The sequence below is a fragment of the Suncus etruscus genome, chromosome 1 (assembly GCF_024139225.1).
Source record: "Suncus etruscus isolate mSunEtr1 chromosome 1, mSunEtr1.pri.cur, whole genome shotgun sequence".
Classification (NCBI taxonomy): domain Eukaryota; kingdom Metazoa; phylum Chordata; class Mammalia; order Eulipotyphla; family Soricidae; genus Suncus; species Suncus etruscus.
In genome coordinates, this window is record NC_064848.1 from 206,446,919 (window position 1) to 206,516,025 (window position 69,107).

The window sequence follows — 69,107 nt, forward strand, 5'->3', positions numbered from 1 at the left end:
GGGGCAATAAAAGAGGCAAACTTATCTGAAAGAGATGCAAATCTATACCTGGTAAAAGTTTTCTCAACAGCCTAATGCTATCTTCTGGCCAAACTTTTTGGATATTAATTCTCAGGTAAAAATTAGTAAGTACTCGGGCCCGGAGAGATAGCACAGCGGCGTTTGCCTTGCAAGCAGCCGATCCAGGACCAAAGGTGGTTGGTTCGAATCCCGGTGTCCCATGGTCCCCCGTGCCTGCCAGGAGCTGTTTCTGAGCAGACAGCCAGGAGTGACCCTGAGCACCACTGGGTGTGGCCCAAAAACCAAAAAAAAATTTTTTATTAAGTCCTCAAAGTCCTTTAGAGATGTCCCAAAAGCAGAACATTCCTTTCTGTTTATAACTACAAGGGCATTTAGAAGACAATGAGGAATAGAAGTTTTTTGTTGTTGTTGTTGTTTAGTTTTTGGGTCACACCCGGTGGTGCTCAAGGGTTCCTCCTGGCTCCATGTTCAGAAATCACTCCTGGCAGGCTCAGGGGACCATATGGGATGCTGGGGTTCAAACCACCATCCTTCTGCATGCAAGGCAAATGCCCTGCCTCCATGCTATCTCTCTGGCCCTAGACATTGTTTTCAAGTATCTTTTGGTGCTGAGTTTTCCAGGTAAAGAGAAACTGAATCAAGGCTGTATTTGCCCGTATAAACCCTTATTTTTGAAAGGAAAAAAGCTCAAATATATAGACACTTAATACAGCAGAAGGGAGATTCATATTTAGGCCAAATAAATGTTTGTTACTAAGCAACATTGCTATCACAAATCTTGGTCAGCCATCCACACTGAGGAAAGACTTCAATGGGCCTTTGGATGAGAGGATGAGATTCTCCTTAGATAGCGGGGGTTGATAGTTCTGGTAAAAGCAATCAGTCAAACTGGGAATGCTCTACAGGCCTTGTAGCACTGAGTTCATGTACTAAGTGTTTCCGAAATGATCAGGTCAGGTGAGAGCAGGACCAGTTCCCTCATTTACAGAATGGAGATTCTGGCACTGGTAATTTCCACTTCCAGTCGTCTGCCTCATTGTGTGGTGTCAGCTTATTGCCCCAGTTACCTTTTGAGGTCACAGTTTGTTTCCTGCTCTCATTGTTTGAGTAATCTGTGTTGGTTCTGAGGGGAGGTTTGCAGTCTTATCATGCATTTGTGTCTGAGGTTTTTCATTTGTGAGAATCCTGCTTCTGACAAAGCCTAGTGGGACCCAAAGTTTCTTGGAAGTGTTGCCATTTGTAGAAACATAAGCATATTCTTTTCCTGAAATGAGGAGATTCATTATCCATCTTTACCCAAATAAGCAAATTAATGGGTGGCATGCCTCTTTTTCTGTGTTTTATTTATTTATTTATTTATTTATTTATTTATTTTGGTTTTTGGTTGTTGGGTCACACCCTGCAGCGTTCAGGGGTTACTCCTGGCTGTGCACTCAGAAATTGCTCCTGGCTCAGGCCCGGAGAGATAGCACAGCGGCGTTTGCCTTGCAAGCAGCCGATCCAGGACCAAAGGTGGTTGGTTCGAATCCCGGTGTCCCATAGGGTCCCCCGTGCCTGCCAGGAGCTATTTCTGAGCAGACAGCCAGGAGTCACCCCTGAGCACCATCGGGTGTGGCCCAAAAACCAAAAAAAGAAATTGCTCCTGGCTGGATGCAAGGTAAACACATTACCACTGTACTATCTCTCTGGCCCCTGATTTGCCATTTCTTACAAAATGATTGAAAAGTTTTGCTGATGTAGGCCAGGCCATTGTCTATCTTTTTGGATTGGGGGATGCCCATAACAGAAAAACATTGTAGCATAAAGGTACAAACTGATTTAGCTTGTTCTGAAGTCATTGGAACTACCCATATAAATTGGAAATATGTATCCACCACCACATGAAGGTAATTTTTTGGGGGGAAAAGTTAACATGCGTCATATCCATTTATCACAATTTATTAGTCTGTTGAACCCAGATACATGTGTTCTTTTATTCAAGGGAGCAAAAATGGTGCTTGTAGTGACTGTCTGGTTTGCCTCCATGGAATATGATAGTTGACATGCAAATGACACGCATTTGTATGAAGCACTCATGTTCTTCTGCAGGTGACTTAAATTTTGGCATAAACAGATGATCAACAGTTTCATTCCCTAGAGCCACTGGCCCTGGGAAGTCAGAGTGAACTCTTATGATGTGAATGATAAAAATTGACTCGGAAAGTTTTTGCAGAAGGACTTGTAATTGCTGTAGCAAATCTTGAACAACCTGATTATGAGCATTTAAAGAGGCGGTTAGTATGCCTGGGAACAATCTTACTACATAAACGGAATTGCTCACATGTTGCAAGGTTCTAAAACATGTGATAAGAAGCAATTTAAAATAGCAAGTTAGGGGCCGGTGAGGTGGCACTAGAGGTAAGGTGTCTGCCTTGCGAGCACTAGCCAAGGAATGACCGTGGTTGAATCCCCCGGCGTCCCATATGATCCCCCAAGCTAGGGGCAATTTCTGAGCGCTTAGCCAGGAGTAACCCTGAGCATCAAACGGGTGTGGCCCAAAAAACAAAACAAAAAAAATAGCAAGTTCTACTGTTCAGTAGACTTGTAATTAGTATGAACTGTTGTGGTCATAGAAGAGCCAGTGATAATGCCTTTTCTTGATGACAACCCATCAATGTAAAACACAGGGGTGTCAGGTATAAGAGAGAAGCAGATAATGCATCCTCTTAAAGAAGTCTCAGGCTCTTCCAACAGGATAATGAGAGGAAACTTCTTCTTAAAAATTAGATAGAAGGGGGACCGGAGAGATAGCATGGAGGTAAGGCATTTGCCTTTCCTGCAGAAGGTCATCAGTTCGAATCCCAGCATCCCATATGGTCCCCCGTGCTTGCCAGGAGCAATTTCTGAGCATGGAGCCAGGAATAACCCCTGAGCACTGCCGGGTGTGACCCAAAAACCACACACAAAAAAATTAGATAGAAGGGGGGACCGGAGAGATAGCATGGAGGTAAGGTATTTGCCTTTCCTGCAGAAGGTCATTGGTTCAAATCCCGACATATATATATATATATATATATATATATATATATATATATATATATATATATACCAGATAGAAGGGGATGGAGAGATAGCATGGAGGTAGGGCGTTTGCCTTGCATGCAGAAGGACAGTGGTTCAAATCGCTGCATCCCATATGGTTCCCTGAGCCTGCCAGGAGTGATTTCTGAGTGTAGAGCCAGAAGTAACTCCTGAGCGCCACTGGGTGTGACAAGGAAAGAAAGAAAGAAAGAAAGAAAGAAAGAAAGAAAGAAAGAAAGAAAGAAAGAAAGAAAGAAAGAAAGAAAGAAAGAAAGAAAGAAAGAAAGATAGAAAGAAAGAGAGAGAGAGAAAGAAAGAAAGAGAGAAAGAGAGAGAAAGAGAAAGAAAGAGAGAAAGAAATAGAGAGAGAAAGAAAGAAAGAAAGAAAGAAAGAAAGAAAGAAAGAAAGAAAGAAAGAAAGAAAGAGAGAGAGAGAAAGAGAGAGAGAAAGAGAGAGAGAAAGAGAGAGAAAGAAAGGAAGGAAGGAAGGAAGGAAGAAGAAAGAAGAAAGAAAGAAAGAAAGAAAGAAAGAAAGAAAGAAAGAAAGAAAGAAAGAAAGAAAGAAAGAAAGAAAGAAAGAAAGAAAGAAAGAAAGAAAGAAAGGAAAGGAAGGAAGGAAGGAAGGAAGGAAGGAAGGAAGGAAGGAAGGAAGGAAGGAAGGAAGGAAGGAAGAAAGAAGAAAGAAAGAAAGAAAGAAAGAAAGAAAGAAAGAAAGAAGAAAGAAAGAAAGAAAGAAAGAAAGAAGAAGAAAGAAAGAAAGAAAGAAAGAAAGAAGAAAGAAAGAAAGAAAGAAAGAAAGAAAAAGAGGGATGTGCTGTGGATGGTTCACTGGGGAATCCAGATTGGAATATTGGGACCCCGTAATCCAATCACTAGATCACACCCTAGAGTGGAGTCCAAATACTGGGGAGTGTTGGATCCAGTAATCCAACAGGGGAGGACCATCTGGAGGCTCAAGGAGAATAACTTGGAAGCTCAGGGAGGACCACCTGGAGGATCTTGGAGGACTACCCGGAGGTTCTGGGAGGATCACCCAGAGGCACTGTTTCACCCACAATCTCTCTGGTCCCGTCCCCCCCCGCCCCGAGCAGAGGGTCAGCAGTCCTGCTGTGAGAAGCCAGGCCTCCCTCCCTGGAACCATGGCCGTGGGGAAGCCCTGGCCAAGGCTGCAAAGGACCTGACAATCCTTTCCACAGAGCCCAGCCAAGCTCAGTGTCAGCCGGGTAAGATGGTTTCTAGCTGCAGGGCTGTGGGGAGAGTCAGTGCACAGAATGGGTGAGGGGACAATATGGAATACTGGAGATAAAACCAGGATGGGCCACATACAAGGCAAGCATCCTCCCTGCTAGAGGCCCTTTTAGAAAATCCTTTTTCGTTGCTGTCAATTTTTTGTGTTTTTTTTGTTTGTTTGTTGTTTTTGTTTTTTGGGACACACCCAAGACACTCAGGTTACTCTTGGCTCTCTTCTCAGAAGTTACTCCTGGCCAGCTTGGGGGAACATATGGGATGGCGGGAATCAAACCTGGTTGGCAGCATGTAAGGCAAATGCCCTACTGCTGTGCTGTAGCTCTGGCCCCTAGAAAATTCTTGAGCCCTGAAGAGGGGGTCTGGGAACTGACCCAGGACCAAGTGACTGGAGGAGGACAGTCTGGTGGGACTGAGCAACACCAGTTATGCAACTGTCCCTCTGCACAGAGGAGGGACTAAAGACATGGGCCTACCCCCACCTCGCCATCTTCCTGGTGTCTGGACAGGACCCACCTAGGACCTGGGGGACCCTTCTGACCTCAGGACCTGAGACTGAGTTTGTCCCAGGCTTGCTGATGTCGCTGATTGGATTCTACGAGAGGTGCTGGTGGAGCTGTCCCGTACCCCATGTGACTTGGGAGGAACATTGAGGATTTCCAAGACCCTTCGTGATGTGGTTATAGAAAAGGTGAGAGCTAAAGGGGGCCTTTGGTTGGAACCTGAGATGAGCTGGCCTGTCTTTGGCATACTACACTCTCCCACCTGGTCTACTGGATCTGCAGAGCGCTGGAACTGCTCGGAGGAGACACATATAGCAGAGACACATGACCAGTGTGTCCAGGAGCAGGGCTGAGCTCTGATGCCACACCAGGACAGAGGAAGACAAAGGAGTGACCTCTGACAGCCAGCAGCCCTCCATGCAGGACAGGCCATCCCAACTGGCCTCTGCTGTGGTTGTTGGCTTAGGGGCGAGTCTCCCAGGTAGTCCCTGACTACCCTGCCCAAGGGTTCTGATACAGAGCAGGTCTCTTTTTGTGTGTGTGTGTGTGTGGTTTTTGGGTTACACCCGGCAGTGCTCAGGGTTTTTTCCTGGCTCCGTGCTCAGAAATTGCTCCTGGCAGGCACGGGGACCATATGGGATGCTGGGATTCGAACCGATGACCTTCTGCATGAAAGATAAACGCCTTACCTCCATGCTATCTCTCCGGCCCCAAAGTAAAGAAAATTCTTTTTGTTTTGTTTTGTTGTTTTTTTTTGTTTTGTTTTTTGGGCCACACCCGGCATTGCTCAGGGGTTACTCCTGGCTGTCTGCTCAGAAATAGCTCCTGGCAGGCATGGGGGACCATATGGGACACCGGGATTCAAACCAACCACGTTTGGTCCTGGATTGGCTTGCTTGCAAGGCAAACGCCACTGTGCTATCTCTCCGGGCCCTCAGTACTCTTAATGTCTGAGGCCTATGACCCCCTCAATAGCCCTCTCCTCTCCCACTCTGCAGACCACCAGCCTTTCCCAGAACCAGCTGAGGACACTGCTCCCTTCTTTTTTGTTTGTTGTTTGTTTCTGTTTGGGCTTTTTTTTGGGGGGGCCCGGCCCACCCAGCAGCACTCAGGGGTTTCTCCTGGCTCTCTGCTCAGAAATTGCTCCTGGCAGGTCCTGGGGGACCATATGGATGTCAGGATCGGAACCACCACTGTTGATCCTGGGTCCATGGCTTGCAAGGCAAATGCCCTCCTGCTGTGCTATCTCTCCAGCTCCTTCCCTTCTTTGTTTTTGTTTGTTTGTTTGTTTTTCAGTTTCTTGGCCACACCCAGGGATGCTCAGAGCTCACTCCTGGCTCTGTGCTCAGGAATCAGTCCTGGAGATGCTGAGGGGACGCTATGGGGTGCCAGGGATGGAACCCAGGTTGATTGTGTGCGCATATACAAGACAAATGCCTTCCCTACTGTACTATTACTCTGGCCTTCTTTCTCTTCTTTTTCTTTTAGGGGTTACTCCTGGGTCTGAGCACAGAAATAATTCCTGGCAGGCTCAGGGACCATATGATGTGTTGGAAATTGAACCCTGGTTGGCCTGTGCAAGGCAAACACCCTTCCCTCTGTGCTATGGTTCCAGCCCCTACTCAAAGCCCCTCCCTCAGCCCACCCCCCTCCCCCAGGGTAGTTGCTCTGGGCCTGAGGGACCCCACAGCTTACATTCCTGCCACATGCTTGGCCCTGAGCTCCTGGCAACCTGGGATACATTCTTCCATAAAAGCAGTGTCTGCCACATTGGCCCGTTCCTGTCCAGGTCCCCAAGGCCAGAACATGTGGCTGGGACCAGCACATGACAGTATGCTCCAGAGCTTTTCCAGATGTGGGAGAGGCACCAGCGGAAGGGGGCCTGGGCTGCTATACTGGGGTGCAGGGCGGAGCACGGGCACCTGTTGGCACAGCCAGGTCACAAGGGGGTGGAAGTGGCGATGGTCAGTGTCCGACTTTCACAGTGTCCAGAAAGTGAGCAAAAATTAGTGGGGTCTGGGGTGGGACTCATGGCAGGGTGCCTGCCTTGTGAACATGAGGCTTAAATTTTACCTCCAGCCCCCCGCCTCCTCTATTGCCAAGTCCCATCCTGGTGGCACAGCCATTGGGGGCCCCAGATAGACAGCGTGTAAGCATTACACATGAGTGTGTAAACATTGCAGTGAGCACTTTGCATGAGCCTCACTGTGCAGCAAAGAAGCGTTGGGCATCAGACCAGGGCAGGGCTGGCTCCTGGAGACTGAACGCATAGAGGAAAGGCAAGGCGGTGCTCGGAGCACACTCACCAGAGCAGCCTCAAGAGCCACGAGTGAGTTTTTGGGAGCGAGGGAAGTTGCCTGCATCTGGTGGAGTAAGTGCAAAAGAGGCGGCATTCAAGGGAGCCTTGCCCATGCCCCTCTTCCAAGCCTCCATCTCTGCTCAGAACTCATCACGTGCTTTTGGATCATTGCTCTCAGCCCACAGGCTCACGGGACGAGCCTGTCCTGGCCTGTCCACTGCCCGTGGGATCCTAGAGTCAAGTGCCCACTGGAAACAAAGTGTGAGGGGTCCCAGTTGCTGGGAGTGATGAGCAAAAGGACTTCAGGGACAGGGCAGCTGCTTCAAGGGGGCTTATGTCTGGCAGCTGCCTTCAGGGCCAGACCTATGGAGGAATCCGGTCCCAGGTCCCTTCCTATCATTTCCTTTCTGCTTCCTGCGAGGCAGGTGTGATAGCTGGAGTGCCAGCAGCCATCTGACCTAGGAGGTAACCTTGGAAGAAGGAGTCTTCATCCAGGAAGAATACCCTCCTCTTCCTCTTCCCTAAGACAGAAAAGAAAGCACCGCAGATCTGCCACCCTACATAGCATTTCCATTCTCCAAAACAGGCTAAAAATACCAAGTACAGGTGATCTGGCTTTGCTGCCAGTCTGGGTTGCTGAGAAGTGAACAGCTGGACCCTCAGTGGGTTGGTAGATACTGGGGCCCAACCCAGTAGTTGGGTAGTCCAGAGTTCTGGCATGAGGAGAGGAGGGAGCCAGGCCTGGCAATTTGCGGGGGGTGGTGTGGGGTGGGGAGAGGAGCCACTGTTTTAAAAAAAAAAAGGTCTTTTTTTGTTTTTGTTTTTGGGCCACACCCAGTGTTGCTCAGGAGTTACTCCTGGCTCTGCATTCAGAAATTTCTCCTGGCAGGCTCGGGGGACTATGTGGGATGCTGGGGATCGAACCCGGGTCAATTCTAGGTTGGCTACATGCAAAGCAAATGCCCTACTGCTATGCTATCACTCTGGTCCTTTAAAAACTATTTTTAATTGAGGCTGGCGAGATAGCATGAAAGTAAGGCGTTTTCCTTCCATGCAGAAGGACGGTGGTTCAAATCCCGGCATCCCATATGGTCCCCCGTGCCTGCCAGGGGCGATTTCTGAGCGTAGAGCCAGGAGTAACCCCTGAACAGTGGGTGTGATCCAAAACCAAAAAAAAAATTTTTTTTTTAATTGGGGCAGGAGAGATGGCATGGAGGTAAGGCATTTGCCTTGCATGCAGAAGGACGGTGGTTCGAATCCCGGCATTCCATATGGTCCCCAGAGCCTGCCAGGAGTGATTTCTGAGCATAGAAAAGCCAGGAGTGGGGCCGGGCGGTGGCCCTGGAGGTAAGGTGCCTGCCTTGCCTGCGTTAGCCTAGGACGAACTGCGGTTCGATCCCCCGGCATCCCATATGGTCCCCCCAAGAAGCCAGGAGCAACTTCTGAGCGCATAGCCAGGAGTAACCCCTGAGCGTCACAGGGTGTGGCCCAAAAACCAAAAAAAAAAAAAAAGAAAAGCCAAGAGTAACCCCTGAGCGCTACTAGGTGTGACCCAAAAAAACCCAAAAAAATAAAATTTAACAACAAATAAAAATCAGATAGTATTTGTTTAAGGGGCTCACTGAGATGTAATATACATTGATGTGACCCACCCCCCAAAAAAAAAGAAAAAATATTTTTAATTTTTGGGATGTTCTCAGGGTTCCAGTGGTCTTCAACGATCACTTCTGATGGGGCTTGGGGACCATATGGGGCACTGGGGACTGAACCTTGTTCTCCCACGTGCAAGGCCAGTGCCCTCCCTGCTGGATTAGAGGTCGAGTTCCACGAGCCACCATCTTAGTCCCAAAACCAGGACAGACCGGGACAACCCTTTCTGCCGCAGGACTGATCTCAAAGCACCCAGCTCTACATGGTGGATCAGACCCCAACCCCCATGCCGCCATGCCCCACATCAGACTGTGCAAAGTCAAGGGAAGCCAGAAAATTTCCAGTGGAGTGACCTGGAAAAAGTGGTGGTGGACGCTGGGACCAGCATGTTCTCCAGGCTAAGGTCAGAGCCTCCCACCCCCCCAATTCATGGCTGGCCTAGAGGTGTCTGGGGCAGTGGCCCTGGACAAACCCAGTCCAGGAAGGAGCATCTTCCACCACGACCATCTGTGTCCCCTGGTAGGCTTTGTAGAACAGAACCTGCAGAAGGTCCTGGTCTTCTAGCTGCGCCTCAAGCCTGACTCAGCCCATTTTTGCAAAGCCTGGTAAAGAGTGGGAGCCCTCACATTGCACTCTCCCCCCAAGAATTTCTTTCTGCTTCTCCTCTTGCCCCCTGGTTCAACTACCCCAGGAGCAGGGGTCTGAATGGGGGCTCCCAGACCCTACCCCAGGACATGTTCTGCAGGAGAACAGCTCACAATCGCTGCCCAGGTTCACAGCCGGGTAGGCCAGGTGGGAGCAGCAGGCATTTTGGTTGAGCCTCTGGCACTTTTCTTCTCCTGCCCTGTGTCCTGCTGTCCTGGACTGGGGCAAGGCTTGTGTGAGGGATGGGGTCAGGGGCTAGAAGTGTGTGTGTGGTGTCGTGTGTGTGTGGTGTGTGTGTGTGGGTGTGTGTCCTGGACCTGGGGGCAGGCTTGTGTGAGGGATGGGGTCAGGAGCTAGCAGTGAGTGTGTGTGTATGTGTGTGTGTGCTGTGTGTGTCCATTGTCCTTGTCCAGGGCTCACTGCCCAGTGCCCCAGCACTGATTCTGGTGCTCACACTGCCCCAAACAGATCCCTGGCCGGAGACAAACTGAGCCTGCCTGCTTCCAGTTACCTTGGTCCCTAAACAACCCTCCCAGAGAAGGGACCCCCACTCGGAGCTGAGAAAAGCTGACAATATGGGGCATTTTAATGATGGGCCAGGACAGCGGGGTTTGGAACCACCTCTCACAGAGGTGCCCATAACTCAGACACCTCAGCATTTTGTTTTGGGGCTACATCTGACAGCCCTCATGTGCCTACTTCTGGCTCTGTGCTCAGAAATTACTCCTGGCAGGCTCTGGGGACCCCCTATGGTATGCTGGGGATCAAACCTGGGCCAGTTGCATGTGAAGCAAGCACTTTATTCACTCTTACTCCAGCCCCCCCCCCAAAAAAAAATTGAGAAATACCTTGTAGTAATTTCTCTTATTTTGGGGGGTGGGTTGTGTTCAGGAGTCACTCCTGGAAGTACTTAGGAGACCCTCTGGGCTTCCCAGGAATCAAAACTGGAGTTGAATAGGTGCAAGTCAAGTGTTTTCCCCTCGGACTATCTTTCCAGTAAGCTCAGAGAAATTGAGGGATGCAGGGGGTACACCCAACGGCTGGGTTTTGACTGGGGGAAGTGCCGAGAACAGCCTGCTCTGGCCATCTATTGCCTAGCTGAGGCTCGTGGCATTGGTGACATAGAAGGGGCGGATCAAACACGTGTGAACCGCATGAGACGCCCCCAGTAGGCAGGGGAAGGCAGTGCCCGAGGGGTTTAGGGATGGGGACCCTCTGGCCCTGAGCACTGGAGATGTGAACCACGAGGTCTGGCCCACACAGCATCAGGGCTTTGTTGTCAAAGGCAATGTCCGGCCCGCCTGCGGTCGGGGAACTGAGAGCGGAGAGCTGGGACCTCGTTGGTGGAGCAGGAGAAAACCGTTAATTCTGGCATCTGTCCCTGCTGGGCAAAAAATAGAGAGTCCACTGGAGGTTCTTCGACTGGAATAGGAAAACTGGGGGTGTAGGGGCGTCTGGAAGTACTGGGGATTTCGGTTTAATAGCGGTAGTAGCGGCTAATCTCCAGGTGGTCTGTGTGGTCTGATGGAGAACCCCCAGCGGCCTCGGTGTACAGCGGGGGCTGGTAGGTGTCCTGGGTGAGGTTGATGCCATGGTGCTGGGCCAGCAGGCTGAGCCGGCACCGTGTGGAACTCCAAGGCCTGCAGTATCTTGGCCCGGAACAGTGCCTGGTGGGGGCACATAGAGCGCCAGGCCTCGCTGCAGCTGGTAGGAGCTCTGGGGCTGCATCATGGGGAAGCGGACCTGGCCCAGCAGCTCTGCCATCTCCTGGGCCCGGGGGTGTCTGGGCCCTGGCTCAGGCGTCCAGCGCCTGCAGCAGGGTCAGCTCACTGGGCACAAACCAGCTCGCTCCTGGCCCAGCAGGGCCCGCTGCAGCATGGCTGGCACTCGAGGCACGCCTCGGCCTCTATCAGGGCCTGGAAGTTCCAGGCCAGGAAGCGCACGCAGACGCCCTCCAGCACGGGGTCCTGTGAGTCCAGGGCGTAACGCATAGAGGTCCTAGGGGTGTCTGGAAAGAGGGCGTCTGCGGTAGCATGATGCCAAAGAGGCTCCCGCAGTAGGCCTGCAAGCCGGGGTGCCTGGTAGGCTGATGCCAGCTTGTGGAAGCACATCAAGGAAGTCAGGGTCACTTCCAGTCTGCCGGGAGTACAGGTACCTATGGAGAGTTGGGGTGTCTGAGTCCTGCTGGCCTCCTTTCCCACAGATAGTTGGGGGCGCCGGTATGCTTCTCTACCATCTCTGTTCCATCTTCCTCAGCCCTAGCTGTGGGCAAAGCTTCATTCCCAGACAGCATGGGCTCGGTGCCTCTGTCCTTACCTGCCCACGGGGTCACTACGTCCTCGTGAGGGGCTCGATTTCAGTGGGGAACTCCCTGGTCCCCAGCAAGTGTCCCGTGCCCCCCATAGCAGGGGCACTGAGCCAGTCGCTTCCTACCAGTGCGAGTCCTGCCCAGACTGACCCCTTAAATGCCCTTCAAGGTCGCCAGGGGGCGCAGGCGAGGGCAGGAGGGCCCCAGCGAGGCTTCTTCCAAAGGCCCCTGGGAAATTCTTTCCCCACCCAGGCCACTGGAAGCATCGGGGTGGGCTACAGGGGCCTGTGATCCCCAGACCCTGTCTGTCAGTAGGGAAAGGATGAAGGAAAAGAACCAAGAGCCAGAAGACGCAGCCATGGGGCCTCAGACCCCAGCTGTGAGTGACACCCCAGGGGGAAGCCTGGAATAGCCTGAGGTCTGGAGGGGCTGAGGGTAGGGGAGATCAGGGCAGGGCACAGCACCCCCTAGACTTTGCAGGAGGCAGTGGGGCAAGGAGGGGAGGGACTCCTCAAATGTGTCATAGCCTGAGGCCATGGCTTGGCAGGGGTGGGGATGAACCAGCCCCCCCCCCCAGGCCTTTTCAGACCCAGGGATGCCCCTGCAGGCTATGGAGAGGCAGGATCTGAGCTCAGGAGGGCAGAGCCCTGAGCTTTCCTGTGCCCCCCAGAAAAGGCTGGACAGGCCATGTGGGGGGCTGGAGAGAGCAGGTGCCCGTGGGGCAGGGGACCTCAGGGTTAGTCCCTCGGGGCTCATATGCAGAGCTACACCCACCAACCTGCTCCCTGCAGCCCTTCCTGAACCAGGCCCTTGTTTTTGGTGCTGTGAGGGCTTGTCCGTCTCTCTGACATGCTGTCAGCCTGAATGCAAGGAGGAGCGTTGTTGGTGATGCATGAGGGGACATTATGTGGGGGATCACTGAACCTAGAGGGTGCATGTGCATCAGTGGGGCAAGATGTGAGTGGGGGTCATGGCTCTGTGCATATGTGTGCAGGACTGTGGGGAGCTTGTGAGTAGAAAGTGTGAGCTTATACCCAGTGTACAAGGGAGTGTGAGTACCTGATTCCATAGGTTTGTGTGCAACAGGGGTATATCTCTGAATGAGGCTGCGTGTGACATGTGCGTCCATAAAGGTGTGTCCATCTGGGTGTATGTGAGGGTATGCGCACAAGGTGTGTGTGTGAGGCGCGTGTGCACAAGGTTATGTGTGTATGTGAGGATGACGTTCACTGAGGACGTGTGAGGATGTATTTGGGCTCTGTGTAGGGTGAGGGTATCTGAAAGAGAGTGTCTGGGGCATGCACAAAGATGTCTGCGCACACAGGAGTGGCAGAGCCCAGCCAGAGCTCACCTGATGAAAGTCTCTTGACGACAGGCAGGCACTCATCGTCCACCTTCAGGGTGAGACCATCGCTGTCATTCTGGCTCAGCAGCACCTGGGCTCAGGTGTTGGTGGCCAGGACCAGCCTGTGGGCGCAGAAGCTCAGCTCTTTCTGCCCAGCAGCCGTTTCCACACGAATGGGCAGGTCACAATCCTTTCTCGCTGTCGAAAAGCTGCCCCCAGAATATCTAGGCAGCTCGTTGGACAGGTCAAGGTTGCGTTTGCAGCTGGTTTCTACACAGGGGAAGTGGGGCACACATGTGAGTAAGGCGACACATGTGAGAGAAGGGCACTGTCCAAGTTGTACCCCCCCCATTTTTTTGTTTTTGTTTTTGTTTTTTTTGGTTTTTGGGCCACACCCAGCAAGCGCGCAGGGGGCTTACTCCTAGTTCTATGCTCAGAAATTGTTCTCCCCCAGCAGGCTCAGTGGCCATATGGGATGTTGGGGATCAAACCCAGGTCTGTCTCAGGTCAGCCATGTCAGATTAGTGCTCCCCATGGAACCAGCACCTACCTGGTGGAGACTCAGGGTGCCTGGCTTCCAAGGCCAAGACTGGTCCACCTGTCCTTTAGCAGCCCATTTCCTTTCTGCAAACAGGCCTCCTTGCCTCTTGGTCCCAGCCTTGACCCCTTCTTTCCCTTTCTGCCATCAACACACAGACATCAATGTTGACAATTTAAGCCAGAATGGATGAACCCATTGCTTCCTGAACCCCAAACTTTATGGTTTTCGGGGGGAGAAGGGACACTCCAGTAGCGGTACTTAGGGCTTGCTCCGGTCTCTGCTCTCAGGAATTACTCCTGGGTGGTAGGTTGGGGGAACCATATGGGGGAGTGGGGACTGAACCCAGGTCAAATGCTCTCCCCATATGCTAACTCCCCAGCCCCTGATCCCCAACTTTTGGCATCCCCAACAGTCCTTCTTTCTGTGATCACCACAGTGTCCAGCCCCGTCTTCGCCCACCATGGCCTAGCGAGGGTCCTCTGGCTCCTCCCCAGTGTCACTCCATTTTGTGTGAACACACCCTGACTTCCCGGGTCTCCAGCACCCAGGATCCTGTGCAAGCCGGGCAGGGCGTGTGACAGCTGGTGGCTTTGGCTTTGAGCCGGGCTCAAGGGGGTTCAGGGATTGGAGGGGGACAGGCCAGGGAGCCTTGGGAGGAGGCTGGGCCAGGCTGCTGCAGCCAGGCCTGCCCTCCGACCATCATCAGGACGCCCCGAGCACCGAGGGGGAGCCCCGACTGGGGGCTCTGCTCGGCTAGTTTGCAGGCGGCGCCCCAGCCTGGCAGGCCGGACCTGGTGACGACAGGAGGGACACCAGCAGTGGGCAGAGATGCTGCGGCCCGCGGGAGCCAGCGCGGGGGGCGGGACCAGACGAGGCGGCAGCTCGGGAATGGCGGAAGCTCACGCTGGGGGCGGGGACGTGCCTCGATATTGGCGCGGGTTCAAGGTTTGCGGCGCTCAGGATTGGCGCAGGCCCGCGCCGGGGGCGGGACTCACGGTTGGCGCCAGACCGCGCCGGCGTCCTTCTCGTGAGTGCAGCTCACCCAGCACCCGTCCTCAGGGCCTTGCAGCTGGCCAGCGTGTCCTCGGTCACCGAGCACCTCCAAGCCCGTCCAGCACGACGGGGCCGCGTCCTGTGGCACAGGCCCGGAGGGCACGCCTGAGCTCACACACACACAACACACACACACACACACACACACACACACACACACACACACACACACACACACACCACCACCACCCCTAAGTCCGGCCAGGACACACAACACACACCACACACACACCACACAAACCCCCTTAAGTCAGGCTCAGGACACACACACACACACACACACACACCCCTAAGTCAGGCCAGGACACACACACACACACACATACACCCCTAAGTCAGGCCAGGGCCGCGTCCTGTCAGGCCAGGACACACACACACACACACACACCTAAGTCAGGCCAGGGCCGCGTCCTGTCAGGCCAGGACACACACACACACACACACACACACACACACATACCCCTAAGTCAGGCCAGGGCTGCGTCCTGTCACAGCCCGGAGGGCACGCCTGAGCTCACACACACACACACACACACACACACCCCACACAAATACACACACGCACACACGCACACCCTAAGTCAGGCCAGGCCAGGTCACCTGAGCTCCTCTGGTTCCCTACACACACACACACACACACACACACACACACACACACACACCCTAAGTCAGGCCAGGCCAGGTCGCTGCACTGCTTGCCCGGTTTGCAACACATCAGACAACACACACACACACACACACTAAGCCATGCGCTGCTTGCCCAGTTTGCAGACATCAGGCCATGCACACACACACACACACACACACACACACACACACACACACACACACACACACCCCCTAAGCCAAGGCCAGGCCAGGTTACCTGCGATGCTTGCCCAGGTGACTAGTTGGGGTGCCCCACACTCCACTCCTCAGTCTTGAGGACTTGCATAGGCCTACCCCGACATTATTCCCTTTAGCTGTGGTGCTCTTGGCTCACAGAGTACTACCAGGGTGGGCTCTCCTGGGGGTAGTGCCCATGGGGGTCCTCAAGGCCAAAGCCCCTCTCTGCGGTTGCCTACAAGGCTCGGTCTCTTGCAGATCCTGATCCAGGTAGCAGGAGCGCCGGCATCAGGGAGCTCCTGCGTCTAAGACGGACAGCCACCAGCCACAAAGCCCTCCCCCAAGGCCCCACTAGAGGCCTTTGGTGGTAGTAGCGGGGAATTGGAAACTCCCCGATGGTGATCTCCCTACCCTAAGGATGTCAGGGATTAAACCCAAATTGGCCTGAGTGTCAGGCATGCAGGGGTTAAAAATAAAGGCAGTTCCCTTCCCCCTCCCTATGAGGAGAAGAGCCAGTCTATGATCGAACACATTCAGATAATGGAGCTGGAAAAAAAAGCTTTGCCGTACCCTAAGTCACGAGGACTCACTACAGGAGAAGCAGCCGGGTCCTAGGCCCTATATATGTAAGTCATAGGACCTACCAGGGCAAGACCCTATCTGGCCTGTTTGCAAGGTTGATGGAAAATTTACAAACCTAACCCTTGGACACAGTCGGCACAGAGCTTTTCTAACCACCTGCACTCTTTTCCACTAAATGTAGACTCTATGATCCTGCTGCAGCCTTGGGACTGGCTCTTCTGAGGGAGAATGTCACATCTTGCCTGGGAGCACCGCCCCAATAAAGACCCCAATAAAGGTCAAATCTGTCTCTGCCTCTGACTTCTATTTCACCACCTTTCAGCAAGCACTTGAATTCCCCATACTAGTTCTCAGATCCCCACAGGCACATTTTTTTGAGGGGGAACACTTTCAGAAAAACAAGCTTCTCAGCATAGAGCTTGTGGAAAACAGAAACCCCTTCAGGATCCCCCTCCCCGTGACTGAGACCGAGAGTGCCGGGTGTGACTGAGAAGGCCCCAGTGCATTTGTGGGTTCTCTCAGTGGCCTACCTGGGCCAAAGGTGGCTCTGGGTGGAGCCTGGATGGCAGAGGGGAAGCCCAGAGCTCGGCAGACCACGCTGGCGTCGTTCACATCCCATTGGTTGTCGCACACTGTTCCCCACCGGCCACCGTAGAAGATCTCCACACGCCCCCTCACTGGGGTTGTGCTCCGCCAACCAGACGCATGTCCCCTTCCCTGCACACCTGTGGACATCCAGGTTGAGGCAGTCAGTGCTTGACCCAGGTCCCAGAAGGGCCTCACCCTCCCTACGTTCTGTCATTGGATTTTGGAAAGGGGCCCAGGGCAGCCCAGCACTGATTGGAAACCCCAAGGGGGGGGTGGCCAGGACCCTACTGGCCCAGTTGAGGGAGCCTATAAAGTGTGTGTGGAATACCTTGGGCAGCAAGTCCAGAGAACCCCAGAAATACAAGCAGGATGTGCCAAAGGAGAAAGTGAGGTCCCTGCTTTGGCGATGCTGAGGGGGTTGGGGACTGGCATTATTCTGGGAGCAGCAGGCCTGGGGTCAGGGGATCTTATGGGGTCATGCGATGAGAAAGCCCTTCTATGTAGGGCAGAACATGGTATGCAGGACTCTGGATGGGGCTTCATGAACACCCCCCCATACTTCATCTTCCCCCTGAAGGAGTGGGGGGTACTCCTACACCCCACCCCACACCACTCCCAACTTTCAAGCCTGCGAACTTGAGCCAATCAGAGGGAAGGGAGGAGTCACTGACCTAGACCCCAGGATCAGCCAGGCTGTCCATGGGTCACCTCACATTCCACATTCCTTGGGGTGCAACTTACCCCAGGCCCTTGCCAGCAGCAGGCAGATCCACAGAGGTCTCAGGGGGGTCATGACCCTGCCTCGGTGCTCCTGGCCCTGCAGTAGAGGAGGCAGGTGAACTGTGGGTACCCCAGCAGGGCCTCAGCCACGTGATGGGCTCCCCTGCTCCTTTTGGTACTTTCGAGTAGTAGGGCAGTGCTGGAGGCGGCCATGATGGGTTCTGTGAGGTGTGGGTGGCCATGGCAGGTCACATAGGGCTGGACATGTTGATGATGCTGGGCTGGGGGTGACCATTGTGGATTTCATCGAAACTGGGAGTTTCATTGGTCATGGTGGGTTGCATGGGGAGGGTGGCAAGGGAGGAGGTGGGGGAGTCCCCTAATAAAGTGAGGGCTTTATTGCAGCATCAGACCCCCATGCTCTTGGAAAATATGAGGGTTTTCTGGGAGCCCTGTCAGGGCAAGGTACACAACGGACTAGTGGACAGGACCTGGAGTCCCAGCTCTGCCATGCTCCTCCTCCTCTCCTGCCTGCCCCCCACAAACCCTACAGGAAGGAGACTTAAATCTGAGACTCGTGACCTGCCCCAACCCCAACCCCTGACTGAGCCCCCATAAGGCAGGGCCTGGTTGCAGTGTTGTAGGGTGTGGGGTTCCTGCTCTTTTCCCTACACTGGACCCTGCACCTACTGTGCCCTGGTGCCCTGTTCCCCCACCTGGGGGCCCCCAAGAAAAGCCTTGTGCTATTGCCCACGTGAGAGTGAGAGTGAAGAGGTCTGGGTGTCTGTTGTAGAGCTGGGGCAGCAGGCTGAGGCCAGCACCCACTTTTACCCAGGGACCCCCAGTTCCAGCTCCCACGGGAGGGTCTGCCTGCAGCTGGTTCACTGCAGTCAGGAATCAAGATTCTGGCAGAACAGCTGGTCCAGTCTCCCGCCTGGTGGGTACATGGTTGCCCTCTAAGATGATTCTTTTCTTTTAGGAAGAGGATGGTTGGGAGCCACAACGTAGGTTCTTTTTTTTTTTTGTTTTGTTTTTGTTTTTGGGCCACACCCGGCGGTGCTCAGGGGTTACTCCTGGCTGTCTGCTCAGAAATAGCTCCTGGCAGGCATGGGGGACCATATGGGACACCGGGATTCGAACCAACCACCTTTGGTCCTGGATCGGCTGCTTGCAAGGCAAAGGCCGCTGTGCTATCTCTCCGGGCCCACAACGTAGGTTCTTAGGACTTATTCCTGGCCTGGGTCTGAGCTCAGCAATCACTCCTGGTGGTCCTCCAGGGACCAGATGGGATGCCTGGGATTGAACCCAGATAGGGAACATGCAAGGCCAGCTCCCTCCCACTGTACTATCGCTCTGGCCCCATGGCCACCCTAGGGGCATTTCTGGAGGGCTTAGGCATGTGGGAGGCTGGCATGGGGCTTCCTGCTTGTGCCTTGGTGCAGCTGAGATAAAGTGCCCTGCTTAGGGCCGTCTGGTGCTACAAGGCAAGGACTAGACATAGGGCCCACACCCCATGGTTGTTGTTTGTGCAGTGAGCAACGTGACCATTTGGGGTCCCCCGATGGGTTTACAGAGGGACCTAGCTATGCAAAATGGAGGACCCAGAAGAGGCGTGAACTTACCTGCCTGAGGCAAACAAATATTGGGGGGGATCCCGGAGCAGAAGCCTGTTCAACCCGGACTCCAGAAACCAAGCCAAGTTTCACTTCCCAGAAACCATCTGACATGGGCTGGCTCTGGGATTGGCTGCCGAAGGGTCGGCCCGGTTTGCTCTTCGGCCTGGGCCGTCCAGAGCCCCAGAGGGCCTCAAGATTAGGGGCCTTCAGGGTGGAGGAGGTGAGCAATCAGGCTGAGGCTGCACTGCATCTGTCGCCAGAACAAGCTCTGAGCATCAGCCCGGCTGCAGCAGTTAGGCTATGGAGGTGATGTCTCCGTGTGGAAGGAAGACCCCAGGCAGGGCAGGGCTGGCCTGTGCTGTCGAGTGAAGAGGTTATTCCCATACCCACTGGTGTCCTCCGGCTGGCATTGGCGCTACCGGGATGCCCCGTCACTGCAGGGACCCAACACTGTGTCCCATGGTTCCCACATGTGGTTGCCTACCCTCACCCCATGAGCCAGGGGCCCAGATGGGAGGCAGACGGGCAGGGACAGGTCAGTGGTACGATAGCCTGAGGGTCCAGCATTGGGGAGCAGGAGCCCCATTTCTCAGGGTCAAGTTCAGGGCTTCAAAGTGTAATGGGGTGTCTGTGCTTATTTCTGACTCAATCCAGGCAGAGGGCTTGACCCCTGGACAACAGTGATGGCCCTGCTTATAGTTTGAGTTTCCCCATTTCCACCAGGCGAGTGTGTGTGTGTGTGTGTGTGTGTGTGTGTGTCTTCCCATTTCCACCAGGCGGGTGTGTGTCGGGCTGTGTGTGTGTGCGCACCTCTCAGGAACCTGGTACCAGGCCTGTGGGAGTACATGTGTGTGGGGTGTCAGCCTCAGAACCAGTTGGTGGTCCCCCAGTTTTGGCACCTGATTCTGGCTGACTTTGAAAATGTTTGTTTTTTTGGAGCCAGAGAGAGAGCATGGAGGTAAGGCATTTGCCTTGCATGCAGAAGGATGGCAGTTCGAATCCCGGTATCCCAGGCTCGAATCCCAAGCCTGCCAGAAGCGATTTCTGAATGTAGAGCCAGGAGTAACACCTGAGGGTTGCCAGGTGTGACCCCAAAAAAACAAAACAAAAATGTTCATTTCGTTGGGAGGGGGCACACACCGTGATGCTCAGTAGTTACTCCTGGCTACATGCTCAGAAATCGCTCCTGGCTAGCAGGACCATATGGGATGTCAGAGATCGAACCAAGGTCCATCCTGGGTCAGCCGCATGCAAGGCAAACGCCCTACCACTATGCTATCTCTGGTCCCCCCAAAATGTTGTTGAATCAAACTTCCAGCGAAGTTCTGGGGTGTCTGGGCTGGGAGGAGTCATGCTACAGGTAGGAGCCAGCAAAGGGGCTTTGAGGGGCCTGAGGTCCACCTCGGGCTCTGGGCATGCAGCTCTTTTCCCCTCAGGAATTCTGCCAGAGCAGAAGGGCTGGGCTGGGCTGGGCTGGCACCTGGAGTGACCCCTGGGCATGCTCCTGAGGCCACAGGGCAGAGCTTTCAGAAACTTCCCTCGCCTGAGATCTTTCTGCTGCACTAGACCATCCCGTTCACCACGTACCCTGGTGAAGTGCCAGGGGCATAGACCCTGACCAGCTGGCCTAGGAAGTAGGGCCGGCAGTTGGCTATTTACGGAACAAGGCTGCAGGGGCAGGGCCTGGAGGGGCCCATCTGAGGGCCCTCGAGTGTTTGGCTCCCAGCCAATTGCTCCTCGAGCTACTGGGTGGGTACCTGATGTGCGGGGCAGGTTCTGGAACGTTCCATCCCTGAGTCTCATCCCTGAGATTCACTGATAGTGGGAGTTTGTGGGGGGGACCAACGGGGGGAGGTCTGTGTTTGCACACATGTGTGTGCGCGCATGCGCGTGGGTCCGGCATCCAATTCCCTGGCAGCCTGTAAAGCGGCACTTCTGGGATCCCACCTTCTGCTGTAAGGGCTCCCAGAGGCAGATGGGAAGAACTCTCTGACCCCCACTTCCAGGGACCTTCCCACAATTCCCCCACCCCAATCACTGGGGGGACCCCGGAACTCAACCAAGGCTGGAAAAGGTTCCCAAAGGGACAGGAGCAAAAGGGCCTGTGAGTGAGAAGGCCCAGGGGAAGGGGCACCAGGAACCCTGTCGCCAGAACCCAGCGCCCACTGCTCCGAGCTGGCAGATACAGCCAGGAGGAGCATTTCCTGTATCACGGCACCTCCTGGGACTCATCCAGGCTGCATCGAGCTACCTTGGCCAAGTGCCCACTTCCTGGATGTAGGGCAGTGGGTGTCTCCTGCCGCAGGGCCAGAGCAGGGCTGTGCCAAGAAAGGGCACGGCCCCAGGAACACACTTCCACGAAGTCATGAAACTTTCCAGAAGTCGAGCACACTTCAAGCCAACCTAACCTAATCTAACCCAGAAAGACATAGAGATCTCGAGAGGGGCACAGCCTGTCCCCTCCTGCAGTGTAGATGCCTGCCTGGAAGAGGGCCAATGGTTGGGGGGGCCTCAGTCATTTATTGTTCAGCGAACAGCAGCAAAGTCCAGGCTGGCCGCAGTGCCCACTCCCACCACCAGGCGGCAGCGCCGAGCAGCAAAAGGATAAGGGTAAGGGGGAAGCAGAGTTCCTCCTTGCAAACTCCAGTCTGGGGTTGCTGGGGGCAGAATGGGCCCATAGATCCCCAAATCCCACATAGGCCTCTGCAAACACAAATGTCTGAAAGGTGTTGCAGGCCTGGCTTGTTCTTTATGCCCAAGCGTGACCCCTCCAGTCTGTCCAAACATCCACCTACCAGTCTGTCCATCTGTCTCTGTCCCATGAATCCATCAGTCCATCTGTGCACCCATCCGTCCCTATCTATCCGTCTGTCCATTCACCCTGCCAATCCCGGGGTTCAGATAAACTCAATGCCTTCGTACTTGACGTCGCCGATCTTGGTCTCGGGCAGCAGGAAGCGGCCATCCAGGGTGAAGGCTGTGATGTACGTGGCCACCGTGCTGCCGTCCTCCTGGGACTTGAGGGCCACAATGATTTGGTCGTCGGTGTTAGGCACGAACTTGAAGGAGGAGAAGCCGTGCGTGGGCACCAGGTCGCCCACACGGCTGACGTCGATGCCACGGAAGTCCTGCGTGGCACGCAGCAGCAGATTGGTGCCCCGCCGCTCGTCGGCTTGCTCGCTGTAGCGCTCGTGACTGGCTCGGCGTGGCAGAAAGAACCAGCGCTGGAGGGTGTCACTCCAGCAGGCCGACTCGTGGATGAGGTAGCCTGTGGGCGGGAGGGAGGGCAGGGCAGCAGGGTCAGAGGTGCTCTGCTGGCGCTCCCAGCCTCTGGACCCAGGGAAGCTGCTGACCCCAAGCTCTTGGTTCAGTTCTGCAACCCAGACCCGGTTCTGAACCCCAAATGCATGGGAAAGGAGAACCAGAAGTGGCAGCAGGGAGCGGGGCAGCTCCTGCCCACAGACCTAGTGGGGGCACAGTGGGCACCTGCCCCCCTTACCTGGCGGCCGGATGCCCGCAGCTGCTCGTAGTGCGTTGTAGCTGGCCACCCAGTTTTCGTGGTGCACGCTGCCGCCGCAGTCCACCACTTTCACCCACTCAGGATTCTCATTCACCACCTCCCCGGTGCCCGTGGTCCACTCCTTGCCCAGGCCGCCCACGTAGAGGTGCTCGTCCTTCACTGCCAGCCACTCGGCCTTGAAGCCTGGGGACAAGAATGGATGGGTGTGGGCCGGGAAGGTGGCGCTAGAGGTAAGGTGTCTGCCTTGCAAGCGCTAGCGTAGAATTCCCCGACGTCCCATATGGTCCCCCCAAGTCAGGCGCAATTTCTGAGCACATAGCCAGGAGTAACCCCTGAGCGTCAAACAAATGTGGCCCAAAAAAGAATGGGTGGGTGTTTGGCCAGGACCAGCCCTCCCAGCCTTCAGCTATTTTTTGGAGAGGGTCCCACCAGCCGAAGCTCAGGGGTTACTCCTGGCTCTGAGCATGGGGATCACTCCTAGTGGTGCTTACAGGTCTCTATGGCATGCTGGGGATCGAACTCGGATCGGCCTTACTCAAGGCAAGTGTCTTCCCTACTGTGCTCTCACTCTGGCCCCCTCTGTCCTGCAGCTTTTGTGTCATAGAGGCTGGGCAGTACTCAGAGGCAGGGGCAGACCCTGGGCAACTGTGTGTGAGTCCCTTCACAACAGACCTGGCCCTGCCCACCAGCCAACATGCAAGACAAATGGGAACGCCGCCAGAACGAACCCAGCTTCTTCCTGAACGAGTCAGGGGCTCCGCAGGGACACCCCTCTGGACATCTCCACTGAGCTGCTTCCGTGGGGGTGCCCAGCCAGCCTGCAAGCTGCTCTCCAGGTCCCACATCCATGCATCGTTTTGACCCACCTTAAACTGCTGCTGTAGAATTAGAGGGGTGTGCCGGCTTGTTTCCAACACAGACCCCAGCCTGGGGAGTGTTTGTGTGTGTGGTGTTGGTATGTATGTGTGTGTGTACATGGAGGTGTGGGTAGGTTCTCCCCAGCACACCGGACCTCGTCTGGGCAAACATTCTTCAAGCTCCAGGCTGGGCCCAGGAGTGGAAGCTCAACAGTGACCGGACCAAGGGCCGTTCTGCTGTTCTGCGGCAGCTCTGAGGCGCCAGTCTGAGAGGAAACTCTGCCCCATGCCTTCCTGTCCCTCTGGGGGTTCACTACAGGCACCCTGGAACCTGCCCTTCCAGACCCCCAGGGAAGTGAGACTGAACCACGGCAACCCCACCTGGCCTGCAGGAGCTTCCAACTCCGAGTAGGGTGCGGGGTGGGGGCCCTGGGCCGATGTCTCCCCAGCCCCACCCTGCAGCTCTGGCTCCACTCAAGGACAGGGATGGCCCCTCATCCCCACAAGGATTTCCCCCAGGAATGGTCTCCCTCGTGGGCACTTCACATCGTGAGGGGCAGGTAGGTTGTAAACCCCCCTCCCCCCGCGCTCCCTCTGCCCGTGCACCTTTGCCCACGGTGCCATCACCGTCGGACAGGATGAGCCAGGGCACGGCCGTGGTGCCGTCGATGTGGTAGACCACGCCGGTACGGTCATCCACCGAGTAGAGCTTCCCGTTGAAGACGATCAGCTCCGACAGCTCCATGCCTCGGCCCTTCTCCGCCAGGTGGGACTCCAGCACCACGTGGCCCTTGTCCCAATCCACAGTCACCGAGTCCCCACTGTCGGACAGGGTCAGGTGGCCCTTCTTTAGGTAACTGAACCAGGTGTCCTGCCGGGCCGCCCGGGAGGCCTTGTCCAGGTCGGCAACCACAGCGATGCGGTAGCGTGTGCCCCTCGGTGTCCGCTGCGGGGCCGACAGCGGGTAGGTGTCATTGCAGCGGGGTGGGATGCCCAGCCGCCAGCCGTGGGCATTGGGCGTGGGGAGCCTGCCGGGGGGCGGGCGGTAGGCGTAGAGTAGCCAGAATACCATGGCACCCAGGAAGGAGGGCAGGATGACCCTCCAGCGAGGGCGGAAGCGGGGGTCTGCAGCCTTGGTCATGGACGCCAGCACAGGAAGGGCCCCGATGCTGATCCGCAAAGAGTGCATAGACTCATTCCATTCCGGGGGGCTAGGGAGCTGGGCGGGCATCAGCCTGGACGGCGGGCGGGGCCTGCAGCAGGGGGAGAGGGAGAGGAGAGGTTAGTTTGAGGGGCAGGGGTAGAGAGGAGAGGTCAGTTCAAGGGTGAAGATGAGGTCAAGTCAGGGGGCAGGGGCAGATCAGCCACCCAGTCTCTTCTGGATGGGTGTGACCAGAAAGCCCACCTCCCCTGGGTGGGCATGTGTAGCAAGTCAGCCCCTGAAGAGGTTGACTGATGGAGGGATGGAGAATGAGGCCCTTTTCTTCCAGCTCGGAGCACGCGTCTGCCACCCTGTCTAGCCCACGGTTCTGAGGTGAAACGGCGGGTAAACAGCTCGCAGACAATCAGGCTTGTTGGAAAGGATCCAAAATAGAACAAAATAAAAGAGAATTCAGCTGAATCAACTAAAAGCGCCTTAAATTGTAATAGCCGGCAACTGTTTAGATAAATCATTTCAAATTCACAAAAAAAAATTTTTTTTTATGGTTTTGCCTAGCAGATCTGAAAGAGAATTTCATGCGTAATACAAACATGGACAACTCTATTATACATGTATATCAGTATATATACAAAGTTATTGTATAACAGTAACTTTATGATAATCAATCATAGGCAAGAAGCATTGTGAAGAAAGTCCACCTAAAATTATCATTATGTCAGCGTCTTAAAACCTAAATTGAGGGAAATAAAGCAATGATGTTAAAATAAAAAGAGTGAAAGTCGTTAAATGAGTATACCTAGAAAGAAAAACAACATTAATATGATGAGAAATTTCTCTTTCAGGTGAACCTTGACTAAATTAATTTGTAAAATTTCATGATTAACTGAGACCTAGAGCAATAATGAAATTAAGACATAAATCCATCCTACAAGGAAACACATTGGGGATTCATGATTTTCAATCTATATTCATTGATCATGCCTGTGGAAAGAATCCTAGAGCATTAATAGCAACTGATAAGGAAGTGAAATGATTATCTGGTGTTCATTGTAGATCTTTAAGAAGTATAAAACAGGATGTATGCTGCTGTGGATTTCACCAATGTATTAGGGACTTTTTTGATCTTCTTGTCATCAAAATTGATCCAGTGTTGTTTTGCAGCAATTTTACAGTATGAAGTACAGTGCCCATAGTGAACTTTACCATAATGGTTTGACACCGATGATAAGTTGTATTTCTTTTTTTTTTTTTTTTTTTTTTTTTTTGGTTTTTTTGGTTTTTGGGTCACACCCAGCGGTGCTCAGGGGTTACTCCTGGCTGTCTGCTCAGAAATAGCTCCTGGCAGGCACGGGGGACCATGTGGGACACCGGGATTTGAACCAATCACCTTTGGTCCTGGATCGGCTGCTTGCAAGGCAAACGCCGCTGTGCTATCTCTCCGGGCCCAAGTTGTATTTCTTAATCTTGCTTTTATTCTCTGAAGTGAATTCCTCTAAATTGAGGTCTTCTAAAGGAAAATCTACATAAGTATGCAATTTTTTTATTTGTTTGCCATCAAAAGCAAAACGTTTCAAGTGTATTATAAGTACTGGTGGCAGTTTCCATAAGTACGTTTTCTTTGAAAAATCCCTTCTATTTTTGCAACTGTTGCACAGAACTTTGTTGTCATTTCTTAATTCTTCTTCTTTAAAAAATTCAGAGAGGCATTCCTGTAATGTACATTTATCTGTAGATGTAACAGCCAAAGACAAATGAACAAATGTCTCATAAACTTCAGACTTTTGGTGGCAAGTGAGACACTGGAGTATAGATTTGAATTGTCCTTGAAAGAGATCATAAATAATAGATTTATGAGCCTTTTGGTGTTCTGGACTAAATTGTTCATAATTTTCATTTCCCATGAGATGTGTAGTTTTGTCTGTCATTAGATTTACAGTAAGCAAGTCCTGATGTAATCCCTCTATTAGGAACATCAGTAGTTCGTGAGGATCCTGCTGATTGTGTCCAGCAAACTGGTCATTAAGTAAACCAATTGTTACTTTGAAGCTTTCAGGGTTAATATATCTATGAAATCCATTTCCCATGGTTTTGATGAGCCGACCAAATTCTTCGGCTAATTTACCTTCATGCCCCATCGGATTTTTCTTGTTAATATCCTTTTTATAATGATCTTTATATTATATATGCCACCCTGTCTAGCCCACGGTTCTGAGGTGAAACGGCGGGTAAACAGCTCGCAGACAATCAGGCTCGTGGAAATATTTGCTTTATTCGGATGGACAAAACTGAAGTCCAAAGACTCAGATTCAGTTCCAGCCAGCAAAAAGCTCCCGGCCTTCCACAGACTCCTGTTTTTTATACTCCAGAATCAGGTCCCACCCAATGGTGGGATCAGATACCAACCAATGGTGAAAGCAGAATCAGGTCCTACCCTAGGGTGGGGGCAGAATGCCAGGTCACACCCTAGGGTAGGGCACAATCACCTAATCAGTTTAGGGTGAGCAACATAGTAATCCCCCAAAATATTTACATACACAACAGGCATGGTCAGAACAAGCGCCTCTTCCTAGCAGGCGTCGCCATGGAGGACTGACCTCTGGAAGGGGTGGAGCCAGGACAACCTCACAGCTGGGTGGGCGAGACCCGCGTATCACCCTTTTCATGCACCCAGGGCTGTGGCTAACTCCCACTCTGGGTAATGGACCAGTCCCCGCACCCCTCTCTCTGGGAAGGTGATTCTGAGTAGGCTCGAACCCCAGAGCTCCGCAGGGGCAGGGAGAGCCACATGCAAGGCTTGGGGTACAGGAACCCAAGGTCATCTCCAAGAAGTCCTCCCTGATAACTCTGCTCCCAATAGCAGGTGCCTCCCCTTCCTGGCCTGCCCCCAGAGTAATATGGGGTCGGAGACCCTTTCCCACGCTTCTGGGGGCAGAACTAAATATGCAAGTGCAAGTGGCTCCTCAGGGCCCACTCCCTGCAGTACCCCACCCACCACGAACCAGTGCCAGTCTGCACCTGCCTCTGTGGGGTGTGGTCAAATCCGGGAGCAGCCCTTGGTAAAGAAAAACCAGTTGCTGTCTATTCCCGATATCTCCATCAGGGTGACCCACAGCAGGACTTGGGGGTTTTCTGCCTCCTCTTCCAAGACCCCAGAGCTTGGGCTTCATGGGGTGGACTGGCTGGGTGGGGGGGGAGACCAGTGCAACTCCTGACAGCCCCCACACCATCTATCCCAGGAGACCCCGCAGGGCCGAGGCCCACTGGGGGGACCCTCCAGGCTCCTTGCAGAATCTCAGCACCCCCAGCCTTAAGCAGCACCCTTGCACCTAGAGCCAGCAAGAGGCCCTGTACAGACCTGTAGGGGTGCCCACTGTGGGAACAGCTGGGCTGGGAGAACCTACTGCCTTTCACAATGCCCACCTGCCTGCTGTGGGGTAATATCTAGAATGAGTGTCCACAGTACCCCCAAGCCCAGTGTCAGTTCTCCTGTACCCCTCAAGCACTCCCCCAGCCTGTAGGTACATTCTAGCCCCAGAGGCGGCCAGGAGGAACCCCTAAACCTGCAGAGATTAAGGGGCTGAGACCTGGAGAGGGAAGGATGAGCAGTCCAGGACCCAAGGCAAGATAGAGCAGTGTGATGGGGCTGAGGGACCCCAAGCACAGCACAGCCCTGAGTGTCTGGTCAGTCAGGGCTGTGGCCCCAGCTTAACCCAGCTTCAGCTCCAAGCAGAGAGCAGGGGCCCCACAACAGCTCCCAGGGGTGGGTGTCTGGCAACTCCCAGCTGAGCCACAAGGAGGGGCACTGGGGATGGGAGGGACCACCTTATGATGTCCCAGCCTGCCAGGGCCCAAGTCACCAAGCACCATTGCCTTGGGGGACCATGTTTTGCTGGGGACAAGGACTGTCCATTGGGCCTGCTGCCCCAAACCAGGCTAGAATGTCTCCAGAGCTGCCTGGCCAACCTGCCCAGGCAGGGATCAGGGCTGCGGAGCCGGAGGCAAAGCACAGTAGGGAGGGCCCTTGTCCTGCACACAGGCAACCTGGGTTTGATCCCCGGCATCCCATATGGTCCCCTGAGCACTACCAGGAGTGATTGTGAGCTGAGAGCCAGGAGTGGTCTCTGGGCACTGCCAGGTGGCTCCTTATCCCCCCCCCCAAATATCAGTGTTGAGGGACCAGAGCAAGAGTATAGTGCCTTGCACACAGTTGACCCAGGTTTCATCCTTGGCACCACATACGGTCCCCCAAGCCCCACTAGGAGTCCACCCTGAGCACAAGTCAGGAGTCAGCCCTTGGCACCACCAAGTGTGGTCAAAAACAAACCCCCAAAGAGGGGCCGGAGCGATAGCACAGTGGTAGGGCTTTTGCCTTACACATAGCCAAGACCAGAGGGATCCTGGTTCAATCCCTGGCATCCCATATGGTCCCCACGAACCTGCCAGGAGCGATTTCTGAGCGAGAGCCAGGACTAACAACTGAACACCGCCACCGGGAGTGACCCAAACCTCCTCCCCCCAAAAAAATAAACAACCCAAAAAGATCAGAGTTGAAAGAGAGAAAGTAGAGCCTGGCACCTGGGAGAGGAGAGGCCATGGTGGAAGCTTCTGGAAGGTCTGAGGGCCTGGCTCTGGGCCCTGCCCCTACCTAGTGCCAGCAGTTCCAAGGTTTGCTTCCTGGAGAAAGCGAGCGAGGTGCAGGCCCCACCTGTCGTAACAAGGTGGGGTCCCAGATTCCGAAACTCAGAACCAAACTACTGACCATGGGGCCATGGGTGTGTGTGGCTGAGATCTCCCGCTTGGGTACAGCACAACCACCCTAGGAGCCCCCCAGTCTCCCCCCCCACATGCCAGCTCCCCTCCAGAGAACCAGCCACGCTGCAGGGCTACATCCAGCACTCAGAGTGGCCACGGGATTCATGGCCAGACTCGGGTGTCCCCCCTAGCATGGGGGGAGAGGCAAGCAACGGCCAGTTGGGGGGAGCTGGGAGGTGAGGCGGGCGGGCGGGAAGTGAGCAAGGGCGAGCGCACAGACCTGTTACCTTCCTGGCCATCCTGCGTAGACAGAGGTTATGACGGCCACAGGACAGACAGGTTCAGGGAGGGGGCCGTCCTTTCTTTCGGGGTGGGGCGGGGGCACAAATAAAGGCCCCACTTCCCGCATCCGTGTCCGGGGAGGCGGTGCAGGCTGGCCCTGCAGCACAGCTCATCCACGTAAGAACAGCGTGTGGGGCATAGGGTGGAAACGGCATGGCAGCTGTGGCCAGATTAATGGGACAGGAGTGGAGGAGGAAGGGAGGGAGGGAGGCCCCTGAGCTGACCCATGGTACCCTCAGCGCTGTCCAGGCGGGTGGACGGACAAATTCCCCCAACACAGGAGACAGGCATGGGCAGGGGGGTTGGCCACTGCAGCTGGGATGGGAAGGCGCTGGACCACAACCCCCATACTCCCATCCCAAGATCCAGCTCGCTCACCCTGAAGCCAGAGGAAGGGGTGCAGCCCTACTCAGTGGCCAGAGCCCCTGCCCACTCCCTCCCTCACTGCTGCTTATGTGTATGACAGGAGATGTAGCACCCCAAGGCTGGGAGGAGCCACGGGTAGGCCACCAGGTTTCTGGGGACAGACAAGCTGGCAGGCAAGTGAGAACAGGGGAGAAAAGCCAGCTCGGGAAGGGAGGCATACAGGATGGAGACCAGCAGTCTGCAAGAGGAGTGCCAGTCAGAAAGGAGAGGCCCAACCACTCGGGTCGGCTTCGAGCAGGCACCAGTGGCCTGGGGAGAAAACGTGTCCTTCTGGGTCAGAGCAGAGTGGAGCCACCCAAGTCAGAGGGAAGATGTATGCAGGTCAGGGATGAGGCGGGGTGGGTATGTCCTCTAGCAGAGGGTGAGATGACCTGCAGAAGGTCAGAGGGGAGAGGTTTCCTGCAGCTCAGAAGGGAGGTGAGGTACAGGTCAGAGGGAGAGGTGTCTGAGATCAGAAGGAGAGGTATCAGCATGCAGATACCTAGGGTTCCCTGCAGGTCAGGTCAGAGGGAAGTATGTCTCTGCAGGTGGTGGTGTGTGTGTTTGCAGGTCAGAGGGGAGAGGTGTTCAGTGTTATCTACAGGTTAGAGGGGGGTTGGTATCCTGCAGGTCAGAGGGAGGAGGTGTCCACTGTCTGAGGGAAGTGTCTGCAGGGGTGTGTGTATGTTTGTATACATGTATGTCTGCACATGCAGGTCAGAGGAGGGAGATGTCCACGGCCAGTGAGGGTGGTGATGGGGTGTCTGCAGGTCAGAGAGAGGTGTCCACTGTCTGGGGGAGGTGTCTGCAGGCGTGTGTGTGTGTGTGTGTGTGTGTGTGTGTGTGTGTGTGTGTGTGTGTGTAAATGTGTGTCTGCACAAGCAGATCAGAGGGGGGATGTGTCCACGTCCAGTGAGGGTGGAGATGGGGTGTGTGCAGGTCAGAGAAGGGAGGTGTCTACTGTCTGGGGGAGATGCCTGCAAGTGGGGCGAGGGTGTGACATGTGAGTCAGAGGGGGGTGGCATCCTGCAGGTCAGAGGGAGGAGGTGTCTGCTGTCAGGGGGAGATGCCTGCAAGTGAGGGGGGTCTGGGGGGTCAAGGGGGTGGCATGAAGGTCAGAGGGGGGTGGTATCCTGCAGGTCAGAGAGAGGTGTCCACTGTCTGGGGGAGGTGTCTGCAGGCGTGTGTGTGTGTGTGTGTGTGTGTGTGTGTGTGTGTGTGTGTCTGCACATGCAGATCAGAGGGGGGATGTGTCCACGTCCAGTGAGGGTGGAGATGGGGTGTGTGCAGGTCAGAGAAGGGAGGTGTCTATTGTCTGGGGGAGATGACTGCAAGTGGGGGGGGTATGACATGTGGGTCAGAGGGGGGGTGGCATCCTGCAGGTTAGAGGGAGGAGGTGTCTGCTGTCAAGGGGAGATGCCTGCACGTGGGGGGCGTGTGACATGCGGATCAGAGGGGGGTGGCCTCCTGCAGGTCAGAGGGAGGAGGTGTCCACTGTCTGAGGAAGTGTCTGCAGGACACTCACAGGAGATGGGGTGTCTGCCGCCTGGGGGTGATGCCTGCAAGCGGGGGGTGTCTGGGACCAGAGGGGGAGGTGGCATGCAGACCGGAGGGGTGGTCTCCTTCAGGTCAGAGAGTGGGCGCCCCAGTCCGGGGAGGTGCAAGTGGGGTGCCCGGGGGGCCGAGGACGGCGACGTGCGGCGGGTGCGGCAGGGCGAGGCCCCCGCCCGCAGGAAGGAAGCGGGGCCGGAGCCTGGGCCGGCGGGAAGCCGGGGGCGGCGGGGGCGCCGGTCACTCACCGAGCGGCTCCAGGTCGGGCCGGCGGGCGGCGCGGCCTCCCTCCGCGCAGGGACGAGCTCGGCGCCACTTCCGCCCCGGCGCGCTCGCCCCGCCCACCGCGCTCCCGGCGGCCCCCGCACCGCGCCTGCGCAGTCGCGTCCGAAAGGCCTTCTGGGATTTGTAGTTTATGACCTGCAGGAGGGCGGGGCCAGGCGCTGGGCCTTCCTGGGACGCGGCCTACCTACACGCCGGGGAAGGGCCGAAGGGCTGCAAGGTTTGCAAAGCAGAGCTGGGGCCTGGCGCGCACCGTCGGTCTCCTGGAGCGCCCCGAGCAGGGCTGGGCCCTGACCTGCAGCCTGCACCCACCTGGGGCCCAGAGTGAGGCCCTCTGCAGCGGCAGGGAAGGTTGACAGGCGGGAGTCGGGCAGCTGCACCTGAAGGGCACCCCGGGCCTGCCACTGAAGGGGCCTAGGGCAAATGCAGGGCCTTGGAAAGCAGCGAACCCCAAACCCCGCTCTGCCTCCTGTCCGGGCCAGTCTCATCACTAGCTGTGTGTGGTTATTCTCAGAGATATTTTATAACCCCAAGGAAATCGTAAAAGTAGACTTTAGCTTTCCTTTAAGGAAGGAAATATAAGGCCGGAGAGATAGCACAGCAGAAGGACGGGGGTTCGAATCCCGGCACCCCATAGGGTCCCCCGAGCCTGCCAGGAGCTATTTATGAGCAGACAGCCAGGAGTAACCCCTGAGCATCGCCGGGTGTGGCCCCCAAAAAATCCCAGCATCCTATATGGTCCCCTGAGTCTGCCAGGGGCGATTTCTGAGCACAGAGCCAAGAGTAACCCCTGAGAGCCTCCCGGCATGGGCCCAAAACAAAACAAAACAAAAGACAAAAATAAATAAAAATAAAAAACAAGTAAACAAATAAATAAATATGAAAATTTACTAAATACACTGATACTTTGGTTTTCTTTTTTAGGACAAATGTTTTGCTTGTTTGATTGTTTTTACTTTTGGGGGGTGTATTTTCTCCTATACACACACACCTGAGGGTGCTTAGGGCTCACTCCTGACTCTGCAATCAGGAATCTCTCCTAGAGGTGCTCATGGGAAACATATGGGATGCTGGGGTGAACCCAGGTCGGCCTCTGGAAGGAAAGTGCCCTACCTGCTGTAATTGCTCCGGCTCCTATCACTATTATTTTTTAAATGACTCACTGTTTTTAATTACTAAGCTATTCTGGAGGTGTATGACAATGTAAGCAAAAAAACATTCATCCCACCCTGTTACCTCGAAAGCACCTCATGCACCCCGTCCCTTGAGGAAACCTCAAAGTGGAGTGTCGTATCATTAATTCTCGTGCTCTATTCAGTAGCGTTAGCACATAGGCTTGTACCCTAAAATCACACATGCTTTACCTATTATAACTTATGAAAACTTGGATCTCAGCAGGGAAAGAATTCAGGCACGAGGATGTGCGCTGCATACCGGAAGATGGGATGTAATTCCCAGAACTGCATAGATTACCTGAGCATGGGTCCAGGAATGACTTCTGAGCACCACAGGGTGTGTGTGACCGCCTCCAAAAAAAAAAAAAAAAAAAAAGACAGAATTCAAGTTCTAGTGAGACTGTACAGAAGTGAAGGCATGCACAGGGAGTTTGGAAGGTTTGGGAGTCACACCGGACTTGGTCCCGCCATCTCAAGGATAGAACATATTCCTGATCGTAGAGTCAAGAATAAGTCCTGGGCCGGGCGGTGGCGCTAAAGGTAAGGTGCCTGCCTTGCCTGCGCTAGCCTTGGACGGACCGCGGTTCGATCCCCCAGTGTCCCATATGGTCCCCCAAACCAGGAGCAACTTCTGAGCACATAGCCAGGAGTAACCCCTGAGCGTTACCGGGTGTGGCCCAAAAAAAAAAAAAAAAAAAAAAAGAAAAGAATAAGTCCTGGGCCTGGAGAGATAGCACAGCGGCGTTTGCCTTGCAAGCAGCCGATCCAGGACCAAAGGTGGTTGGTTCGAATCCCGGTGTCCCATATGGTCTCCCGTGCCTGCCAGGAGCTAATTCTGAGCAGACAGCCAGGAGTAACCCCTGAGCACCGCCGGGTGTGACCCCCCCAAAAAAAAAGAATAAGTCCTAAGTGTGACCCCCAAACATACTGGGGACATTGGGTGGCAGGAAATGGGCACTGGAGAAGGGTGTTGTACTTGGCTTTACTGAAGCTCAATCATGAATAACTTTGTAAGCATGTTGTTTAAATTAATCTTATTAAATTTTATTGATTGATTCATTGAATTATTGGTTTCTAGGCCACACCCAGTGGAGCTCAGGGGTCACTCCTAGCTCTGCACTCCGAAATTGCCTTTGGCAGGTTTGGGGACCAGATAGGATGCTGGTAATGAAACCCGTTCCCTCTCACATGCAAGGCAAATGCCCTACTGCTGTGCTATCTCTCCAGTCCTAAATAAATTAATTTTAAAAAGGGATTGGAACAATAGCACAGAAGGGAAGGCATTTGCCTTCTACATGGCTGACCCGGGTTTGATCTCCAGCATCCCATATGGTCCCCTGAGTACTGCCAGGGATGAGCCCTGAGGACAAAGCCTGGAGTAACCCCTAAGCACTGCTGGGTGTGGCCCTCAAATAAACAAACAACAACAACAAAAAAAAAAAAAACAAAGCTATTAGATGTATGTTGCAAGATGGGGGAAGGCAAGAAGCACTGGGGTATGTCCTCCCTGGCTGTGGAAGCAACAATGAAGAGAAAGAAGGGCAGAAACAGGCCAGCAAAAGTGGAGCAAATGAGTGTCTGGATCTTTCAGCAGGTCTTATCGGATTTTCCACTTTGCACTCTCACTGCCTGACAACCGAGAAATTGTGAACCTTCACTGATACACCTGCCTTCATGCTTCTCCTTCTGTGGGTGCCCGAAGCTCTCCATGCTGTTTGCAGGAAACACCCCCCAGATTCCTGCTCTCATGTGCACTCAAACTCTTGACCCTCAGATGTACTGTCCAGTGTCCATGTGTGTTTGGGGGCTCTGTCCTGCCAGCCATGTTGGTTCGATATCCTCTGCTCTGCTCTCTGCCTTCAGGTTTCCCTCATTCTACCAAAACTTCTAGTTTTCCAAGGACACCTCCCTTCTGTGACTACACCCCACCTTCTGCTCCCTTTTGAGATTTTGCATGGAATTTTTTTGAATCTGTGGATTGACTAGGAGAGAAACAAGATTTTGTCATGTGGCTTCTTTTTGTTTATTTTGTTTTGGGGCCACATCCAATGCTAAGGTGTGGTTCTGTGCTCAGGAATCTCTTCTGGCAGGTACAGGGAATCCTTTGGGATTCTGGGGATCGAACTCGAGTTGGCTGTAAGGCCTGCCCCGCTGTGCTATCCCTCCAGCCCCTGTGATGCTGCATTTTCTGGTTTTCCTTGGCTGGGGGGAGAAGAGAGGTGTTAGACTTGGCAGTGTTCAGGGATCAGTCCTGGCAGTGCTGGGGATCATCTGGGCTGCAGGGGTTGAACCCGCGCTTTGCTCATGACAAGTCCCCTGCCTACTGGATAATGTTTCAGGTCTTTCCTGTCTCACTGTTGGCTTTTGGGTCACACTGATCTGTGCTGAGAAGGCAGAAAGGGTTTTCCACTGTGGCAGCAGATGGCCCCAGCTCCTGTCTGCAGCTGGTGCTCCAGCCCTTCCAGGACACGCCCTGCTCGCCCGTTTCTCTGATAGTTTCCAAAGAATTATAGTTATTTTTTACTTTAAAAAAAAATAGGATCTTGGGGCCGGAAAGATAGCATGGAGGTAGGGCATTTGCCTTGCATGCAAAAAGACTGTTATTCGAATCCCTGGCATCCCATATGGTCCCCCCCCCCCCCCCGCCAAGCCTGCCAGGAGCGATTTCTGAACATAGAGCCAGGAGTAACCCCTGAGCGTTGCCAGGTATGACCCCAAAACAAACAACAACAACAACAACAACTAGAATCTTGGGGCTGTATGATAGCACAGTGGTATGGCATTTGTGTTGCATGCAGCTGACCCAGTAGGGACCCAGCTTGATTCCCAGCATCCCATATGGTCTCCCAGCCTGCCAGGGGTGATTTCTGAGTGCAGAGTCAGGAATAACTCCTGAGCACCTCTGGATATGGTCCAACAATCAATCAATAAATAAATCAATTTCTGTGTGCAGAGCCAGGAATGACCTCTGAGTGCTTCCAGGTGTGCCCCCCCCCCCAAAATAGAATCACTGGGGCAGGAGCAAGAGCACAGGGGGTAGGGCGCTTACCCTGTATGTGGCCAACCTGAGTTTGATCCCCAGCAGTCCATATGGTCCCCCGAACCTACCAGGAATGATTTCTAAGTGCAGAGCCGCCGGATGTGGCCCCAAAACAAAAACAACAAAAAAGGAATCACCATGAAAGACAGTCACAAAATTGTTCCTTATTGAGTTTCAATGTTGCAACATCCGCCTCTTCATCAGTGCCCATTTCCCGCCACCAATATTGTTCTGTTTCCTGCCCACAGACTGACTCTAAGGCAGATGTTGCGCTCTCTCTCTCCCTCCTTCTCTCCCTCTCCCTCTCCCTCTCTCTCTCCCTCCCCCCCTCCCCCCCCCCCCTCTCTCTCTCTCTCTCTCTCTCTCTCTCTCTCTCTCTCTCTCTCTCTCTCTCTCTCTCTCTCTCTCTCTCTCTCTCTCTCGTTTACAATACTTGTTTGCTGAGAGAGTATCATAAGAGTTGCAATTTTAACCCCAGGTGGATGTACCTGTTGTGCTTAAGAGACCTTCTTTTTGGTAAAACAAGAAAGTTTTGAGAGGCAGAGATGGCGTTTGTCTTGCATGTGGCTGACCTAGGTTTGATCCCAGCAACCTATAGGAGCCCCTGAATCTGCCAAGAGCGCAGAGCCAGGAGAAACCCTTGAGCATCACTAGGTGTGGCCCAAGCCCCCTACCCCCCCCCCCCCCCCCGGCCAAAAAAGAAAGTTTTTACTGTAACTTTTTTAGAAAGATGTGAGGGGAGAGAGAAAGGGAGAGCAGCTCATTGGAGAGAAAACTTGGGTTTCTCCAGGGCAGAAACGGGCAGTACAGAAACAGAGAGACAAGACAGGGGATATGGTGAGGGGGAAGGCATGGGCCAGTGGCAAGGCAGAGCAGTGTCTGGAGAGCAGGACAGAGCACTGGCCAGAGAGCAGGTTAGACCAAGGGCTGGAGAGCAGGGCAGAGAAAAAGCCGGTGTCTGTGTGTGCACCCAGGCTGCAAGACAAACATCCTCCTGCACTATCCTGCACCGGTCAGTTCTGGCTTATTCTTTTCCTTGGCATTTGCTGAAGTCCGCCAGGGGGCGCCCCCATTTTATTTTTGAGGTGAAACTGGGCTTGACCCACCCCCCCCCCACATACACACACCCAGCCAGCTTTGAGGAAGAAACATGAACCCCTGAAGAAGGAACTCGCCAACTGTGGAGATAGGATTCAAAACATATATTGATTTTAAAGCATAGCAATAATAGAATCTATATATGTAAAAGAATAGAGTTAGGTAAAAGCATGTTTAAAATATAGTTATAGGCCTAGCAATAATTTGTGATGCTTAATCCATTGCAATGCTTGTAATACTTAACTTGTAATGTTCAGCCAACAGAATGACAAAAGACAATCAAACCAATTAATCAAACCTTTGGCCAAATGAGCACCTTGTGTTAGCAATGTGGTAACGAAGTTACACAAAAATTCCCTTGGAAACACCCCCGAAATCCTGAGACGTATTCGGAGAAGGAAGCTAAATCGAACTCTTGGTTGGACATTGCCTCCCCACCTACCCTATAGCCCAAAGCCTAGCAACACTAGAAACAAACTCAAAAATCCCCAAATCCCCTTGGAAACCCCCCGGAACCCTGAGCCGTATTTGGAAGGAGAAACTCTTGATTGGACATTGCCTTGCCCCTACAGCCCAAAACCTATAAAAACCCTCTTGCTTTGCTGTTCGGGGCTCCGGTCCTCTGTCTCTTGACATGATCGCAGCCCTGGCTAGTCAGTCAAGAAACCTGCCCTTGCTAATTGCATTCTTGGAGTTGTCATGGTCTCTAATTGAGTACGGACCCTAACATATGGGGGCTCGTCTGGGATGGTCAGAAGCCCCTCACTAGAGACCCCGAAGTCTAAGAGGCGCAGGTTTATTTGAAAAGGTACCTGAAGGAGACCTAGGTCAGGGAAAGTTCTCCGAAGGAAAGGAGACCCCCACAGAGCTCCAAAGATCAGTGCAAGTCCTGGCTGGGCTTTCCAAATTGGGCGTGAGCCCTTGGGCGTACCCTAACAGCCAACTAGGAGGTAAGCCTTTAGAAATGGGAACACTGTGGCCTGGGGTCACAAGTGGCTCCTTGAAGTTTAGCTGGCACCTCTGTGACACAATCCCTTTTGGTTGGTTTCTTTCTTTTTTGTTTTGTTTTGTTTTGTTTTTGTTTGTTTGTTTTGGGGTCATACCCAGCTTGGCTCTGTGCTCAGAAATTGCCCCTGGAGGGCCGGAGAGATAGCATGGAGATAGGGCATTTGCCTTGCATGCAGAAAGACAGTGGTTTGAATCCCTGCATCCTATATAGTCCCCTGAGCCTGCCAGGAGCAATGTATGAGCGTAGAGCCAGGAGTAACCCCTGAGCGCTGCCGGGTGTGACCCAAACTCCCCCTGCCCAGCCAAAAAAAAAAAGAAAGAAAAAGAAAAGGAAATTATCCCTGGCAGGCTTGGGGGTCATATGGGATGCCCGGGATCAAAACACCGTTGGTCCTGGGTTGGCTGCGTGCAAGGCAAACGCCCTACCGCTGTGCTATTGCTCTGGCCCCAGGATGGTTGGTTTCTGAGCCCCACATGGGAATGCTCAGGGCTAACTCTGGCTCTGAGCTCAGGAGTTAGTGCAGAGATAAGGGACCCTGGGGACTGGAACCCGGGTTGTCCCAGACCAGGCCAACACCCTCCCCGCTGTGCTAATGCTCCAGCCTTTCTTGGTCCTTCAGGGTGTTTGTCCTTCCTGGCGTAAGGCCCCGAACTGCATCCTCAGAGCTGTGGGCCCTGCACCCCTCCTGCCCTAGCTGCCCCAACTCAGCACTGCTGCCCAGGAGTGACGGGCATGTGAGGGCTGGTGGCCAAGTTTCCATGTTCCCAGCTCCTTCTGAGAATCACCGCAGAGTTCGCACCCCAGCCCGGGGCCATGGACCTGCAGGCTGGTCACCCCATGCAGGTCTGCAAGGCCAGTTCCGGTCCATGCAGAGAAGGGTGCCTGGACCCCGACCTGGCAGTGGGGACAAGGGGTGGACCACTGACGTCTCTCCTTATCAGGACCCCGGACGCAGGTTGGCAGGGAGGCCACATCCGGCTTTGCCCAGCCGTGAGAAAAAGGAAGGAGCATGGCCGTGGCCAGGAGGAGGGAGGAGCAAGGAGGGATGTGGCCAGTCTGTGCTCTCCCTTTCCACACCCAGGGTTGCCCTCGTCTGAACCTGGAGCTGCCTGGAAAGATTTGGGAAACCTCAGGCTCTGGCAGAGACCCCAGCGGGAAGTCCGGGAGCTTCAAGTTGGGGAGCAGCAGGTTCCCAAGGGAGAGGCTGGGGGGGGGGCAGGCGGGCTGCTTTGTATTCTGGCTGTCCCGACCTCTGACCGTGCAGGGTGATGAAATCTCCCCCAGGCCCTGTGACTTGAGCCCCGACTGGTCACCGCCTTGTTGTTCTGGCCTGAGCTCCGACCAGGCCAGAAAGAAACTGCTGAGCAGGGACTAGTCTGCCCTGGCAGGACTGGGGGTGCTGTGGGGGGAGCCCGGAGCCTTTCTCTGTAACCTGTAGCTGCTCTCTTCCCCTTCCCCTTCTCTCCCCTCCACTCCCCTCCTTTCCCTAACCCTCCCCTGCCCTTACTCTTTCCTCCCCACAGTTCCCTACCCTCTTTCCTTTCCTTCTCTTTTTGATTTTCTTTTGTTTTTGTTTTTTGGTGGGCCACACCCAGTGGCGCTCAGGGGTTACTCTTAGCTCTGTATTCAGAAAGCACTCCTGGCAAGCTCGGGGACCATATGGGATGCTCAGGATTGAACCCGGGTCTATTCGGGAAGTCTGCGTGCAAAGCAAAAGTCCTAACTGCTGTGCTATCATTCCGGCCCTTCCTTCTCTTTTTGGGACACACCAGCGGGCTCAGGGCTGACTCCTGGCTTTGTGCTCAGGGGACCCTACGTAGTGTTGGGGATCCTACTGGGTCAGCCGTGTGCCACACAAGAGCAAGCAACCCCAAGTTGCCTCTTCAGCCATTGCCTGCACTTTAAGGCTGTTCTGGGGGGACACCAGAGCCAGGCACTGGTCAGCGGTGCCTGTGGCGGCTCTGTGGTCTCAGTGCTCTGGGCGGATCCTGGCCAAGGGCTTCCAGCTTGCTGTGGTCTGTGCTGCTGAGCCTACACCTCTGCTGCTTCCCTGCATCCCTGGAAGAACTCGGGAGACTCTGGTGCCTCTGCCCGCCCAGGGCTGGCAGCTTCCCGAGGGTGAGTAATCCCAGCCTGTGTGCACCAGTCCCTAGCCAGGGCTCAAGCCCAGAGGCTGGTGGGCGAAGGTAGAAATAACATGAACATTTTTTTTTTTTTGGTTTGTTTTTGCTTTTGGCCACACCCGTGGTGCTCTGGGGTCACTCCTGGCTCTGCACTCAGAAGTTACTCCTGGGACCATATGGGATAACAGAGATTGAATCTAGGCAGGCCAAAGTGCAAGGCAAACTTCCTACGCATTATGCTATCACTCTAGCCCCTGCAAGAGCATTTTGAAAAACTTTTTCTTGTCTTTTTATTTTATTTTATTTTTATGTTTGGGCCACATCAGTGACACTCAAGGGTTACTCCTGGCTATGCGCTCAGAAATCGCTCTTGACTTGGGGGACCATATGGGAACCTAGAGGATCAAAATTCGGTCTATGTCAGCCGCATGCAAGGCAAATAGCCTACCACTGTCCACTGCGCCACTTCTCTGGCCCCTCTTGTCTTTTTTTATTTATTTATTTATTTATTTATTTATTTATTTATTTTTTTGATTTTGGGTCATACCCGGCAGCACTCAGGGGTCATTCCTAGCTCTACACTCAGAAATTGCTCCTGGCAGGCTCGGGGGACCATATGGGATGCCGGGATTTGAACCACCGTCCTTCTGCATGCAAGGCAAACGCCTTAATTCCATGCTATCTCTTCGGCCTCCTTTAATTTTTTTTTTTTTTTGGCTTTTCGGGCCACACCCGCTTGTTGCTCAGGGGTTACTCCTGGCTAAGCGCTCAGAAATTGCCCCTGACTTGGGGGGCCGTATGGGACTCCAGGGGATTGAACCGAGGTCCTTCCTTGGCTAGCGCTTGCAAGGCAGACACCTTACTCTAGCGCCACCTCACCAGCCCCTAATTTTTATTTATTTATTTATTTATTTACTTGACCATACCCGGTGGTGCTCAGGGGTTCCTCCTGGCTTTGTGCTCAGAAATCACTCCTAACAGGCTCAGGGGACCATATGGAATGCCTGGATTCAAACTACTGCCTGTCCACGATCGGCTCGGCTGCATGCAAGGCAAATGACCTACAGCTGTGCTATTTCTGGAGCCCCTTAAAATTTATTTTTTATTATTTTGGTTGACACCCTTCGATGCTCAGAGATTACTCCTGGCTCTGCACTCAGGAATCACTCCTGGGGGTGCTCAAGGGGCTCAAACCTGGGTCAGTCACATGCCAGGCAAGCACTTTACCTACCCACTGTACTATTTGTCTTATTGTTTTGTTTGTTTTAGGGGCCACACCCAGCTATGCTCGGGGCTTACTCCTGGTTCTTTTTTTTTTTTTTTGGTTTTTGGGCCACATCCAGTGACGCTCAGGGGTTACTCCTGGCTATGTGCTCAGAAGTCGCTCCTGGCTTGGGGGACCATATGGGACGCCGTGGGATCGAACCACGGTCCGTCCTAGGCTAGCGCAGGCAAGGCAGGCACCTTACCTCTAGCGACACCGCCCGGCCCCTTACTCCTGGTTCTTTGTTCAGAAATTACCCAGGCCTGTGCTCTCTGGACCATAAGGGATGCTGGGGATTGAATCTGGATGGGCTGTGTACAAGGTCAGCGCCCTCCCTGAAGGACCTTCTCTGGTCCTTCACTGTTTCTTTCTATTTTTTTTATTTTATTTTATTTTTTTTTTTTTGGTTTTTGGGCCACACCCAGCGATGCTCAGGGGTTACTCCTGGCTGTCTGCTCAGAAAGAGCTCCTGGCAGGCACGGGGGACCATATGGGACACCAGGATTCGAACCAACCACCTTTAGTCCTGGATCGGCTGCTTGCAAGGCAAACGCTGCTGTGCTATCTCTCCGGGCCCCTTCACTGTTTCTTTTTCATTTTTTATTCTGGTCCTTCGCTGTACTATTTCTCCAGCCCCAACATTCCTCTCTTTAAGTCCACAGTCGTGGGGTCGAGGCCAGTGTTCAGCTCCTTACTCCAAATCCCCCCAAAGGGAGACTTTTGGGAATGATTTCCCTCTCAAATCCAGAACAAATGAGCAAAAGGTCTGGGGGGACTGTAAGAGGAGAGCTGGACTCATCCTCCAGGAGACAAGACAGGCCTGGGAGGCCATGCTGGGCTCTGACCCTGCCACTAAGGTTTGCAGGCACAACAGCTCCTGGGAAAACACTGCCCCTCAGGCCTGGCCCGGCCCTGTCTCCGGGACCAGCTTTCAGCCAGGGGCCTCTTTCCGCTCTGCTCTCTGCCAAAGTCTGCAGGATCTGGGCCTTGGGGCTCCTCAGCTTGTGAACGCTCGCACATTTGGGCCTTTCTGGGCACCCCTCTGCTGGGTTTGTCCTTCCATCCGCAGAAGAAGCCACAGAGCGGAGCCCTACGCCACGTAGCAGGTGGGAGAAACCATTGCCTACCAGGTCCTTCCCTCATTCTAGCTGCGTGGTGTCAGCCAGGATTGGCCAGGGATATGGTTCCAGTCTGGGCTGGCCGGGCAAGGCCTTAAATCTCATGCAGGGCACCGAGTTACCTTCATGCTCAGGGAGTCCCACCAAGGCAGAATTGCCCCTATCCCAGACACAAACCTCCACAGTGCCCTGGATGTGTCCCCCAATTCCCTTCACCCTTTTTTTTTTTTTTTGGTTTTTGGGCCACACCCTGTGGTGCTCAGGGGTTACTCCTGGCAGGCACGGGGGACCATATGGGACACCGGGATTCGAACCAACCACCTTTGGTCCTGGATCGGCTGCTTGCAAGGCAAATGCTGCTGTGCTATCTCTCTGGGCCCATCCCTTCACCCTTTTCTGTGGACGGGTCTGAGTAGGGACAGCTGAGGGGGGGTCTTTGTCACATGCTGAGTGGGCCCTGTTGCCAGGAAGCCTCTTCAAGCCACACTTGGGAACACGGAGAAGCAGATCTCAGGGTGTTGAGAAGCACTGGGGTACGGGGGTGGGGGATGCCCTACCGAGGTTAGACAAACCTTCTCCCCTATCTCTGAAGGGATGGGTGCAGAGCTCTGAGGACTAGTCCTGCCCCAGGCCTCCCTCTCTCCCAGCCCCACTATCTTGCCTCTCCCTGGCGGGACAGCTGTACCGGACTCAGCCCTGACCTCGCTGCCTGCAGACATCCGGGGAACACTGTGACAGGGAGCAGTGGGGGTCAGCCCACAAGGGTCCTGCTAGGACAGGGGGCCAGACACCGAGAGTGGGAGTCAGGGACACAGGAAACTCTCCAGCTGGGAGGGAGTAGCAGAGAAAACAAAGTTCTGTCCTCCTCATCCTTCCTCTTCTGCTGATAACGATAAAATTCCAGCACAATCAGGTTGCACCCCAAATCTGGAACAGAGCTGATGACCCCTGGCCCTGACGGGAGCAGCCCCTGGGAAGTGAGACGGGGACAGGGGGAGCTATAAGGGTGACCCAGGGCAGGGCGGGTGGAACTAGGGGAGAGGGAGTGACCCTACCAACCTTGACTCTGCCCCTGGGGACTGCCCCAATGAAACCCTTCCCAGATTCCTGGAGCGCTGGGGAAGCAGGACCCCACCAGCTATAGTCCCTTTCGGAAAATGGTGTAGCTTTGCACCGTTTTAGGGGTTCACAGAGCCCCCCCCCCAGATCTGCCTGTGGTGTCTGGAGCCCAATAGGAGCCAGTGGGGGTAAGGGGCACCGGTGGGCGAGCAGGAGGGTCCCCCAAACTGCAAGAGGCCAGTGCCAAGGATCCGGGGGTTTTCCAGCTCTGGTTATCAGGACACCCCACCCTCCACCCCTGGGAGGGATTGCACGTGCTTGGTGTCACCCCAGCCCCCGCCGGGCCCCCCCAGGACTGCGCCCAGCCCGGGGCCTGGGGCCTCTCCAGCTGCGCTCTGCTGGGCGCGCGCGCACGGGGCACACACACGGTTAATCCCGGCGCTGTTGCTTGGCCGGAGCTGGGCTCGGGCGGGCTCACATCTGGCGGCTCCCGGCCCGGCTCCTCCTCGACTTTCGAGAAACCGAGAGGCGCTTCCGCCTGGGCCGGGACCTCGGAGCCTGCCGGGAGGGTCGCACACCCGCGGGCACCCACCGGCCGCCGCCCCGCCGGCCCTTCCTTCCGCCCGGCCGAGGCCCCGACGCTGCGCTCCGAGATGCCCTAAGAGTCGCAGAGAGGCCCCGGGCAGCGCAGGCGCCCGCTCAGCTGCGAGGTGAGTGTGTGCACGGGCCCCCCCACATCCCAGAGCTGGTCTCTGCAGAATTGGGGTGCAGGGGGGGCTTCTGTTGGCCCTGGGGTCGCGAGGAGCCAGTGAGCAGGAGCCTCAGGGTGAAGGCGCTCAGGGGCGACCCTGTCTCTCCCGGCACGCACATCCCGGGCTCTGTGGACAGATGTGCTCGGGACTGCTGTGCCCTAGCCCTCTGCTTTCCTGTTGATGTGGCTCCGGTCCTCTCAGGAGCTGGTCTGGGGGTGGCAGCTTGAGTCTCCACGCCCCCAAACCTGGTGGGACCACAGCGAGTGGCACCTGGACCCCAGACTCCAGCTTTCCCAGCTGTCCAGCTCTTGGCCTGGGCCCAGCTGGAGTGGGGTGAGTGAGTGAGTGAGTGAGTGAGTGAGTGAGTGACTGAAGTTCCCTGGGGACACCTCAGCCTGGTAGAGGGTTCCGGGCACCAAGTCAGCCTCTGAGCTGCCGCGTGAACACCCAGAGCATGTGCCAGTCCTGTCTGTTCCCACGGCATCACCATGTGCACAGGTGTGACGCTGCTGGCCCTGGACACTCTCAATCATCCCAGACTGAGTTGGCACCAGGCCTGGTTAGCACAGAAAGTGCCTACACTGTGTCCGCAGAGGACACGCTGTCAGCCGAGCACATGCATTCACAGCCTGCACACACATGGTGTGAGCGAGTGCATGGATGTTGTCTTGAAGCATGTACTTCGTTGCGGTCCCCATCTGTGTGTGTGGGTGCCGGTAGAACTGCCCCTTCCTCTCGCTCTCTCTCCATCTCCTCTGTCCCTGGCCTCTCACGAGGAGGCGTTTGCCCACCACCGGCTGCATCCTCCCCTCCCCAGGTCTAAACATTGTAAATAGCCTGAGAACCAGAGTTTTCTCAGCCGCCCGGAGGGTCCAGGGTCCCCCAGGGCGGATGTGAGGTCCCCAGAGGCTGCTGGCTGCGGCTTTTTATAGGGCAGGAAGCTGCTCGCCAGTGCCAGACGGTTCAGACCAGCCCAGGGGTAGGAGCAGGGATGGGACGTGTCGTGGCCACAGGACGGGGATCCAGTGGCCTCTTCGACTCCCGCCTGGCTGGAGCAGAGCTGTGGGACCAGAACCAGCGGCAGCAGTGGCTGAGCTGTGTGTTTGAGTGTGTCTGTGTGTGGGTGTGTATGTGTGTGACTATATGTATGGTGTGTGTCTGTGTGTATATGAGTGTGTGGTTGTGTCTGTGTGCATGTGAGTAATTGTGTCTCTGTGCGCGTGAATATGTTTGTGTGTCTGTGTCTGTATGTGTGAGTGTGCTGTGTGTAACATCTTTGGGTCTCTCTGAGCATGTCTGTGTGTCCTCCATGAGCAAGTGCTGACCCTCAGCCATTCTCTGTCGCTGTTTCTCGCTCTAGGCTCAGCCTGCAATGCTCAGTTCTTCCTCCAGCTTTGTGCTTGGGGGGGTCACTTCTGGAGGACTCGCAGCCTAAATCCCCCCACCCCTGCTGAGCTCTGTTCCCTCATCTCCAACAAGCCTCCCAGCAGCCCACTCACCCTTGGATTGCTCCAGGGGGTCTCAGAGTCAGGATGGGAAGAACTGAGACTCCAGCCCACACTTGGCTGTGCCCGCCACCTGCTCCCCAAACTCTCTTCCCAGATGTGAAGGCACTGGACAGGAGGTGCAGTGAGGACCCTCACAGGACCCCAGTGTCCACACACACATCTCTTGTTCTGCAGAGAAAGGTATAGGTGAGGGGAACAGAAATTCATGTGTGGGGGCCTAAGCCCCTCTGCCAGCAGGTGGCCCCCCAATGTATGAGTAGCTCACCTGTCTGGGGTACCCTTCTCGTGACTTCTCCTCCTTCCTGGCACTCACTTTGTATCAGGGTGACTGGCTGAACCCCATTTCCGCATAACACGCTTCTGTTGCTTCTTCGGAATCTTCTTCCTGGGCCTTCTGCCCCCCATCAGATGACTCATAAACTAGCTATTCTGGCATTGAACTTCAACCAGAAAAACAAAGATGAAAAGAATTTCCAGATACCATCAGGGTGCTGAGGCTGTCCCTGGGGAAGAGTCCTCGAGGGCTGTGGGCTGGGGCCAGCTCTGCCTTGTCCTAGCTCTGGGCTTTGGGATGTTGAGATTCCAGGGCCCAAGAGAGGGTGCAGTAGGGATATGGTTCAGGATGGAGGGTCCAACCCTCCTGCACATACAAGCAAATCTGTGTGTTTCTTGTTTATTTTATTTTGTTTATGGGCTATACCTAGTGGTACTCAGGTATGAGTACTCTGGCTCTACCCTTAAGCAGTCAGCCCTGCTCCAGGGATCCTATGGGATGCCGGGGATCAAATCTGGGTTGGCTGCTTGCAAGGCAAACACCCTCCCATTGTGCTCTCACTCTGGCCCTGATTGTCCCTTAAAAATATTTTTTAGGGCCCGGAGAGATAGCACAGCGGCGTTTGCCTTGCAAGCAGCTGATCCAGGACCAAAGGTGGTTGGTTCGAATCCCAGTGTCCCATATGGTCCCCCGTGCCTGCCAGGAGCTATTTTCAGAGCAGACAGCCAGGAGTAACCCCTGAGCACCACCGGGTGTGGCCCAAAAACAAAAACAAAAACAGAATTTTTTCTTTTAGGGGCTGGAGCGGTGGCACAAGCGGTAGGGTGTTTGCCTTGTATGTGCTTACCTAGGACGGACCTCGGTTTGATCCCCTGGCTTCCCATATGGCCCTCCAAGCCAGGAGTGATTTCTGAGCACATAACCAGGAATAACCTCTGAGCATCTCCGGGTGTGGCCCAAAAACCAAAAATAAATAAATACGTAAATAAATAAATGAATACTTATTTTTAAGACCAGAGTGATAGCACAGTGGTAGGGCGTTTACCTTGCATGCGACTGACCCTGGAAGGACCTGGATTCAATTCCCTACATCCCATATGGTCCCTCGAGCCTGCCAGGGACAATTTCTGAGTGCAGAGCCAAGAGTAACCTCTGAGTGATACCGGGTGTGGCCCAAAAACAAAACAAAAAATTATTTTTTAAATTTTTTTTTTTGTGTTTTGTTTTGGGGTCACCAGGAAATGCTCAGGGGTTACTTCTGGCTCTGCACTTAGCAATCACTCGTGGCAATGTTTGGGGGACCATATGTGATGCCAGGAATGGAATCCCGGTTGGCCATGTCCAAGGCAAACACCCTCCCCGCTGTATGCACTCGCTCTGGCCAGACTGTGATTTCTTTCCTGTTTTGTCTGCTAGGAGCTGCCTTCTCTTCGGGAGAGACTGGTAGAGCCCCCTCAACACAATGGCAGCTGGGGCACCGGGGGGGGGGGGGGGAGGCGGGGGGGGGGGGCATTGTCCCAGCAACTGCCCAAGTGACTGCTTTTCGGGGCTCAGTGGTCTTTCTGGAGTGGCTCAGCTGGAGAGACTTGGGGTGTGCTCAGGGTCTACACCGGACCCTCTGAAGGGACAGGTTGGGCCTGCTCCCCGTGCCTGCCCTAGTCTGGCCTCTGAACCTGGTGGGGAGGAGTGTAGTGATGTGCAGAAGTGAGGTGCTTGAGGCCTGAGCTGTTTCCTCTTGCGGTGCTAGCCCAGGAGGTGCATAATGGCCCCTGTGAGGAGCAGATGAGTGGTCACTGGCCCTGCTCCCCAGAACACGCTGCCCCTCTTGCCCAGGCTTGCAGCAAGCCCAAAGCAGCAGGGCCTGGCCAGAGCAGCTACACCCCGACCCAGACCTGCCAGGGGTCCTGTGATCAGTTCCTCGGGGATTGTCCTTGAAGGCAGAGAGGAGTGAGTGGGCAGGAGGGAGGCAAGAGGAGAGGGAAGAGGGCAGGAGTGGGCAGGGCTCTGGGTGAGGAGGGGAAGTTGAGGCTGGTGCCCACAGCTCCAAATACCGTCAGGTCTTTGTTTGGGGCTGGCCCTGCCCGGAGGCTCAAGTGTCTGCCAGCCGCTTTGCTTGCCTCTGCCCACTTCTGCCCGCCTCTGCCCACAACTCTCCCAGGCCCCTGCCAGCAGCCAATCCACAAGTCAGCTCAGGCTGCCAGTAGGCTTGGTCCTCAGTGCAGACTACTGGAACCTCTCCCCCATCTGGGGTGTGTTTGAGAGATGGGCATCCGGTGGTTTGGGGTTGACCTTAGGGGTCCCATATCTTTTCTGGTAAATTTATGAGAACAAAGACCCAAAGCTCAGACTTGGACTCAGGAGACCTGAGAGTGGAGGCTAGGGCAGGGGGTGGGGGGACTGGGATTCCCACGAGATCCTCCCCACCTTCTTCTGACTCCCTGTTCTCAGTCTTCTGATGTCCTCAGCCCAACAGCACGCAGGGGCTTGGCATGCACAGGGCAACCTGTAGTGCTCCTGTATCCAAAATCAAATTGGCTGATTCTTTTCTCCACTCCCATAGGGCTGGGCTCACCTCAAAACACTCTGCCCAGTTGGGGTGCTGCTATCCCAGCCCCCCCCCCCCCCCCCCCCCCGCCAAGAGAGGCCTCTCTCCTCTCCAGCCCAGTGGGCCAGGCACATTCGTGGAGCCAAGGTGGGCCAGGCAAACAGCGGTTTTCCAATCCCCTGGGTTTCCTGGTCACAGCACGGAGGCCTTCGATGAAGGAGTCCACACAGACCCAGCAGTGGGAGTTCCGGAGCCCAGGGCTGACAATGAGGCATGACCTGGCTTGGGGACACCAGTGGTCTCTGAGGCTGGAGCTGATGGCTAGCACCCAGGGAGGCAGAGAGAGTCTGTAAAGTTCTGGCGTGTCACGCTGGAGACTGGAGACACACTTGCTTCCCACCTGTGCGGGGCATATGCCCTGGGACCTGGGCCTTAGTGTGGAAAGTGCCTGTGATCCACAGCGGGGAGCCCTTAGCAGGGGTTCAAGTGTCCCTCATGGGCAGGATGGAGCCTCTTCCCTTGGAATCTCCAGGCTCCCTGCTGACCCTTCCCCCATCCACCCACTCCCACATGACTGGGGGTCTCACTGCCCTCAAAGGGTGAAGGACAAAGAGGAGATAGGAGGTTGAGGAAAGATGCCTGGAGCCCCAATTTCTATCCCTGAGCCCTGTGTCCCTGTGTCCAACCTTCCAAGCAGGGGTCGGTTCCTGGAGTTGGGGAATCCAGTCACGCCCTCAGTCCCTTGGGTGGGGCGTCTTTGTCCTTCTAAGTGGAAAATAATGCGCACTTCATGGGAAAAAAATATGACGGGATAGAGACAAGAGCCAAAACAGCCCCAATTTGCCTCCCCCACCACCCCCAGGGGACGGATAGCTGTGACAGTGGGTGGCCCTGTGGGACGGGGGTGTCCTCACAAGCTCTGTGCCAGGCACCCATCAACTCCTCCCCAGTTCATGGCCCTCCTGTCCTGGCTGGCCACAGTCCCCAGGACGCCCTATTGACCCCTAGGACAGGAGTTGCAAGCCTGAACCCCCACCCGGAATGTCCCCAGGTCCTTCCCCAGCTCCGAGTGTTTGCTGAGAGCTCCTGGAGCCACTGTTCCTTCCACACATCCACACTGGGCCTGGCCGTGGCCACGTCTACCTCCTCCTGGCATAGCCAGTTGCGGCTTCAGTGCTGGAGGGAACCCTGCCCACCCCCTCAGGCCCCTGCTCGTGACCCCGCCCACCCTACCGAGGGACTCCCTCCCCCTCCTGCCCCAGCCTGGCTTTTTCTGTTTTTTAGTTTGTTTTGGAACCACACCCAGTGGTGCTCAGGGCTTACACCAGGCTCTGAGCTCAGGGACCATTGTCAAGGCTCCTTTTGCCTGCCCGAGAAATTTCCCCATGATCCCGCCAGTCGGTCTATACAACAGGTGTTCGACCACAATTTCTGATCATAAATCTTTTTGCGTAGGGGCTACACCCGGCCCTGCTCAAGACTGACTCCTGGCTCTGTGCTCAGGAATCTTTGCAGAGCTTAAGGGAACCTATGGAATGTTGGTGATGGAACCCTGGTCAGCCACATGCAAGGCAAATGTCCTCCTTGCTCTGGCTTCAGCCCCGATAAGAAATTTTTCTCTAAATCACATTTATTGACTTTGTGAGACCCAGAGGGAACTGTGTCTTTGATTCTCAGCCAGAGTATGTCCTAAAGGTCCCCCTGGCCCTGTTGGATGTGGCTCTGGGGGTCCCCAACAACTCAAGATTTGAGAAGCACTCTCCTGCTTAGGTTCTTAAGAATTTTTTGGGGGGCCCGGAGAGATAGCACAGCGGCGTTTGCCTTGCAAGCAGCCGATCCAGGACCAAAGGTGGTTGGTTCGAATCCCGGTGTCCCATAGGGTCCCCCGTGCCTGCCAGGAGCTATTTCTGAGCAGACAGCCAGGAGTAACCCCTGAGCAATGCCGGGTGTGACCCAAAAACCAAAAAAAAAAAAAAAAAGAATTTTTTTGTTTGTTTGTTTGTTTTTGGGTCATCCCCAGCAGCACTCCTGGCTCTATGCTTAGAAATCGCTCCTGGTAGGCTTGGGGGACCATATGGGATGCCAGGATTTGAACCACTATCCTTCTGCATGCAAGGCAAACGCTCTACCTCCATGCTATCTTTCCGGCCCCTTAAGAATTTCTTTATTTTATTTTATCTTTTTGTTTTTGGCCACACCCGGCGCTTAGCGGTCACTCCTGGCTCTGCACTCAGAAATTGCTCCTGGCAGGCTTGGGGGACAATATGGGATGCAGGAATCAAACCGGGTCTGTCCCAGGTTGGCAGCGTGCAAGGCAAACATCCTACTGCTGTGCTATCACTCCGGCCCCCTAGGTTGTTAAGAATTTCTGGGAGTGGCCCTGAGTCTCCCCCTGAAAAAAGGATCCATACCCCAGCTATGTCCTGGGACCCCCATTCTGAACCCCCAACTATATCCCAGGACCCCGAGTTCCTACCACCAGCACAATGTGGGAACTTTTGCTGTGCCTCTCTGTAACCCTACAAACTGTATTTTCAAGTCCAAGTGAATGAGTCTGAATCAGGGTTGCACAAGGAATAATCCAGACCAGGCTGAGGGGAAACACATGTGGTCTGGCAGTCTTCTACCTAGTTTGGAGCAGGGCTCAGGGATTACTCCTGGTTCTACACTCAGAAATCGCTCCTGGGGGGCCGGTGAGGTGGCACTAGAGGTAAGGTGTCTGCCTTGCAAGCGCTAGCCAAGGAAGGACCGCGGTTCGATCCCCCGGCGTCCCATATGGTCCCCCCAAGCCAGGGGCAATTTCTGAGTGCTTAGCCAGGAGTAACCCCTGAGCATCAAATAGGTGTGGCTGAAAAAAACAAAAACCAAAAACAAACAAACAAAAAAAACGCTCCTGGTAGGCTCGGGGGACCATATGGGATACTGGGATTCAAACCACTGTCCATCTGCCTGCAAGGCAAATACCTTACCTCCATGCTAACTCTCCAGCCCCAAGAACTCCCATTTTTATTGAGTACAGGGACCACCCTGGGTGGGGCAGTAAACCCCCCAGGTTTACAAGTAAGACAATCTCTGTTTGGGGGTAAATCCAAGTTATAAGCAAACATACAGAGAAAACAGGGATGATCTTTGTTTGGGGTAAAATAAGGTGTAACCCAACACCTCTGGGGCAGTGTCCCCCAAACACACTGATACCCCTTTGCTTCCTTGGAACTGACCTTCCTTGTGACATGTCCCCTGGGCCATGGTTACTGTCACAGAGCCTGGAACTGGGCTGGGCACAAAATGGGGCCAGAGCTTGGCTGAGGGGTGCCAGCAGGTCCACAGGCCCAGGACCACTGTCCTCCGGGCTTTCTGGTGTGAACCTCACCGAAATCCCTGACACATGTGCAGCTGGGGGTCGGGACGGGACCGCGGCCAGCACTAGGGGTGCGGTGGCAGGAGAAATGACTCTGAATTAGACTCTCACAGGGTGGGGCTCATTCTGTCCCAAGGCAGCTCCCCGCCAAGGTGCCCGGAGTTGTGCCCAGGTGCAGACCCGAGAGAACCTAAGAGATTCTTAGGACCTCGATCTCCAGGTCCAACCAGGGGACCCTGGGCTGGACCCCAGAGCTTCTGTGCACCCTGAGCTGTGGGGGTGGCCGGACCCTAGTGGGGCCACTGCTTCAGGACCGGGCCTGGGGCCAGCCCACCTGCAGCGCTGGGCTTTGAGGCCGCTGCCCACCCCTCCCGGCCTCCCGGGCCCTGGCGAGGTGATGTGAGGACAGGCCGGGTCAAGGCGAGCTTTGTTCCTCCCGGACGCTAGACAGGACGGGATGGAACCGCAGCTGGAGGCCAGTCTGCTGCCTGCCTGCTGGGTCTGGGCTTGGGATGGGAGAGGTATGGAGAGGGAGCAGCACTTTTCCTTCCAGCCCCCCTGGCCCAGGACCCACCCTCTCCCCAACCCCCCCAGGACCTTGGCAAAATCAATGGACAGCAGCTTCCAGCAGGAAGGACCAGAGTAGACACAGCCTGACACAGGAGCCTTCACCCTGGCCTCTGGCCCCTCAATAGGGGGTGCCCCTACCCCCTGCCCTGTCACTGCACATTTCAGGGAGAGTTCAAAACCCACCAGGGTGGCCCTATTAGAGACGGGAAAGTTTGTGAATCGAGACTCAGTGTCCAGACCTGTCAGTCACAGCAGTCCCCGGGCCACCTCCGGTGTGGGCATGACTTCTGGGGGTCACGGCCCTCCTAGAAAATTCCCAGGTACTCCTTGAGGCTCCCCAGATCTGGCCCTGGGAGGCCACAGGAAAATCCTATGGGTGAATCGCCCAGACCAAGAGGTGTCCCTGCGATTGAAGGGACCTGGAAAGGAGGGTCAGAGCAGCTGCTGGGAGCAGGAGGCTGTGCAGGGCTGGAGCAAAATTCCTTCTGAACCTCAGAGCCCTGGGGGGGGGGGGGGAGGCGGACGAATCCCCACAGGGAGCACTGTAGGGTGAGGCCCGTGCCTGGAACAGGCAGGTGGAATCTTCCTTCAGGCTGGGCCTGCTGCTTCCTGGAAAGCGGCTAGGATGCAGCAGGGACTGGGTGGTGCCCAGTGGGCTGTGGCCCCAGGCAGTCAGAAGGAGCCGGATAGTACCTCTCCATCCTCCCGTGGCCTGCTGAGTTCTCCCGCTATGGGCCCAGTCACTCCACAGGGTGCACCAACTGATGTTGGGGTCTCTTGTCACCAACTTTACATGGAATAAACACCGGGGTGAGTGGCCAGCACCTCCCGGCTGGGTCCTGGGTACACCCCACCTCCCACTGTACCCCAACATCTGCCATGAACTGCTGCAGCTGGGCCTGCAGCTGCCTCCCCAGTTCCCAGGAAGTACTCTGCTCTGTAGTTAGATCTCTGCAAGGCACATGCGCAAAGCCGTGTCCCCTGTCCCTGTTCTAGGAGCGCAGGAGCACCACCTTCACGGGTCCCCACAGTCCCGTCCCCTGCAGGGGAGGCGGAGGGCGGAGGGAGGAGGCATTTCTAAAATGCTTTTGTCCATCCAGCATTGCTGCGCTGGGTGGGGCCGCCAGTGGGACACAAACATATGTCCCAGCTGGGAGCTTCAGCACAGCATGGCCCATGGGCCAGGAGCACGTAGGACTGGGCTGGGCGCACACAAAACCCGATTTAAACAATTTATTCGTTGGTTTTTGGGCCACATCCGCTGGTGCTCAGGTTTCCTCCTGGCTCAGAAATCACTCCTGGTAGTGCTTGGGGGACTCTATGGGATGCCGGGGATTAAACCTGGGTTGGCCACATGCAAGGCAAACGCCTTCCCCGCTGTGCGCTCTCTCTCTCTCTCTCTCTCTCTCTCTCTCTCTCTCTCTCTCTCTCTCTCTCTCTCTCTCTCTCTCTCTCTCTCTCTCGCCCCTGAATCCCGATTCTAAACAGGAAAATATGCATGAGGACGAGTCCTCTATAGAGGACCCACCCTGCAGCCCCTGCCACTTCCGTTCTGCTGGCCTGAGGCCTCCAATGTCCCCCTCCTGAAAATGGGGTGTTCTCCCGTCCTTGCCAGATGCTGAGCCTCAGTTTCACTTTTATTCATTTCACTCACTGAACCCCAAGGCTCCTGGAGCTGCTGTGGCACCCCTGGCTGAGAGTCCATGATTGGGACTCACTGGGGTTCAACAGTCTTCCAAGGCCCCATTCTGGGGCTGAACCCCACCCTTTGTGGGGGCTGGGCTTGCTGGAAAGGGTGTGGGGCCTCGTTGAGTCACATGTTGGGCCTGTCTTTTGTCTTTGCAGTTGCGAGCGATGCTCCAGATGTGGTTTTTTCGTGGCTTCACATAGGAGGCTCTGAGTTGAATCCCAGAAAAGTTAAATCTTTGTTCATGCCCCCCACTGTGCCACAACATCATGCCCCTAAATGTTTGCTCCTTGTACCCTACCTCTTCTGACTGAGCTACAGAAACTCCCCTTCTTGGAGCTCTGAGGAGACTTTCATATTTTGGGGAGCAGACCCCAATTCTCAGCTGGGGGAACACATGGCAAGGTCTGGGGCACATCTTTGTTTGCTTGTTTTTGTCTTGGGGTCACACCCAGCAGTCCTCAGGGTTACTCCTGGTAATTTCTGCACTCAGAAATCGCTGCTGGCAGGCTCAGGGGACCATATGGGATGCCGGGGATGGAACCCGGGTCTGTCCTGGGTCAGGTGCGTGCACGGCAAACACCCTGCTGCTGTGCTATCACTCCAGCCCACGGGGAGTACATTTGATGGTGACCTGTGAGGTGTGTTTGGTGGCAAGGTCCTGCCTGGGGCTGCATCCAGTTTTCCTCCAAACTCATGTGACAAGGAAAGCAGAAGGGACGGTGTGTCGAGAAGGGAAACTCCCTTAGGCCATGAAGACTCCAGAACTTTCCAGGACAGAAGGGCCAGTTCTTCAGTTGCCAGAAGAAACAAGGGGGTCCAGAAACGGGGAGGATGGAACCAGAGAGCTTGACGAGCCAGTCTTGGGCAGCTGGTGGGCCAGGCCACTGTGGGGCTCCTGGCTGTGTGTAGGGCCCTGGTTACTGTGGACTGGGAGGGGACCCCAGAGATCAGACAAGACTGTCCCTCTCTGCAGCATCTTCGAGATGCAAAACAAAATTCCGAAGCCCGGGAGAGGATGGGCCTTTGAGGAGGCTGGGGTGTGTGTGCGTACGTGTGTAGCTGGGGGCTTTGATGGGTTCTGATCCCCACCCCCATGGCCCCTCATTGCCTGTCCCCCCCCACCGGCCAGCAGTTCTGCCAGGCCTGACACCAAGTGCTCAGCTACCCCCCTTGTGCATGGACAGGAGACACCCCAATATACATGCCATGAATAACTGCCTGGGTCCAATTGATTTCCCCTGCCCCCCCTTCCCGCACTCAGCAGCGTCTTGAAAGACTTCCCTCTCCCTACGTGCTGTTTTGGGGGGCACCCAAAGGCTCAGGATTTCATAATAGAGTCCTGAGTTTGATTCTGAGCACACTATGCCCCCCCCCCCAAAACGGGGGTTCATGCAAGCCTCTCAGTGAGTGGAGTGGGGGAGTCTGTGCTCAGGCTCAAGCCTGACCTGGGTGGTACCTGCGAACTCTGTTGAAGTGACTGGGCAGGAGGTGGGCAGGGGTGGAAGCTAGAGCCGGGGACACGGCTAGGCCCCAGTTCCCAAAGCGAGGTGCGGCACTCACTTCCAGATCCTGAGAAGGCAGACTCGTGGGTGAGCCCTCAAAGGGAACCTTGAGATCATCTCTTCCCAGGACTATCTGGGGGTGGAGCAATAGCACAGCAGGGAAAGCATTTGCCTTGCATTCAACTGGAGGATAATGGGAAGGACTATGTGGCCCCCTTCCAACGGTCTCCTGGCGCCCCCTGCAGGGAAGATGTGCCCCCGAGGACTGGCACTTGCCCTGGCCAGCTGCCTACTGCTGGGCCTCACCTGTGACTCGGTGCCCGACCGTGTGCCACGTGAGCACCCAGACCCACCGGAGAAGCCAGAGGGAACCACAGAGCCTTTGCTGGACCACACAGTGCGGTAAGGGCTGCGCACCTGGGGTAGTTGGTCAGGGGGTGCAGAGTGTCCACGGGGGGACAGGACGATCGAGTGCATGCACGTCTTGAGGGCAGTGGGGTGCGACCTTCCTGGGACCACAGATGCCTTAACTGGGACTGGGGTCTGTCCCTGCTCTCATATGGGCTTTGCAAAGTGTGGGTCTGCGTGAGGTCTGCAGTCACATACCCACACCTTGGGCACAGGAGCAGCCGAGCCCATCCTGCTGCTATGCCAGCCTGGCTCTGCCTTCTGAGCACCTGTGTCTGGGCTTAGGGAGGACGCAGGGCTGAGAGCAGATGCCCTTGGCCCTTACCCTCTTTTTGTTTTGTTTTGTTTGTGAGGGAGCCGGTAGTGCTCAGGGGTTACTCCTGGTTCTGCACTCAGAAATCGCTCCTGGGAAGCACGGGGAATCTTATGGGATGCCCTGGATCGAACCTGTGTCTGTCCTGGACCAGCTGCGTACAAGGCAAACACCCTACCGTTGTGCTACCACTCCAGCCCCTCTTACAGTCCTGTTAAGTGGTGCATGGGGAAGGAGACATGACTCAGTGATACCTGGCCCTTTCCGGGAGTCTTCTGAATGGCCAGATGGCTGTCAGTGAGGGGGAATTGGGGTTGCTGATGGGGCACTTTGTAGAAACACTTGGAGCTGGAGCTGGGAGCGACCTAAGGTGGGTGCATGAGGGATGTGGTGCAAAGCGGCTCTGAGCCCGGATCACACAGCACTGAGCCACAAGATGGCGGCACGGAGCAGTCACCAACCCAGGGTCCTGGCTGAGGCTCCTCTGAGCATCCCAGCTGCTCCTCCCAGCTCAGAGCAGAGCCGGTGACTATCCGATGGGCCCTCCCAGAGCCTCTCCCGCGGGGACAGTCCCGCTGCCACACCTGTGGCCCCTCTCGCAGCCCCCAGCCCCACCACAGCCCCTCAGTGGCCTCTCACACAGGGGGCCTTCTGGAAACTTCCTTAAGGACCCCAGACAGACCCCACCCCACTCCAGCCAGGCCAGGTTTCCAAGGCAGGTCAGGCACCCCAGCAGGAGGGGTCCGGCTTCACTGGGGTGTCTCTGATCCATCCCCCAGGGCGGAGGAAAGTCACGGAAAATACAGCCCCAGGCAGGATGAGGAGACCCCCGCCCGTCAATGCTTCCGCTGCTGTGATCCCAGCCCCCCGGTGCACCCCCAGATCAACATCACGATCCTGAAAGGTGAGATACAGGGGCATCTCGGGGAGGGGGGCTGCTGTGTCCGGCTGAGGGATCGATGGGGGAGAGTGAGGGGTCCCCAACACCGAAAGAAAGAGGGAGAGGGGAGTCTGGGTGTGCAGGTTTTCTGTTTGGGGGCCACACCCGGCGGTGTCGAGGATGGAACCTGGGTCGCCCTCGTGCAAGGCCAGAGCCCCCCCCCCCACCGTGCTATGGGTCCTAAGGGGTCCCTCCTGGCTCTGCACCCGGGAATCAGGCCTGGCAGCGCTCGGGGACCCTAGGGACGCATCCCGAGGACGGAACCCTCCTGTCCCCCCCCCCCCGCAGGCGAGAAGGGCGATCGCGGCGACCGCGGCCTGCAGGGCAAGGCGGGCAAGGCGGGCTCGGCGGGCGGCCGGGGCCACGCGGGCCCCAAGGGGCAGAAGGGCTCGGCGGGGGCCCCGGGCGACCGCTGCAAGGCGCTGTACGCCGCCTTCTCGGTGGGCCGCAGGAAGCCCCTGCACAGCGCCGCCTACTACCAGCCGCTCATCTTCGACACGGCCTTCGTGAACCTGTACGAGCACTTCAACATGTTCAGCGGCCGCTTCTGCTGCTACGTGCCGGGCGTCTACTTCTTCAGCCTCAACGTGCACACGTGGAACCAGAAGGAGACCTACCTGCACGTCATGCGCAACGAGGCGGCGGCGGCCATCCTGTACGCGCAGGCCGGCGAGCGCAGCATCATGCAGAGCCAGAGCCTGCTGCTCGAGCTGCGCGAGCGCGACGAGGTGTGGGTGCGCCAGTTCCGCGGCGAGCGCGACAACGCCGTCTTCGGCGACGAGTTCGACACCTACGTCACCTTCAGCGGCTACCTGGTCAAGCCCGCGCTGGAGCCCTAGCCGCGCCCGCGCCCGGACGGCCCCGCCCCGGGACACGCCCACGCCCGCCCAGGCCACGCCCCCGTCGGACGGGCCCCGCCCACGGCGCGCCCAAGCTCGGACGGCCCCGCCCCGGGACACGCCCACGCCCGCCCAGAACCCGGCGGAGCCACGCCCCTGTCAAAAGAGCCCGCCCGTGCTTGGATGGCCCCGCCCACAACGAGCCCTGTCTGCACAGGCCCCTCCCACACCCCCTCTCAGGAGGGCCCCGCCCAGCAAGACCAGGCCACGCCCATTCCAAACAGGCCCCCACCCGTCGGGCCGAGACACGCCCACACCCGCCCAGAACCCGGCCAACCCACGCCCCTGTCGGACAGGCCCCGCCCACAACGAGCCCTGTCTGCCACAGGCCCCGCCCAGCCCCCCCTTATTTGGAGGGCCCCGCCCAGCAGACCAGACCACGCCCTTTCCAATCAGGCCCTACCCATCGGGCCAAGACACGCCCACACCCGCCCGTAACCTGGCCAGGCCACGCCCCTGTCAGACAGGCCCCGCCCCCATCGGGCCAAGACAAGCCCACACCCGCCTAGAACCTGGCCAAGCCACGCCCCTGTCGGAAAGTCCCCGCCCACGTTTGGGTGGCCCCGCCCACAACAAGCCTCTGTCTGCACAGGCCCCGCCTCTCCAGGCTAAGACACGCCTAGACTCCCGCCCTGGTCTGGCTCGGCCCTGCCCACAGCCCCGCCCACGCCCCTCTCCGGAGGGCCCGCCCCTTTCCGAACAAGCCCCACCCCTTTCGGGTCAAGACACGCCCAGAGCCTGTTTGTGCCACGCCCTTGTTCGGATGGCCCCGCCCTAGCCAGGCCAAGACATGCCCACACCCCACCCTGAACATGTCCAGACCACGCCCCGCCCACCCGCCCAGGCCCCGCCCAGAACCTGCCAAGGCCACACCCTGTCCGGACAGGCCCCACCCATTCAGGCCAAGACACGCCCAGAACATGTCCAGACCCCGCCCCTGTCTGAAAGCCCCTGCCCTAGCCAGACCAAGACAACCAGGCCACGCCCACAACATGGCAAAGGCCACGCCCATGCCCGGACTGGCCCCGCCCGACTCAGGCCAAGACTTGCCCCTGTCCCGCCCAGAGCCTACTCAAGCCCCGCCCAGATATTCCCCACCTCCTGCCAGACCCGCTTTCCGCCCAAGCCCCACCACCTGCTCTAGTCCTGCCCATAAAGCGCCCACCTAGTCCTGTCCCATCCCCGCCCAGCCCCACTTCCTGCTCCTCCTCCCACTTCAGGGCACCCCTGCTGGGTTTGGGAAACCAAGCTGGTGGCTGCCAGACTCCCACTTCCCCCGCTTTGGGGTCCCCATGAGGCCATTTCAGGGTGTGGGGTGGGGATCACTGTCCCCTGGGATGGTGCATTGACATCAGGGATGTCCCAGCTCAGACCCATGCGTCCTTAGTTGGGGGTGTCGTTCTGTGCTCTTACCTCTGGGAGGGTAGCCAGACTTGAGAGCAGCGGACTGAGTCCCCTTCAATAGACTCCAGCTGGGTTGGTTGGGGCAGAACCCAGAGACCACATCCCTCTTCATGCACAGCCGGGAGGTCATCTGGGGGAGTATGGTGTGCTGTCCATGCCTGTAGGCATGGCTGTGGCCCTGCTGGGAGGTCACCTGGGGGAGTACAGGGTGCTTTCCATGCCTGTAGGCATGGCTGTGGCCCTGCTGGAAGGACCTGCAGGTCTTTGGAGCCCCTGGAATCCACATCGGTGTGGGTGGAAGTGCATTGGCTGGAGGAGACACCATCATCTAACTACAGCCCACCCCAGAGGTTGGGCCAGGCACACCAGATATGCTCAGAAAAATAAGACGGGTTCCTCCCGACATGGCCTTGCCCTGTCCCCACACTGGCCTTCCAGTTCTCTGTCTCAGGGGCAGGATCCAGAAAGGCCTTGGAGGGCTCTGGGCTCCATCATGTTCTCTGTTCACCTCGGGCCAGTTGTCAGCACTGAGCCTCCTCACAGCCAGAAGGGGGTGTCCTGAGCTGGGGCCCTGGGGGCAGGTGGGCCTCTCTGCAGCTGGGGTGACCTGGTATATCCAGAACAGCAGTGGGTACAATTAGTGCTGTGGGCCCTTCCCACCCCTTTCCTTAGGAAGAAGCAGGCTGGGGTCACTGGCCAGAACCACCTAACTTCCTTCGTCCCTTCGTTCATTCGTTTGTTCCTTCCTTCCTTCCTTCCTTCTTTCCTTCTTTCCATTTTTCTTCTTCCCAATTTTCCTTCCTTCCTTCTTTTCTTTCTACCTATCTTCCTTCCTTCCTATTTTCTTTTCTTCCTTCCTTCTTTTCTTCCTATCTTCCTTCCCTTCCTCCTTCCCTCCATCCCTCCCTCTCGGTGGCTCCATGCTCCACCTGTCTGGCCATGGCCCTTCCTGCCCTGTGTTCTGCTGTGCTTGCCAACAGTATTAAACATGGAAACTATTTCTGCTCCTAGACTCCTCCGCCTGCTCACTAAACCCCACTATCCTCGCTGTGCCCACCTGACCCCAGTCCATTCAGGGCCCCAGGACGTGTGTGTGTGTGTGTGTGTGTGTGTGTGTGTGTGTTTGTGTGTGCCTCTTGGACATCCATGCCCTTGGCTTCCACTTCAGTGGCCTTGAGAAGTGGGACAATCCCCCCCCAGAGGGTCCTCAATCTCAGAGACCATATACCTGGTATTCCTGCACCCCAACTCTGTCTACACGGACCTTCACAATTCCCTCCAGCTTGTGGCCAGTGGCTCCCAACTCTGTCACTTCTGGTCTCCCTGTTGGTCTGCGTGTCCCCTGGCCTGTCCTACCTGCTTCTCTAAGAACGGTCATTGTTTTAGGGTGCAGTCCCCATCCAGCAGGCCCCCCGCAGATGTGCGATGCCAGAGATGGTAGAGATGTTCTTGGTAGGAACAGTGCAGCCGGGAGGACTCTATCTGGCCCGGCCCTTCTTCTCAGCAATGTGCAGACGTGTGGGTGCTTCTCATGTGTGAGTGGCCAGGACTGGCAAGCAGCTGGTGTCTTGCCAGTGTCCTTTCTGGGGGCAGCCATTGGGCTTGGGGCCAGCGGGGGACCCTTTAGTCTGCAGGACAGACAGCAGCCAGACCTGGGGATGGGAAAGCGGCTGGAAGTTTCCCCACCTGCTACCTTGGAGCAGTGACCTGCCCCAATGGCCCCAGCCATAGTGCAAGAGGAACAAGGCCTGCTGTGGAACCCAGGGCCCTCTGGTCCTCACTCTGCACCCCAGCCCTGCCCAGCCCCTCCATCTACTCCTTCCTACTGCCCAGGCATCACTCCTGGGTCTGGGTCATACAGACACTGGGTATCTAATCTGGGTGGGCCGTGTACAAGACAAACACCTAGGGTGCTCACTGCATGTGGCCTTGAGACCAACTTCAGCAGAGCCTGTCCCCCCCCCCCCCCCCCCCCCGCTTGCTCCCAGTTTTCAGCCCTCCTAGCCCTGCAGCCACACAACGCCACATGGGGCCCAACTGGCTTTCCTGGGAAGAACATGACAAATGTTAGTGTTTCAGCCAAAGGGCTGAGTCAGAGAGGAATGAGGCACAGGTCACAGGGGCCCTGGGGACGCCTTTTGGCCAGAAGCGGGGGTGGTGAGGAGGCAGACCTGCCCCTGAAACACATCACACATCATATGTGTGTGACCTTATACATGTGCGCACGCGTGTACACACATGTGCATCAGTAGCATGCACTATGTGTGTGTGTAGTGTGTAGACAGCAAGGTCAGCCTGTTAGTCTGACAGAACCGGGGTGACCCGGACAGAGGGAACATACTCGCCCGACTGTCCCGTGTTCCAGAGACTTCGTGGCCAGCAAAGGGGCAGGAAACTTGGGGCGAGACCAGCTGCCCTGTTCTAGGCTCCCGAGTGATCCCGAATCTTGGACAGTTGAAATTCGGCACTTCTGGGAACACCAGTCAGAAGCAAAACATCACACTTGGGGCGGGGGCAGGACTGCCGGCCTCGTGTGAGATGAGGGAAATGCTACTGGGGTTCAAGCCACAGGCTGAACTGGGGGCCCGCTCCTCCTGGCATGCATGGGGCTCCAGGTTCCAAGCCTGAGTAGTTTGGGACTACTCCTAGCTTAGTCCTGGATGGTACCTTTCAGATAGGGTTATGGTTGGGTTATGTGGCCCCAAGATAAGAATAAAGAGGTGCTGGAGCAATAGCACAGCGGTAGGGCATTTGCCTTGCACGCGGCCAGCCCGGGTTCAATTCCTGCCATCCCAGGTTCAATTCCTGCCATCCCATATGACCCCTCGAGCCTGCCAGGAACGATTTCTGAGCGCAGAGCCAGGAGTAAGCTCTGAATGTCACCAGGTGTGGCCCAAACCCATGCCCCCCCCCCAAAAAAAAGGAAGATCAAATGAAGAGAGCGGGCCTGGGGCTCATGAACCTTCTCTGAGGAAGAGCAGGAAAGGCCGCTGGGTGCAGGAGAAGGTGCTGGCTGGGAAGCCCAGACACAGAATCAGAGCCTCAGGGACGTAGTTTCTCCTGGAAGCGCCCAAGGGAAACCTCGAGGAGATATTGATGCCACAGGCACAAGTGAAAGGGGGTGCATGTCCCCTGGAGGATGGTCTAGTCAAGACTCACAGGTGACCCGGAAATTGTGTGTCTTGGCGTCTCTCCCCAGATGCCAGAGTGAGCATCTGTTTGTACCCCAGAGCAGCCGGGACAGCCAGATACATGGAGCATGGACAAGCATCTCTTGTTCCTGATAGAAGGGAAAAGGCTGCCCCTGACCATGACCCAGAGTGTCTTGGGGAGTATGGTAGTTCCTGGACCTTGCCCCAGCTCCTCCTTAGGAGATGCCCAGAGCACCCTAAACTCCCAGAGATGGGAAATAGATGAGGGGCCCTGCAGAAGGGCTCGTGTTGGGGCAAGGATGTATGTCCCCAGTGGGTCTGGAGGGTGCAGCTTCAGTGAGAAGGGGACAGTCAGGAACCGAACACTTGCTAGTTTTGGTCTGGGTTTTCGGGCCAAACCCAGTGGTGCTGAGGGATTGATTACTCTTGGCTCTGTGCTCAGGAATCACTCCTGGCTGTGCTGGGGAGGGGGGGGGGCGCTCTGGGACGCTGGGGATCCAACCTGAGCCTGCTGAGTGCATGGCAAGCACCCTCCCTGCCGTGCTATTGCTCCGGCTCATATTATTTTTTTTGATTGCTCATATTATTTTTATTTATTTACAATTTGTTTGTGTGGGGGCCATGCCGGCAGTGCTTAGGGTTTACTCCTGGCAGGCTCAGGGGGAGGGTTTGACTATGGGATGCCGGGGTCAAACCTGGGTTGGCCATAAGACAAGCACCTTCCAGACCCTGAACCACACACTTTAACTTTTTTGGGGGGGTCAACCCAGTGGTGGTCAGGACTCACTTCTAGCTCTCTGCTCAGGAGTCATTCCTGGTGGGGCTTGAGAACTATACGGGATGTTGGGGATTTGGCCGTGAGCAAGGCAGACACCCTACTTATCCAGCAGATTATTGCTCTAGCTTTCACTTTATTTATTTTTTCTGGCCACTCCCAGAGCTCGTGGCTTACACTTGGCTCTGTGCACAGGCTTCCCTCTTGGGGTGCTGTTGCATTAAGCCCTTAGAATGGGCTTGGATGGAGATGGATGGTGACGGAGGGACCTTTCTCTGCCATCCCAGGCCACATGGCTCTGCAACCCCCTTCAGCTGGCAGGTCTACCGGTTCAGGATGGTGGCAAGGAGAAAAATCCACTCACAGACAGGCTTCAGGAAGTAGCATCTTTATTCATGCCCTAGTCACCACATGTGTGTGACCTAACATAATCATTTATGCTGAGTAGATATCTACTCAGCTCTGCATTGTACTTATCTCTCAGCATCTTTACTCCTGCTACCTCTCCATGCCGGCCTAATCCCTTTGGCCCCTTAGGCCAAACCTTATATAATCTCCCCAAAACCCCTCCCATTCCTGGGAGGGTCTAGCAGGTAAAGTCACATGTAAATCCGCCCAAGACCCCTCCCAGGCATGGGAGGGTCTAGTATCTTAGGTTATACCAAGAATGTGGGGTCACAGGGTGCCTGGGGTCCAAGTGGGGTCAGCAGAGTCCAAGGCAAAATGCCTTCACTCCTGCACTACCTCTTGCTCCGAGCTGTACACTTTAAATCTGTCTCCCAGCAGACAGAGAAAGCAAACAGCTCCTCTGTGGACAGTCGGGTCCTCTTGAGCCAGTCCTGACTGGCTTTAGTGCCGGAGAGTCTGGGGTCTGGTGGTGGGCTGGGAGGGCGGGATCCACCCTGGCATGACTGGACATGCATGTTGTAACCAAGTGCTGGATGAGCTCACTGAAACCCGGGAGACTGACTCAGGTGCCAGGGAAACCTTTCAGAAGGATCCGTGCTGGGACACAGGGAACATTCCACAAGGATCCACACTGGGATGGAAGAGCCTTCCAGAAGGAATTGCACTAGGATGGGGGAGAACCTATCAGAAGGGTCTGCACTGAATAGGGCCGGGGAGTCTTCTGGAAGGAACCACACTGTGGCTGGGGGTGAGGGGCAGGGAACATTCCAGAAGGAACCGCACCGGGGCGGCTCCCCCTCTGGTTCCTGTACAGCTGCAGGAAGGAGCGGACAGGGGCTGTAACCTCAAATGCCCCGGCTCGGGAGGCCCAGTTACCCCCGTCGAGAGGCTGGTGCCAAGAGAGCGGGTCCAGCTCAGGGACTTCCACAAGCAGGCACATGAGTCTATGTGCTTTCTCTAGAGCAGTGGTTCCAAATAGTAGGGCACGACCCCCAGGGGGGTTCAAGGCTCCATAAAGGGGGGTGCGTTTGAGCTCGGCAAACACTGTCCTAACAACCTAAGTTCCGTGTTTATGTCTCTATATGTCTCTGGAGCTGGGAGTTGCTGTGTCCTGCTTCAAACCCCACTTTGAAAAGCTCTGCATTGCAAAACGTGCTCATTGGAGCCATTCATCCAGACATCACCTCTGATGAAAAATATCAGCTCAAATTATTTTCTATATTTTTCTTTTGCAGGTTAAAGTTTTTTTGTTAAATAAAGATACTATTTACAGTCACGCGGGGCGGGGCGCGAAAAATGTTTTCTTCTTCCTAAGGGGGCATGACAGAAAATAATTGAGAAGCACTGCTCTAGAGAGAGAAGTTTCCAGCAATTCTGCTACAGTGGCTTCGATGCTGCCCCAGAGATAAACACGTGGGGGTCACTGCTCCCCTGGGCCAGCTCCCAGCAGTGTCCCTACAGCCACAGAGGAAGACGAGCAGGCGGGTCCATCCGACTGTACTTGTGGGAGAAGGAAAAACAGGCCCGCGTAGACAACAGCACATGGCGGGATTATCTGCATGGGAGACAGGGAGGTCCTCGAGGCAGAAGGGGGGGATGCTTGCTCTCAGATGAGAGGGAATAAATCTAATGACAGATCTCCCTCTCTCTCCCCCACCCCCCCGCCCTCACTCTCTCTCTCAGGCACAAAAGTTGAAAGGCCATAAAGGTTGTATTTCAAGGTCTGGAAAAAAAATTTTATAATGAGTGCCGATTCCAAACTGTGCTCCAAGGCAAATATAACACCCAGCCTCTCTCTGCGTGTGTCTATGTCTCTCTCTGTCTCTCCCACCCCACCACCCTACTCTGTGCTCTGGCGTGACCCCTGGTGGCGGCTGTTTTCTGCAAAGCCCTACTTAGCTCCTGGCCTATCTCTCGGACACATTTTTGGGGAGAGGGGTTCACACCGGCTCCGTGCTCAGAGATCACTCCTGGCGGGGCTCGGGGGACCTTGTGGGATGCCGGGAATCGAACCCGGATTGTGCTATCTCTCCAACCTCAAGAGAAACTCTCGCTGTGTAAGGCCACCCTGAATGCGGACTTCGCCTAAGTTCCTCCATCCTAAGGCATCAGCCATTCTATAAACGCAGGCTGACCTCGCAATCACCCCCTACCGTGACCTGAAATCCTCCCCTGTCTGGAACGAGCTTTATATAAGACAGGGTGTCCTGACTTCGCAGTCACCTCCCAACCATGTCCTGAATGAAGCGCCAGTCCATCAAAAAGTGGGAGGAAACGGCTTCTCTATAATTTTCCCAAGAATATGTGAACATTATACCCTCTGGGTGGATTGAACCAGTCATTGCAAAGGGCACAAGGACACAGTGAATTGCAGTTTCAGAGCATAAAAAGAAGTCCCTGACCCCAGGCTGGGGTGGCTATCCTTTTGCAGGGGACAGTTCTGTGCAGTCAGCTTCAGGACTCAATGCAGGCTTGACTTGGATTTGTGCATAGTAAAATCATCCTGAGGGTGACAGAGAGATAGCACAGTGGTAGAGCATTTGCCTTGCACATGGCTGATCCAGGATGGATGGTGGTTTGAAAACTGGCATCCCATATGGTTTCCCAAGTCTGTCAGGAGCCACTTCTGACTGTAGAGCCAGGAGTAACCTCTGAGAGCCACCGGGTGTGGCCTCCCAAACCAAAATAAATAAATAAACAAATTCATCCTGGATACAAAGCTCATTGCTTTGTGTGATTTTTCGAATACCGGCCCCTAACAGATTGAGTTAGAAGTAGGAGAAATCACCCCTAAAATAGGTTGTGTGAAAGGGGAACTGACCCCTAGGGATGGGAAGCAGAGCTGGAGGGAAGAAAGAAGCCATGAAATGCTGAGTAAATGTGAAATAGGGTGCACGGTAGTCCTACAGGGGACTCCGAAGTATGACTCGGGATGAGGGGCACTCTGCCACAGAAAACAGGTCACGCAGAGCCTTGGATGTCTTCAGCACGGCATGCCACCTGCATGCCACCCTGAAAGGCAGGAGCCAGTGCTCATCCTGACTGCTGGGCCAGGCAGGGAGGCTGCTGACTAGGGTTTTTTTTTTTTGGGGGGGGGCACTGTGGGTATTCCTTCTCCCACCTGAATTTATCCCACCTGAATGATCAGAACTGCCCACACCTGGAATGGGTGGGGAGAGGAGTCTGCAGGGGGGGAGAGAGGGGATAAGAAGGAGAGTTAGAGAGAGAAGGGGATGAGAGGCATCATCAGGAGAGAGAGCCATCGTCATCAGAGATACAGCATCGGATTCAGCATCAGCAACTCGGTATTGTAGCATGAAATAATTAACGATGGGGCTGGATGGCGATGGATGGAGGCCTTTGTGCTTAGGCCCCAGCCACGTGGCTTCATCCCCCATGCAGCCGGTGGGTCCCAGGCCCAGGTGATCGGCGTAACGAAGACTCACTCACAGGCAGGCATTAGGAACCATTATTTTTATTCATGCCCTGACCACCACAGGTGTGTGGCCTATCTCATAACCTTTCAAGCATTCGGCCATTCTTAGCCCTGCATCTTATAATTCAGTCATCTTCCTCCGAGAGCCCAGCAGGGCCAAAAGGCAAAGACCTTTAATCCCCTGGCTTCCGGGTTTATCTACCTATTCCAAGACCCCTCCCAGGAATGGGCCGGGTCTTGCAGGTAAGGTCACACCTATTTTTTTTTTTTTTTTTTTTTTTTTTTGTGGTTTTTGGGTCACACCCGGCAGTGCTCAGGGGTTATTCCTGGCTCCGTGCTCAGAAATTGCTCCTGGCAGGCACGGGGGACCATATGGGACGCCGGGATTCGAACCGATGACCTTCTGCATGAAAGGCAAACGCCTTACCTCCATGCTATCTCTCCGGCCCAGGTCACACCTATTATCCGGTTTCCAAGACCCCTCCCAGAAATGGGTGGGTCTCAGATAGGTACCCTACAGGTATCATCAAAGAAGCAGCAGTAGGAACATCACCAGAGGGAGTTGGTCAGCCTGGAAGCCAGTTAGGAAGCCTGGTAAGAACAGCTGAAAGGGAGGCCGAGAGAGCCTAGAGGAGTGGGGAAGTAGCTGCTAGGAAAGGGCTTAGAATGGTGGCTATGTGCGGAGGTGTGCATAGCAGTAGGGACCGTGAAATAAGCTGGCTGACTCCTGGAACTTCATCTGACTGCTTTGGGAATCTCTCTGCCCTCACCCTGCCACCTTCAGACCTGCCAGACCATAGGGGCTGTGGGAGCCGGATTGAGTCCAGTAAAGGCTCACCATCCCCCTATCAACTACCTACCTAGGACTCATTATTTTATATTAAGACAGCAGGGCACAACGAGTGGTGCTCAGGGGTTCCTCTTGGCTCTGTGCTCAGGAATCATTCCTGGCAGCCTTGGGGAAATCTATGGGATGCCAAAGATTGAACTTGGGTCAGCTGCTTGCAAGGCAAACACCCTTCCCACTATGCTATTACTCGGGCCTCTGATGGGCCTTTCTTAGACCGACAGACGCTCCAGGATGGATTGAAAACTGTTCAATGGGGCCCGGAGAGATAGCATAGTGGTGTTTGCCTTGCAAGCAGAGATCCAGGACCTAAGGTGGTTGGTTTGAATCCCGGTGTCCCATACGGTCCCCCGTGCCTGCCAGGAGCTATTTCTGAGCAGACAGCCAGGAGTAATCCCTGGTGTGGCCCAAAAACCAAAAAAAGAAAGAAAAAAGAAAACTGTTTCATGAACTGAGTACACCTGAGTCCCATTGTGCCAAGTCCTCAGCCAGAGGACTATCTTGTGGAGTAAAAAATATAGGTAATGTGTGTTGGAGCGATAGTACAGCAGGAAAAGTGCTTGCCTTA

General features: G+C 55.3%; 3 protein-coding genes across 3 annotated transcripts; 1 reads left to right on the forward strand and 2 right to left on the reverse strand.

Annotated features, from left to right (window-relative positions):
• Positions 1–10,517: 10,517 nt before the first annotated feature.
• LGALS3BP (galectin 3 binding protein) lies at positions 10,518–17,387 on the reverse strand. The gene is given in 16 exon segments (XM_049768634.1): positions 10,518–10,622; positions 10,624–10,787; positions 10,909–11,032; positions 11,034–11,102; positions 11,104–11,318; positions 11,321–11,420; positions 11,423–11,491; positions 11,493–11,615; positions 13,195–13,346; positions 14,409–14,521; positions 14,613–14,749; positions 15,663–15,676; positions 16,608–16,764; positions 16,767–16,802; positions 16,994–17,101; positions 17,379–17,387. Coding segments are annotated over 16 exon segments (1,695 nt in total).
• A 4,417-nt stretch (positions 17,388–21,804) lies between these two features.
• On the reverse strand, positions 21,805–24,624 carry CANT1 (calcium activated nucleotidase 1). Its single transcript, XM_049776617.1, has 3 exons — positions 23,985–24,624; positions 22,501–22,704; positions 21,805–22,269 (listed from the first exon to the last, which is right to left on the reverse strand). Exons 1-3 carry the CDS (start codon positions 24,607–24,609, stop codon positions 21,899–21,901), a joined length of 1,200 nt encoding a protein of 399 aa, XP_049632574.1. The 5' UTR covers positions 24,610–24,624; the 3' UTR covers positions 21,805–21,898.
• A 14,383-nt stretch (positions 24,625–39,007) lies between these two features.
• Positions 39,008–58,459, forward strand: C1QTNF1 (C1q and TNF related 1). Its single transcript, XM_049768645.1, has 8 exons — positions 39,008–39,149; positions 39,276–39,382; positions 40,168–40,312; positions 42,559–42,687; positions 44,277–44,468; positions 56,203–56,359; positions 57,458–57,582; positions 57,907–58,459. Exons 1-8 carry the CDS (start codon positions 39,008–39,010, stop codon positions 58,455–58,457), a joined length of 1,548 nt encoding a protein of 515 aa, XP_049624602.1. The 3' UTR covers positions 58,458–58,459.
• Positions 58,460–69,107: the final 10,648 nt, after the last annotated feature.

Excerpts from the sequence above, each read along its gene's own strand:
- CANT1 (XM_049776617.1), bottom strand. The coding sequence starts at position 24,609 with ATGCCCGCCCAGCTCCCTAGCCCCCCGGAATGGAATGAGTCTATGCAC. Across the intron at positions 22,705-23,984 it reads TGATGGCACCGTGGGCAAAG|GCTTCAAGGCCGAGTGGCTG; the intron begins GTGCACGGGCAG and ends TCTTGTCCCCAG. Across the intron at positions 22,270-22,500 it reads TGCGGGCATCCGGCCGCCAG|GCTACCTCATCCACGAGTCG; the intron begins GTAAGGGGGGCA and ends TCCCGCCCACAG.
- C1QTNF1 (XM_049768645.1), top strand. The coding sequence starts at position 39,008 with ATGGACCTGCAGGCTGGTCACCCCATGCAGGTCTGCAAGGCCAGTTCC. Across the intron at positions 40,313-42,558 it reads GGGCTGGCAGCTTCCCGAGG|GATCTGGGCCTTGGGGCTCC; the intron begins GTGAGTAATCCC and ends CAAAGTCTGCAG. Across the intron at positions 42,688-44,276 it reads AGCCCTACGCCACGTAGCAG|AAACCGAGAGGCGCTTCCGC; the intron begins GTGGGAGAAACC and ends TCGACTTTCGAG.